The 72,089-nt window shown below is 38.5% G+C and overlaps 5 protein-coding genes across 7 annotated transcripts; 2 read left to right on the top strand and 3 right to left on the bottom strand.

Moving 5' to 3' along the window:
* Nucleotides 1–12,459: 12,459 nt before the first annotated feature.
* Nucleotides 12,460–19,232, bottom strand: LOC311086964 (uncharacterized protein). Its single transcript, XM_084120206.1, has 13 exons — nt 18,788–19,232; nt 18,605–18,691; nt 18,149–18,517; nt 17,954–18,034; nt 17,698–17,880; nt 17,002–17,606; nt 16,569–16,890; nt 15,569–16,373; nt 15,139–15,348; nt 14,741–15,039; nt 14,322–14,408; nt 14,046–14,213; nt 12,460–13,949 (listed from the first exon to the last, which is right to left on the bottom strand). Exons 1-13 carry the CDS (start codon nt 18,935–18,937, stop codon nt 12,837–12,839), a joined length of 4,479 nt encoding a protein of 1,492 aa, XP_083976332.1. The 5' UTR covers nt 18,938–19,232; the 3' UTR covers nt 12,460–12,836.
* A 3,725-nt stretch (nt 19,233–22,957) lies between these two features.
* fbxl7 (F-box and leucine-rich repeat protein 7) lies at nt 22,958–54,392 on the bottom strand. Its single transcript, XM_084118786.1, has 4 exons — nt 53,959–54,392; nt 50,969–51,058; nt 28,010–28,615; nt 22,958–24,260 (listed from the first exon to the last, which is right to left on the bottom strand). The coding sequence occupies exons 1-4, from the start codon at nt 53,993–53,995 to the stop codon at nt 23,524–23,526; spliced, it is 1,470 nt and encodes a 489-aa protein (XP_083974912.1). The 5' UTR covers nt 53,996–54,392; the 3' UTR covers nt 22,958–23,523.
* Nucleotides 54,393–55,463: 1,071 nt separating this feature from the next.
* cUnh7orf25 (chromosome Un C7orf25 homolog) lies at nt 55,464–58,091 on the top strand. 3 transcript variants are annotated; one of them, XM_084119095.1, is made up of 2 exons: nt 55,464–55,559; nt 56,162–58,091. In XM_084119095.1, exon 2 carries the CDS (start codon nt 56,180–56,182, stop codon nt 57,497–57,499), a length of 1,320 nt encoding a protein of 439 aa, XP_083975221.1. In that variant the 5' UTR covers nt 55,464–55,559; nt 56,162–56,179; the 3' UTR covers nt 57,500–58,091. The 3 variants fall into 3 exon arrangements, with proteins under 3 accessions (XP_083975221.1, XP_083975222.1, XP_083975223.1); XM_084119096.1 differs by having other exon boundaries at nt 55,467–55,601; XM_084119097.1 differs by having other exon boundaries at nt 55,493–55,712.
* A 999-nt stretch (nt 58,092–59,090) lies between these two features.
* Nucleotides 59,091–64,660, top strand: ralab (v-ral simian leukemia viral oncogene homolog Ab (ras related)). The gene is made up of 5 exons (XM_084119541.1): nt 59,091–59,499; nt 61,861–62,053; nt 62,134–62,342; nt 62,418–62,592; nt 62,940–64,660. Exons 2-5 carry the CDS (start codon nt 61,952–61,954, stop codon nt 63,060–63,062), a joined length of 609 nt encoding a protein of 202 aa, XP_083975667.1. The 5' UTR covers nt 59,091–59,499; nt 61,861–61,951; the 3' UTR covers nt 63,063–64,660.
* Nucleotides 64,661–64,749: 89 nt separating this feature from the next.
* Nucleotides 64,750–66,721, bottom strand: mplkip (M-phase specific PLK1 interacting protein). Its single transcript, XM_084119549.1, has 2 exons — nt 66,263–66,721; nt 64,750–66,042 (listed from the first exon to the last, which is right to left on the bottom strand). The coding sequence occupies exons 1-2, from the start codon at nt 66,596–66,598 to the stop codon at nt 65,845–65,847; spliced, it is 534 nt and encodes a 177-aa protein (XP_083975675.1). The 5' UTR covers nt 66,599–66,721; the 3' UTR covers nt 64,750–65,844.
* Between the last annotated feature and the right edge of the window lie 5,368 nt (nt 66,722–72,089).

The following is a 72,089-nucleotide window of genomic DNA, read 5'->3' as shown; positions in this document are numbered from 1 at the left end:
GGCGACACAATGTGGGCGTCAAGCGACGTGAGTCGCCCGTCAAAAATTCAGAAAAGTTCAACTTTATACAAATGAGCAGCGAATTTCGCAAGCGACAACCACCAGCAGTGAAGACTGTCAGTGGAGCTCCCACGTCACCATCTCAAGTGCAGGCAAGACTGAGTTCCAGGACTATTTCACTGTTTTATATGATTTGACTGCTGTAACCATATACATAAATAATTATAATAAAATTAAATTATGCGTGGAAAAGAAATAGTAGGCAATCTTAAGGGGGCCGGTTACACAACACCGTTTTTAACTAAAAATGGAAAACTTTTTATGCGTTTTGGCCCGTTCATTTACAGGACAACTTCGCTTTGGGGGTCTGAAAACGTAAACTTTTGCAAACGGGTTTGAAAGTGTAAGTATTTGAAAACGATACCATTATTGTCTACTACACATGGTGAATGTGAAAACGTTGACGTCATCCACAAGCACATTAAAGACCTTATGGGCCAGAGAAACAAGCGCGCAGCCATCTTTTGTATTTTGTCTTTGAACTTGCATTTTTGCGGTAGCTCTGTATATTTCTATGGCATTGCTGTCTAAGAGTAATTAGCCGGTGATGCGGATTTACTTATTGCAAGTTATCATGAGCATATCAAAACAAATCGGAAGACAGAACACGAGTGCAGCTAACGTTAGGTATTTTTCTTTCAAAAATGACCTTTCGCGGATCTGTGAAAATGGGGATCATTTTGACAACGTTGTCATCTGTAGGCTACGCTAAAACGCGAAGGAAAAACTTCTGTTTTTAGTACATCGTTGTCGTGTAAACATATAAGCTTAGTGAGTTTGATTCATAAGTTTATAGTTTGTGGTGTTAATTATATAATGCAGTGAGCAGTCATTATCATTTGGGACTGCACTTTCTATTTCTAAAGATAAAATGGCCCGATGTGCCTTCTAACATTAGAGAGACAGCAGGAACGCCCACAAGCCTCTAGCGACAGTGAACGGGACGGAACTTCCGTTTTCCAATGGCCTTGGCTGAATCCGAAATCGCCCCATAAACCCTCATTCACTATTCCCCACGTTAGTCCACTGATACTGTTCACTTAAAGGAGTGAATGAAAAGGAGTGAGTGAATACACTCGTTATTTATTGCACTGCAATGTGGGATTGAGTAAGTGCACTCAAAATCGTGAACTATGGTTTCAGACACCACTACAAATAGCGCCCTATTTGAGGGTATAGGGGGCGATTTCGGATTCAGCCCTTGAGTGTTTTTTTTTTATTTTTTTAAAGTTCATAAGATTGATTACATTTTTGACAGTATAGCCTATTGTTCCAGGATTGATTCATGGACGCAAGTCCGTTCCGGGTCCGTTCTCTCAGAAGAAATGACCGGAGGCATTGAGGTGCGACTAATCAAAATTACTATTACATAATCAGCTAATTGGAGGACGCTCCCTTAACGAGAGCAGCTCATTAGCTATTGTGACAGGTCTGCAAGTCTGGGGCTCAGCGCACTTTTATCTAGCGCCAGCGATCCTGTATCTGTTCATACTTTTGTATGACGTTAATGTCATACTGCATGCTCTGTTTAGCCGCTGAACTGATTTAATATTCAGCGAGAGCCTACAGGGTTTTAGTAATGCACAGGAATCTGATCCCGATGACCTACAGTTTCCTCTTACAGGATTCCAGGAAATGTGTCACAAAAAGCATGGGTTTATAGGCCTATAGCGTCTATCCATCTAAAACCATCTAAACCATCCAGCCAATGAGCCTAAAACTACTGTTTTCTTCAAATGTCAGGCTCTGGCCAGCTGATTCTTATTCTGAGCCAATAAACATGTCATTTCCAGCTGGAGTTGGTCGGGCCGCCTGTCTCTGCAGCTTTCCGATAAAGAGCGATTTTGCGGTCGCCTTGACGACCTGGTGCCTCGCCGTGATTGATCACAGTATCCCGCGCCGGTGACACAGGTAGGGGGAGGGAGGGACGCAGCCGAGCTCTAACAGATGCAGCGTCGATGTCCTTCTCCCCGGCTGAGGGGATTTAAAACTGTCACACGCTCTCACACCTCCTGTTTCCCTCGGAGACGGATGTGTCGTGCGTGACATTGAGGGCGAGAGGCAGAGCATCAATCGCAGGCTGGGTGATAAGTGTCATGCCGACTGCTCGCCAGGCCTGTTTCTCAAACTGCGCGCGCACACTTTTTCACGCTCTCACTCAGTAGTGCAAACAGATGTCAACTTAGAACTTCCGACAGCTTCTTGTGGAAAACAGCGAGGGATATAAAAATAGAAATATATTTTAAATAAATAGTCCTCCCAAGAATATGACATTTACTCATCCTCCAAACCTGTTTGAATTTCTTCTCTTTTTTTACAAGAAAAAAAATAAAATTAGCAGAATGTTGCTCTTTTCCATGCAATGAAAGTTAATGGTGACTAAATGTCAAGCTCCAAAAATGACCAAAAGCACCATGAAAGAAGTGCATATTATACAACTATACACTATATTTGAAGTCTTCCGTAAGCTTTGTGTGTCTAAATTTGAAGTCGTTATTCATTGAGAATCCTCTGCAGCTCTCTAATCTTATTTAGCCTACGTTCATGTATATTCAAATATGGGATCACGTCAAAATGTCAAAGATTTCATTGGTTCTTGTGTGCCTGCTTCTATAATGTCATTCACTTTCATTGTATGAAAATGAGCAGCATGAACATCCTGTCTAACATCATTTTAACAACATGAGTGTGAGTAAATGATGACAGTTCTCATTTTTTGGTGAACTATGGGTGAAAATCCTTTAAGTTTATATGTAAAAACAGAAGATGACCTTCATGTCTACAAACATACTTGGAGGTCTCCTGATTTTGCTTGCTGGTCTGTGCTTGTCACACAGTTGAGATGAAGACTGATTATTCAGCACAGGTATGACTCATCAGAAGCCATATTGCCCAAAGCCGGTGTCTGTGAGCTGTGAGGCCCCAGAGACGGGCTGTATTTCACTGTGAAATTAAACGCTCCTGCGCTACACAAACAACCTCATTATATGCCCTGTTCGCCCAGGAAGATTTGCTGCAGAATGTTTTGCCCAACTTCTGCTGATATGGGGGTGGAAGAGAGGAATGCATAACTTAACACATGGCAGTTTCTCATCTCTGAGAGACATTTATGTTAAATCCTCAAGTCTCAGTGTGATTCAGTCTTAAATCGTCCTGTTATTAGATGAAAGTGTCTGACCAGTAAACAAGACCCCAAAAGTCAGTGGTTTTTGTGGGTTGTCTGTTCTGATACGGTTGCGGACAGCAACGATGCTAAAGGCTAATAATAAAATTAATCTATAATCGGAATAATGAGGATCAGAATAATAAACTCATCATTTACTCGCCCTCATGTTGTGCCAAACCTGTATGACTTTTGTTCATCTTTGGAACATAAAAGAAGCAATTTTTAATAAAACCAGAGAGATTTCTGTTGGTTCAGACCACACTGGTTCTTATTGGTTTTGACACGTGAGAACCAATGAAGTTTGAGTCCGGTTGAGCTTCTGTTTACCATATTTTATGCTCGCTGATCAGTGTTTATGTGTATAAAGGTCTAAATTTAATTTTATATAAAAGATCATGCCTCTTCAGAAGACTTGGATTAAACTTCTCGATCCATATGGATTGCCATGGTTACACTTTATTTTAAGGTGTCCTTATTATAATGTAATTATACATTTTAGTACTGAGTAATATTAATTTACAACATGCTTACTATAGGATTAGGGTTTGGTGTATGGTTAGTGGCATGTATTTAAGACCATGTCATGCGTAAAGTGTAACAGATTTCTTTTACGGTCTCTTTATGAATGTTTTGAAGTGCCAGTGTTTTGGATGAATGGAGGAACAGAAATCTCTCAGGTTTCATTAAAATATCTTAATTTGTGTTTCGAAGATGAACAATTTATGGGTTTAGAATGACATGAGGGTAAACAAATTATTATTTTTTATTTTTTTGGGGGTAAACTCCCTTTATATACAGGTTGACTTGCAATGAAGACAAACTTGGTTTGTGCTAACAATGTGTTTTGTATGGTGAAGTAGGCTTATTAGCTGCCGAGAGCATGCAATTCAAGAAATGTTTACAAACCAAACACTCAAACTATAAGGAAAATATAAAACTAAAAAAGTCAAATACTCATAAGTATACTTTTACACAATAAAAGTGGGCCAATTTAGTCCCAAGTAGCCTAGTATAAAGAGTACACTTGCAAGTACTAGAACATTGATATTACTTCATAAAGTAGCCTATATACTTAAAAATATACTTGAACTTAACTTAAGTATCTATACTTTAAATGAACTTAAGGTATACTTATTAATTGTAAGGGTTAGTCACTGAATGCCTTTTCTGAGGTAAATGTAATGTTACGTGACATTGTTTACAAGCTATTGACGTCTTTCCGCTGTTGAAACACTGATCGAGCATATATATATATATATTATATATAGATATATATGATCACTTCGTGCTGCTGCTTCGCTTGATCTGAGGGCGGCAACAGCGATCTGTCACGCCACAAGGAGCACCAAAACGGTATTTGTTGTTTGAATATCATTATAATATGGACAGAATTTGAAATCTGAGACTTTATGTTTCATATCAAAAGTAACAAAGCACAAATCTTATTGTGAGTTATTGGATGAGAGGCATGCTACAATGTTCTGTTAATTCATCAACTAAAATACAGCTTAGACTAAAGATTGATTCTTGGGATTTAAAAAATGATATAAACATAAATAAGAAATCAATATTTTTACCCAGCCCTTATATTAATACATTTCAGTGATTCAATTTAAAGGTCTTTTTGGTTTATTTTCATACAATAAACTTTTTTGGGTCCGCAACTTCGTCAAAGTAGCCTAAAATATGGTCCCTGAAGTTAAACCAGTTGAGAACCTCGCTACACACATTGTAATGTTAGTCTTAAAACAAAAAATCTTAGTGTAGTTTTTTGTTGTCTACTACTTTTCATTTGACCCCATTCATCTGTGTTCTGGCGTCTTCTTCCGCTGTCTTTTGACCAAGTGAGGCTGGTTCCCCTCCAGCTGCATCTCTTATCAGCGTGGCACACAAACCCAGCCGCGAGTCTGGACCGTGTCTGTGCCTTGAGTTCTGGCTGCCGGCCGCCTGCACATAGACGCTCTTCTGAGACGGTTAAGAATCAACATCCGATCACTAGCCAGCACTGCTGCAGATGCCACAAGTTTATGTTTATCTTCTCACTGCATTTTCTAAAACAACCATGGTAGCAAAATGTCTTTTTAAATCACAAAAGCAAGTTCTTAGAGTGTCTGCTGTGAGAGACATGTGGTTTGATGGCCTTCGAGGACTGGAACAGCAGGTGTCTGTTGCTGTGGTGCCATGCTGAGCAGTAAAGGTCACTTTTGATGGAGCTGGGTGCAAAAATATTACATTTTCAGTCACGCACACAGGGGTGGTCTATAGATATCTAAAGATAGAAGCGCAGGTCAAAGGGTCCCAATACATATAATTGGCCAGACACAATCCTAATCTTAAAACAAACCTTCCTATCTCCTCCTCTGGTGAAGGATTCATTCATTTACATGCGTTACATACTTTACCTGCCCAAAACTCTAGATTACCATGAAAAAAGAGGCGTTCCAACCCCCTCAAGAGAGATTAGAAACTTAACTCCAGCAGTCATTTGGCCTGTGAGGAAGGACAATGCAGGAGGTGGTGGGGCTGTAATGTGTGGCACTGTGTCCTGCTGTTCTCCTTTTCGCCATGCTGACTAATGACCTTCCCCCCTCCTCCAGCCTTCGCCTTCTCCTCCTCCTCCTTCCACCCCTCCCCCCTTGCCCTCTCACGCGATCTCCCATCCCCCCTGCTCCTCTCAGGGGTGGAGTCCAGCCAGAGAGGCGTCCATCACAGGTCTTTAGATTAGCCACAACGCCGCTCAGGACAAAAGAGCTCCTCCCCCCACACCGGGCCCCCTCCCAATCCCAGTCCCCACGTCCTGATGGCTAATGGAGGAGGGGATGCGTCATGGACACAGAGAAGTTCGCGGCTCTGCACTAATGCCACAGCGCTCCTCAGCAGATCAAGTGTGGATCTGACAGGGATGCATCTCTGTTTGAGATAAACATGCTCGGAATGACAAGCCGTGAAGCCTCACAATGTAAAAGAAGACGAGAAGTGACATTTAAAAACCACTGAAATTACAATGGCAAAAGCTTGATGTATGATACATGTTGATATAAATGTAAATGGCTAAAATGTTTCTGTAATCTTAATTCTTATCTGGACACTATACGAGAATTCATTAATATAATCAACTACGAAAACTGATCTACCACACATCTACCAAGAAAAAAAAGGTGTCCAATTCAGACATTTAGGCCTGAGCTGCAAGTTAATATGTTTGTATGTTTATCTCTTTTCTTTAATATTTGTTATTTCTTCATGCTAGCATATCTGAATGAAGCCAGGCTGATGGTTTTCTTCCACGATCAAGAAAAATGTCTGAAAACACACTTGAAGTCAGATGAAACAGCCCATTCAGTCAAGCCACAGCAAGCACGTGGTCAGTCAGATTGAGAGTCGTTGTTGGAGGGACCTCTGCTGGAAATCAAATGTAGTGCATATATGGACCAAATGCTCAAGCTTTTATACAGGACATTTCTGTGTTTGTAATAGACCTCGTTGTTTTGTAAATTTAATAAAAATGAATGGCTGATAAAAGTAAAATGAAGTGTTTGGTAATTGTTGTAAGCACTTCGAACGTCTAGTAAATTAAAGCAATTAAATAAATATTATCATTATTTAGCCTATAGGGGGAGAGTGGGGTGATTTGTGCCAGGGGGGAAGTAGTTCCACCCTTGTTTCTGGAAAACCATAGAAGAAATTGGTCATGTGACCACATAATTTTGAAAAGCAATCACTTTTACTCGTCCTCCAAAGAAGAGAGACACATGGCATGAGAGTTAAGCATATTTTAGTGCAAAAAAACAGTTTTTTCCCTTTCAGAGTAAAATTTCTATGATTAAGGTTTTTTGATTGTAGTGTCTGAACAATTATAGACAAGTTTGAAAACATTTCACACATGTTTTAGTGCTTTAGTAGGCTACACAATGAGTCTATACAGTTAGCATGATGTTAGCTCTTAATTGCTGGATCATGCTAGTTTTTCAAACTTGTGGGTCCGGGGTGATTTGTGCCAAAGGGCCTGGGTTAAGTTGTGCCAGATCCAGACCACCTAGACCTACATACTCACAGGGGATAATCTTGAGAAGTGAGGAGATGGGCATGCCTCATCATTGTTTGACTTAGGCCTGCCTGTTATTTGTTTCATTTAGCTAACACTGATTTCAGTTTTGAGTTTGCACTATGTTATTAAAGAGAAGTTTTATTCCGTTTTTAAGTGGCCTATGTCACAATAGGATGTTTAGAAATTAGCCTAGTCACTTTATTCTTAAATGTTACATAATTGACAGACAGCGCTGTCAACAGGCATCTATTGCCAAAGCCTTTTTGCCTGAAATGATTCACAAATATCATATATTGTGTTGCTATGGTGCTCTAAATGGTTGCTAGGGCGTAGCTTGATAGCTTCACAATGATCCTGGGAGACTGATTGGTCGCCTGAGTAAAATGAGCCCGCCCCCTTTGTCTCTATGACACTGTGATCCAGAGTTATGTTCAATACAAAATCCCTATGCAATTGACCATAGTAGGAAAAACGCATGCTATGGTATTCCAGGGTGACAATATCTAAATAAACCTTAAATGAGTAATTTTGTATTGAATTTATCTTGTTTTCAAATAGCATTACGGTTCATAACATTAAAATGTTATGTTTTACTTCAGTAATCACTGGCACAATTTAACCCCAATGTATTCCCCCAAAGGCACAACTTCCCCCGCACCAGGGGCAAGTTGTGCCATGAGACCACTTTTTTCCCAAGAGCTATATTTCTGAAACAATTTATTTCAGATCCAAAGTTATTGCTCTCAGGGATGCACCACATCCTGAAATATATGTACATCCTTAAGTTGAAGGCATTACTGCCATGGCCTCACTTTAAAGTCACTTTGAGTAAAACCTGGCACAACTCACCCCACTCTCCCCCTACTCACCCTCATGTCGTTCAAACCTGTGTGAGTTTCTGTCTTATGTGGAACACAAACAAATATATTTTGAAGAATGTTTCAGTTGTTTTGTACATGCAATATTCAAATCCGGTAAAATCTTTTTTTTATTTGGGATATGTCAGTGCCTTTCTCTCTGTGGTCTATCGTGTCAAACGATCTAATTTCCAATGTTGTTATTTGCTATTGTCTGTTGACATTTTTGGTGGGACAAATTTCTGACTGATATTTTCTGAATTTCAAATTATCATTGTTATTTATAAGATGAATAAACAGAAGTTGTCATTTGAAAACCTTAAGGGCCATCTGAATTCCTGGAAAACTTTATCTACTGTATATAGTTCACCACACAATATACAAATTAGACTAGTGAATAATTTGTGTACATTAGTAGGCTATGGTGGAAATATATCACAGAGTGGGAATCATCCAGATATTGATATTTAAAATCCTAAATCTTCCCCTCTTCAATGGCCCTGAAACGTTCCCCCAGGAGACTGTCTGCCAGTCATATTCATAATTTTCATTATTTTATATAGCTTGTAATGAGCACTGCCTGTTTTTCCAGCACATCCTCTTTCACCCTGAGCCGTACGCTTTTCACTGACACATCAGATTTTTGAACAGATGCGCCCCTTTGAACTAACGACCTCACCCCACTGGCCAGGCATGCATGACTGAGAGATTCAGCATCTAGTTAAGCATATGTGGCCTACTTCCATGTCATTGGATTGTTCATCTTTGTCTTCATTTTAGTTTTAAAATGAAGTAGGGGCAAAGCTATAGTTATAGCGCAGAGCAAAACCCAAACCGACACTCTAAAAAGTTCTTTACACGTAGTAGCCTAACAGTTCTATTTAGTACCGTATCGTCCTGAAGAACCCTTTATATGCTGAAATGATTCTTTGTGTTAGAGTTTATTCCGCCTTTTTGTTTTTCAAATCTGTAACTGTCAAAGCCACCTCATTACTGATTTTCTGGAGCTTAGCTGTACAACCACAGTTACTACACAGACTGTCTCTCAACAGGTAAATGATTTCTTTCTTAAAATGTCTATAAATTATAACTTTAAAGGCACACTATGCAGTTTCCGTTTTTCTCAAACAGTGCCCCCTAGGAGTCGCTGTGGAGTACTTGTATTTAACGTTACTGTCGTAAATACCACTCACGCAGAGCACTCTTTGACCATAGACAGTAAAAGAAATGGACACAGCGACCCCATTGGATTCAACGGAGAAAAGTGAAGTCAATTAGAAGCACTCACTTCCTGATGGCTGAGCGTACTGCGCAGACTCAAACTGAGCTTGACGACGTAGATGTGACGTGAGCAACCTGTCTGTCTTCTAGTAGCTGTGCCAAGAAAAATCTGAATCATTCCCTTCCGAAATTTGCAGAGATGGAGAGTGTGAGTAGGAGGTGTCCATGAGCTAGGAGCAGGAGCAACTTTTGCTAAGTATTCTGATTAATTATTTTGTCATTTTGCCTCCACGTCCCCCCGATTGCCTGCGAGCTTCTCCTGTCCATACGGTAATTTCTCTACTGTGCGACAGAGAGTCGAGTGGTTATGACGCAATCGTTAGCCTATTTTTACAAAAACTGCTTCTACGGGGCCATAACGTAAGATACAAGGTAATGGAGCCTTTTATATATTTTCGTGTTTCTTTAGAATTAAACAATGGACAAATGGAGTCTTTAAACGCCTCAGATGTAAAGTTATTCGCTGTCAAAGTGACACCAAAATGAATGGGAGTCAATGGAATGCTAACAGCAGGTGATGGTCTGCTAATCAATGGCGGCGCCTGGGGAAGCTTCAGTTTCCGGCTGAAAGATTACCCCCTTGCTTCTGACCGCGCTTTCTTCGCTTTCTTCGTCGACTCTGCCATGATTCACATCTGAAATGTGCTAGTGTCTTCCATAGAGGTATGTGACGTCGTGCCGTAAAGCAATTTGTGATTCTTGGGAGATTTGTCGGCCCCCCCATTAGCTGTTATATTAAGGTACACATCTTGTATAGTGTGCCTTTAAAAATTTTAACAATCATTTCCTAACAATCATGTCTTTTTCTCTTTCTAGTTTAACAGAACATCAGAGCAGCTCTGTTCAGTTAAGGATACTCATCATCTCTTCTCCACAAAGTAAGTAACAGAGATATGGAATTTATGATCCATATTGTTTGATTTTTTTAAATTATGACTTTATGCCAAAACATACACAGTCACAAAAAACATTAAAGCTATACCATGACTAATTCCATTTTTTTCTTTTAACATGGTAAAGGGCTCATTCTGTCCATTTATGCTAATTTTGGCCTTCATGAACATAGTTGTTTTTTACATAATCAACTGGAAGAGACGCAATGTAACTCTAAACTCAATTGTGTATTTCAGATGCTGTCACGTATCATAACCTCATCATCTGCTGAGAAAAACTGCCACTCAGAATACACACATAATGAAGGACATAAAGACATCTTTATTTCACTGAAACTTGGTCTTCATTACATCTATATCGTGTTCAATGTCAGTTGTTATTTATTAATGTATTCAGCTAACCTCTGTTGTTAGAGCACTGTTATTGTTTTGTCAAAAAAACAATATTCATAAATAATTTATAAAAAATAATAGTAATAATAGTAATATTAATAATATGAAGATACTAATATTATTAAGACCTGTGTAAACCTTTTTACACAGACCCTGAACCTTTTTTTCTTTCAAAGAAAATATTTAGCTAATGCCTGACTATTTGCACGTTTATCTGAACTGTCCTCTGTTGGCTGTGCAAGGTTAGTACAATTACAGATCTTGTCTTGTTTTAAAATTAAAAAGTGTATAATAGTGTGTTTTCTTTTCTCAATATCTGATGATATAAAATTGCTACTATCTTATATATTTGCTGGACCAAGACATATGCTGCAGGGATGCAACAAGTCCTACCCCGTGTTAGGTCTGAAAATATTTAGTCATTTTAATACCTAGTAAATCTATATACATTTTTATTATTATTACTTAATAAAGAGAAAGTTCAGTGTTAGTGAGAATTAGCTGCTGTACCCTCTGTGAGGTAGAGAAAACGTACGCCCAACGTGGGGCTCGAACCCACGACCCTGAGATTAAGAGTCTCATGCTCTACCGACTCCGTTAAAGCTGGGGAACAATAGTCTGTTTGAGGAAGGGGAGAAGGAAAAAGAAGGGGAAGAAGGGGAAGAAGGGGAAGAAGGAAAAAGAGGGAAAAGAGAAGGAAAAATGAGAAAAATTGAAGAAAAAAATTAAAGGAAAGGGAAAAGGTAAACCGACCCTTCACACTGCTGTGTGATTCTTGGTAGATTGGTATTCATATTTTATAGAAAATTGCCTTTTTATATATTTCATGGGCAAAATCACTGACGTGAACGACGTCGGTTCGAGTCCCACCTCGGACAAGGTTGAAATCACCCAATATCTTTTCTAATCTTTTCTTAATGAATGAACACATATGAATAAATTTCATGTGCTTTTATGCCTTAACACTTATTTTATAAAAAACGTATTTCTCATTGTATGGATACATGTTAAAATGTATTTATTATATGAATATGTGGTTTATTGAAATGTATTATTTATTTTATCATTTCACCATTGAATATAATAAATCTTTTTTAAATTACTCTCTTTTCTAACTGAACTATATTTATTTTTTGAGTAAATTAATAAACGGAGCATTGACATCACGCTGACATTATGGATAAATCAGAGGTCAAGATAAATCAAGTAAATTGTAAATTAATAAGCACTTATATATATAACGATTAACGATCTGAAATCTGATTCGTTCTACGGTGATTGTGAATCCAAGGTCAATGCCTTTGTGATATAATATTATGATAGCGAGTGATATTTCACTGGAATTTAAAATGTTTCATATGTTAATTTTATTAATGTTTTTCTCATTGTATGGATACATGTTTATATTTATTACCTATATGAATATGGAGTTCCTTGAAACGTACTATACATATTATATATATAGGTCTATAATAATAATAATAATAATTATTATTATAATAATGTTTTGACTTAGGCTCACAGAATGATTTATAAAAGACGACAAAATGTCTGATGATAAATTATGATTGCAGTAAACACACAAAGATAGAAATATCTCTAACCAAAAACCCTAACTGAAATATTACCATATGTTTCAACTTAAATGTATAAAAAGTTATTACTATATTCATATGTGTTGTTTGTATGTATGTATGTATGTTACATATTTGCTTCAGAAAAAAACACCCAATTCATTAATACAATCTAATTTAAACATGAAAGAAATGAGAATTGAAAGTACTGCCACAATGTAATTGTCTTCTCTGAGTGAATGTTGACAATAAATAAAGGCCTTGCTGTTTAAATATATTAACAATTTATTACAAAATATACACACAGTAAGCATGGCACAGATACAAATGAATTGAATAATTAAATATTAAATATAAAACACAAATATAAAATAAATAAATAAATAAACCAAATAAAAAAGTACTAAAGGTAGAAGATTCTGGTCAACTGGTAAAAAATATACAAAAGACAAAATCAACACTCCTTACATGGCTCACAAAACTGCAATATACAGTATGTTATTTCTGTTATGTTAATTATTTTTGAAATGCCAGACCTGTTATGTGGGATTAATATTGAACAGTTTATTTCTTATCTGCCCTCTTCCTCCGCATCTCCTCCATCCACTGGTCAAGTGTAATACCAGCATTTTGGGGACAGTATATGTACCCATAATACTGGCTGTGGCCACTTTCTTTGTTGCGGGGCTGTTGGCACTGACTGCATTTATTTTTATCAACTTTCCGATTGTAAGTCCTCCGGGCAGGTGGTGGTGAGGAAAGGGGGCCAGCAGGAGTAATCCGTTTGGATGCATAGGCTTGTGGGGTTGAAAACACATACACAAGAGGGTCACTGGCAGGGCTGGGGCCGGAGACAGTAGGCAAAGGGGCAGGGGTAGGTGGAGATGTCTGCTGAGGGAACAATTGGCTCTGAGCTGGCAACCTTGTGCAGACAGACTGCAGAGAATCTGTGCGTTGGGCCGGAGCTGCAGACTTCCTCTTGACCACTGCTTGTCCTGCTGTACTTTGAGGCAAGTGGTACTGATGTTGAGGGCCAGGCTGTGGTGGTGCAGCAGTGGGGCGTACCTGCACTGGTGGGAGAGGTACGGGAGCAACAGGAATGTAGGCAGGCAAGTTGACCCCTTGCAGCAGAATATTACATTCCTGCCTCTTCAGTCGCTTGTTGTGCCACTGAATGAGAGTTGTTTGATTAACATCAAACAACTGCAGAGTAGAGCTCTGCATGACTGCACCATTACCCAGGACCAGCTGTCTGATCTTGCTGTAGTCTCTGAGAATTAGAGTCCATCTAGTCAGTGCATATTTACCCTGTTTTTTTGGACTTTTATGGATGTCACAGAGTTTAACAAAAATGCACTCTACCAGACGACAACAGTCTGGCCACTGGGCAGGGGAACCTGTCGATCCTAGGACGCAACGTGTCATGCTCTCCACACCTGGCGTAAATTCAGGTTTCTTTTTAGAGCACCTGAAGCGTCCGGTTGCCAGGCGCGGCTGGTAGCGTGCAGAGTACGTCACACGCTGCTGGTCATATGGTAGAAGGTTCTGCCACAGAGCTATGATGGTACTGGCCTGCTGGGAGTTAAGTGTTTGTCCAATTTCATTCCTCAGTCCCACCAAGTACTCTGCCAGGCTGTCCACTCTGTCCATCCCTGGGATACTGCGCTCATCAACAGCCTGGTAAATATATGAATATATACAAATAAAATAACAACATCACAGGCAGAAAAATAACACATCTTACACACTTTTTACATGTCACAAAAGACCTACCAGCTCTTGCTGTGGTGCTGCTGGAGTCATGGCAGGTGTCCCAGAGGGACTTGTAGTTGTAGTAGTGGGAAGAGAGGCTGGGACGATGGGAAAGTACGGAGGAGCAGAGGCTAGGCTGGTGGGGACAGCTGTTGGGCCAAAGGGTGCAGTGGTATCCTCATTTGAAACCTGTTAAATGTAATAATAAAAATAAATAATAATAATCAAATAAGTATCAAAATAATACAATTACAAGCAAGACAATAACGCCACTGATACATGTCTCAAAACACTTGCCAGTTGTTGTGGGGCTGCAGGGGTGATGGGTGATGGCAGTGAAGAGGAGGGACTAGCAGCAGCAGAGCCGGTACAAGCATTCACAATCTGCAAAATGTAATACTCTTTTAAAAACACATTATTATAAAATGGATTTTAATTAGAGCATTATGCTTTTATTCATTTATGTATTCTTCAGATTTCTATTCATTGTCTTACATCTCTGTCTATTTCATGATTGCATTGTGTATTTTTTTGTGATTTGAAAATGTTTTGTAAAAGTGATATACAAATACATTTTCTAATTATTATTATACAATAATGATTATTATTATTATTATTATTATTACACATCAATAATAATAAATATCACAATACAATAAAAGTCTAAATTATCAGTACACGGTATGATAAAAACAAAATGTGACAGGCATAATTACCAGTCGTTGCTCAAGTGCAACAGATGCAGGCCCTGAAGGTCCAGCAGGTCCAGAAGTAGCCTGGAGAGAGGTGGGAGTTGGAATGACGGCTGAGCTGGTGGTGGCAGGTGATGGACCAGAGGATGGGTCCAGTAGCCCAACGGTTGGGTCCAAACCAGCATCTTCAAAGCCCTCATCTTCCAACTCTTCCTCTGTGCCTACATCTTCCAGCATCTGCTCAGTCTCCTCTGAGTCAGGTTGGACATCCTGCAAGGCCCTCCCTGTCTGGCGGTATAGGTAATCTATACCTATTAGCTCCCCTGGGACAGACAAGAAGGAAAATTTACTTTTCATAAAATTCATAAAAAGGTAATTCTATTTTATAGAAAATAGCCTCATGATGGAAAGCTTAAACTAACCAGTGTAAACCGCAGGTGGCTGAAAAGAGGGGACAAGTTTCCTTCCAAGCACCTTGACACTGTAGTTGTTAACACATTGAACAAGGTCGCCTGAGTAGCTGAGCAGTGATGGAGGCTTGACTGCCAGGGATGCAGCTTCACGGTCCTGATTCCATCTGTTAAGGCCTTCCAGGAGGTACAGCTGGAAATTCAGGCTGTTGGCACTGGTTCCTTAAGACAGTACAAATATGAGCAATATTGTTAGGTTAACTTGTTGTATTTGGTTCATTGACAGACATTAACTGTGTCAGTGTTCCCAGGATAATAACAATAATTATAATGATAACAATAACAATACTACTGCTACTACTACTACTACTACTAATAATAAAATGTTTAACTCCAAATATGTACTCATCTTGCTGATGAATAAAAAATGATTCCTACTGACCTGGAATGAACCTGTTCAGATGTAAGTGGAAGGATTCAAGTGATGTGGACCCTCTCGCACATCTGTAGTTTGGCAAGACAATGCCCCCCTTTGTAGTGGTGCCAGTTACAGTGTACAGAAGGACACCTGGTTCATCTTGAATGCACTTCACGTGCTTCTTCTGGGTTTGCCAGATGTGCTGCATCCTCTCGTGGTCCAAGAGAGGGACACCAAGAAGGTCTCTGCCCTTTACCCCCATGAGCTCATTGAGAAGCAGTTCAATCATTATGATAGTCTGCGGCTCCCCTCTTGTCCGCCTCCTGCAGTGCAACCCCAGTTCCTCCTTGGTTATCTGCTGGTCCACTAATTTTTCAGTGATCCCAGGAACACCTTCTCCTTTCAGCTGTTCCCTCTTAGCTTGACACAGCAAGGCAACATCTCCACTGTCCCACTCAAAAATGCAGCTTGACAGTCTGGACATGAAGATGGGGTACAGAGGATGTGCATCCTTTGTACACCCAGATGCCAGTCGCCGCATGTAGTGGTATATGTCAAGCTTTACAACCAGGTCTGGCCACCCACCAAATCTTTGTTTGAGTTTTGTCTGTCCAGTGCCCTCCCGACAACATTCACAATCCACATAGAGAAGCCGAGGAGGAGCCACACCAGCATTGCTGTACCTGCGGATGAGATCAGCAGCCATGGTGTCAAGAGCAGGACCCTCCTGAGCAGTCAGGACACTGATGAGGATTTGGCCCACCTCATTGCTCACAGATGTAAGCCACAAGGCGGTCCCCTTGGCAAAGCCTGATAGCTTCTTGGTGATCTGTGATAACACAAAAGACAATGAGTGCCTAAAGCCCAAATAAACTTTTTATTTTATATGTAAAACACTGAAATAATACTGTTTTTTACACAAAGCAATAATTACATTTTTCACAGGTCTTTAATGCTAATGTTGTATTTTAGACTTTTGTTTGTAAGGTGTGATTCTACAGTAGTAAGAGTAAAAAATATTGACCTTTTTTGTGGAATCCATTTTTAATATATTGCCAAAGGTTGAAGTTATGCTGGCTTTGATGTGATCCAGTCTGCTTAAGATGTCTCGGCCATAAACAGCCAGCATCCACCTGTGAGAAGGAATAGCCACTGGCTTCGGAGGGTCGTGGACAGGGAGCAGGCTTGGCTGGGCAACAAAGTCTGAGCATGTGCCAAGGTAGCGACAAACACGCTTCAGCCACTCCTCGCTGTGATTTTCCCTCACCTGCCTGACCAAGCGGCTGGGGCTATTACCCAAGGTCCTCTCCCTCAGAAAACGGATCACACGCATGTCACAAGCGTATCTGTATTAAGAAACAAAGTGAAAAAATGGCAAACATTAAAACAAGCTAATTTCTAATGTGTTTGAATGACAAACATTTGTGACACAGGCTAAATAATTTCAGTATACTCACCTTCGTGTCAGGATCAGTCGGAACTCCATTCTGTGTGCCAAATCCAGCTGGTCCAAGATGGTCTTGCTACTGGAAATGTAACTCGTCTTACAACCAGTGGCACTGCACCAGAGGGTCTCCGTGATCATCAGGTAGTACCTATCGACATCCAAAACCTGGCGGGCTCTCTTGTGGGCTCCATAACCTGTGAGCTGTTTTCCACACTCAGGACAGCACAGCCTGACCTTCCAAAGGTGGTATGGCATCCACAAGAGAAGCCGGTGTGTAAAAAAATGCTCTGGAGTGGGGGCCTGATGATAAATAAGCGCTGGCTCTGGTGGATCATACCACAGCTTAAGGTCAGTGCGCAGCCGGTGGTTCCTCCACAGAGCAGATGAAATCCACTTCTGATCCTGAGGTGGTATGGTCCCTATCAGCTTTGCAGGCAGCCAGCCAGGCTCTGAACCAGGAGCAGTCTCCATGTCAGCAGTGGGGTGAGCTGACCGACCAACCACAGATGGAGCAGCAGAGTTGACAAAAAAAGGGGTGGCAGTGGCAGATCCAGAGGGTGCAGTGGCAAGAGGAGCAGAGGAGGTACCAGTGAAGGAGGCGGCAGCTGACACTTCCTTTAAAAATAAAAAAGGCAAATAATGAAGGATGATTATTTGAAGTGAAGTGTCATTGTGAAGAAAACCACTTAAATTAAGAGTTTCTCACAGCTCTAGCAGCTACCGATGGTATCGAAGATGTGGTTGTGGACACAGGAGAGGGAGGAATAGACAGAGGAGAGACAGTCTGAATGAACATCCTGGAACTGCAGGCAGGCGATGGTGTCCTCCTTGTCATGGCACTTGTGACAGTGCTGGACATGGCAGAAGAGTCGGAAGTGCAACTGATGGGCTGAGAGAATATAACCACGATTTTATTGTATGATTGTAAAATCAAATTCAAACTGTCATTCTCTTTACAATACCTTGGTTGCATGCTTCCTGCCCAAATCTAAGTTTGGCTTTAAAGCGGCACCGTGGGACCCACCGAACCGTGGCTTTATAAACTGAAAAAATGTTTTTTAAAAAGTCATCTTAAGTGGAGCCTTGTAAATTAAAATGCATATATTTGAATATGCTAAAAATTTAAATATCAGTATCAGTAAATACTCATTACTTACTGATGCCATAGTCAAAGTTGGCTTGCGGGTTGTGAGAGCAGGTGTTGCCATCTGCCCAGATGTTGCCGTGAGAGCAGGTGTTGCCATCTGCCCAGATGTTGCCGTGAGAGCAGGTGTTGCCGTGAGAGCAGGTGTTGCCATCTGCCCAGATGTTGCCGTGAGAGCAGGTGTTGCCGTGAGAGCAGGTGTTGCCATCTGCCCAGATGTTGCCGTTAGACCAGGTGTTGCCGTTAGAGCAGGTGTTGCCGTGAGAGCAGGTGTTGCCATCTGCCCAGATGTTGCCGTTAGACCAGGTGTTGCCGTGAGAGCAGGTGTTGCCGTCTGACCCGCTGTAGCGACAGATGATGCAGATGAGGGACCTGGTGTCAGCTACAGGTTAAGAGAAAAGAAAATTAAATTTAATAATAGAGACAACAACACCAACATTTCATAATTTTAGGAAAAGATTGTGGATACCTTTGCTATATGAAATCCACAACTACATGTCTGTGTCCCTCCAAACAAAGGCATTTGTCCCCTAAACTGCACTGGACATTTTCCAATCTGTAATATTGTTTGGCAGTGAATCATAAGAATGTGAAGAATGTGACATAGCTTTATGTTTTATTATTGTACACATAACACTTTATCTAAATTTACCTTCAGATACAGGTCATGCCACTTTTTCTGGCGGGGTGCCGGCCTGTTTCCTGCCTCAGAAGGCCAGACCCCTACAGCAGCAAACCTTCGCAGGCGTGACATCCACTCCTCTTCGCTCATAGCCCTGTGCTTTTTGTGTTTGGATGCCATCTTCTATTACTAGAGTAAATAAAATTGTAACTATTCACTTTAAATTTGTAACTATTCAGTAAATGGTTTAACCATATCAACATGGGTAGTTTAGTTTTAACTAACTACTATAAAACTCCTGTATGTAGATAGCATTAGATGGTACCTCAGTGTATAATTTATTAATACATAGTACCTCAGTGTATAATATATTAATACATAGTACCTCAGTGTATTATATATTTCTGTAATACATATAATATATTAATACATAGTACCTCAGTGTATTATATATTAATACATAGTACCTCAGTGTATTATATATTAATACATAGTACCTCAGTGTATAATATATTAATACATAGTACCTCAGTGTATTATATATTTCTGTAATACATATAATATATTAATACATAGTACCTCAGTGTATTATATATTAATACATAGTACCTCAGTGTATTATATATTAATACATAGTACCTCAGTGTATAATATATTAATACATAGTAGTAGCAGATATAGAAGTAATTTAATACAATCATTTTAAGATTATTATCAGTTGGTAAACACAAAATTATCAGTTGGTAAACACAAAGTCTCCTGTTATAACAGGTGCAACACCTGAATACAATACAAAACTCATTAATTCATATTAAATCATTGTCTGTGTTAAAAGTGAACACAATATCAGTTGTTGTACCAACGTTGTAACGTTACCAATGTAAACCATTCGTTTCTCTCTGTCGAAAATACGTTTCAGCTAATGCTAACGTTACTCCCTTCATTCATTCATTCATTCATTCTTAGCTAACGTTAAGTTAGTTAGCAGACTAAACAAAGCAACAACGTCGACGTCTTACCTAACACAATGTACAAGTTTATTTAAGAAAAAACTATTAATTAAATATTAATAGAGAAATCTTACCTCGGTGTCACCGTCAACGTCTTACCTAAAACAATGTAACGTAGTTAAAAGTTTATTAAAAAACAACAACAACAACAATAACTATGAATTAAAGCTAGTTAATTAAATAGAGAAATCTTACTTCGGTGACACCGTCAACGTCTTACCCATAGGTCGTCTTACCTAGTTTATTTTTATTTTTTTAAACTATAAAGCTGGTTAATTAGAGAAATCTTACCTCGGTGTCACCGTCAACGTCTTACCTAAACAATGTAACGTTAAGTTAAAAGTTTATTTAAAAAAAAATATATATATATATATATATTTCCAAAAATAACTCTATAAATAAAAATAGTATTTATTGATTCGCTGTGAGCGATAAGAGGTGGACTTATGCGCATGCTCCGGCAATGATGGAAAGGGCCACGGTGATTGGCTGTCTTAAAATGTAAAAGATGGAAATGCTGAGATCTGATTGGCTGTCGTAAAATGTAAAAGATGGAAATGCTGAGATCTGAAATATACACAACACATCCTTTTCCACTCTACTTATTTGTCCATAATATATAGATTTTTCAAAATTCCCCGTGAATTTTGCGGGTCAAGACAGCAGGTGGTGCCCAAACCTCACGTAAATGTTGGGGATTTCCCTAACAATCTGGGAAACTCTGTTCTATGCTGTTCTGAACTGCTGTGGGCTGTGATGATAATTGAATTAGTTGTATAGTGTTGACTATGTAGTGTACGCATGTTAGCCTGGACTGCTCTGCTGCTCAGGGATGTAATATTAGGCTACAATGGACTGTACTGCTGTTTTATCACTAGGAAATAGTCAGACTCAAATTAATCTGATTACATTTCCTTCTATTTTCTCACAACTACATTGCCAGCTAGCTTTTTTTCTGTGGCAACTGACCAAGGTGTCAGTTAGCGGCTAAATGATAGCTTAAACAGCTTAACCTGCAAGTAACATTGTCAAAACAGCTTTGAAGTGTTTCATTATAAATTATACATACTGCCTCAAATGTAAAATTACACAGTGCTTACCTTAGATGCCTGATCTTTTCCTTAAACGTGGCTAATAACATATATATTATAAATATAGGATTGTGTGAATGGGAGCATCAGTTCCGTAGATTCCAATATCATACAGTCTCTGTTGGAAAGAGTTAGTGAAGGATGAAGAACAAATGGCATTTAATTATCACAACTATCACAAAACATACAAACAGTCACTGAACATCCAGGTAACAACACAGTATTGAGAATCAAGACTGCAAACTTTTGAACTTGTTCAAACTGGTTAATTTTTGTACATTCAGCTATTATTTTGTCTTGTGGACTATATAAACATCTGTTATGTAAAATAGCTTATTCATGGCGGTACAACATAACAACACATGCAATCTGATCCCTCTAATTTAATTATTTTTTGTAATTATTATCATTTAGCAGATTTTACAATGTAGAAGAGGGACTTAATCACCTGACAGTGATTATAAAATCAGGTCCAAATAAATATATAAATGATGAACATAAATTAATACACACGATTGTGCGGGTGGATTATTCCATAGGCGTAATGGTTTGATCATTCTGATTGGATTAGGAGCAGACTGATTGCTATAAAACAGGGTTCACCAATCTCGGTCCTGGAGGGCCGCTGTCCTGCAGAGTTTAGCTCCAACCCCAATTAAACACACCTGAACCAGCTAATCAAGGTCTCACTAGGCATACTAGAAACTTTCAAACAGGTGTGTTGGAGCTGGTTGGAGCTAAACTCTGCAGGACAGCGGCCCTCCAGGACCGAGATTGGTGAACCCTGCTATAAAAGGAGGGAAAAAGTACTTCCAATCATTGTGGTTACCTCCAAAGAAAGACGTGCAGCCATCATCGCTTTGTAATCAAAATGGCCTCACATGCAAGGAAACTACTGCAAAGGATATTGCACCTGAAAGAACCATTTATTGGATCATCAAGAACTTCAGGAGAGAGGTTCAACTGCAGTGATGAAAGCTTCAGGTTGTCCCAGAGTGTCCAGAAAGCTATGGAGTCGTGTCATCACCAGTGCAGAGCTGCTCAATATTGGCAGCAAGTGGATGTGATGCATCTGTACTCACAGCACAGTGAGGCCAAGACTTTTGGACAACGGCCTGGGGTCAAGAAGGACAGCAAAGAAGCCACTTCTCTCCAAGAGAAACATCAAGGACAGACTGAAATTCTGCAGGAAGCTGAAGATTGGACGGCAGAAGACTGGTGAAAAGTTATTTTCGATGAAGCAACCTACCATGATGAAGCACCCTACCGACTGTCTGAGATATCTGGAAAATCAATTGTCCGGAGAAGAAAAGGTGAACGCTATATGAGTCCTGTGTCGTGCCAACAGTGAAGAATCCTGAGACCATCCATGTGTGGGGTTTCTTTTCATCCAATGGAGTGAGCTCTCATACAATTCTGCCAAAAAACACTGCCATGAATAAAGAAAGATTTCAAAACGTTCTGCAAGAGCAACGATCTCTCAACGATCCAGGAGCAATTTGGTGATGATCCGTGGCATGATGGAACATCATGTCATAAGGCAAGAGTGATAATGAAGTGGCTCGGAGATCATTGCATTGAAATTTTGGATCCGTGGCCAGGCAAGTCCTCTGATCTTAATTTCATAGAGAACCTGTGGTTAATCCTCAAAAGATGAGTGGACAAGTGTGCACACACACACACACACACACACAATAAAGTTGTTATTTTGGGGTTTTTTTGCACACAAAAAGTATTCTCGTCGCTTGATAAACTTAAGGTTGAGCCACTGTAGTCACTTGGACTATTTTAACATTGTTTTTACTAACTTTTCTGGACCGGCAGAATGAAATTGCATAGAAGCCTATGAAGGAGTCAGACAGCTCTCAGATTTCATCAAAAATATCTTAATTTGTGTTCCGAAGATGAACGAAAATTTTTGGTGAACTAACCATTTAATGTAATTCAGTAATCAAGATGAGTACTTAGAATGTACAATTCTAAAATGTAGCAGCCCACAGGTTGACAACCACTGTAATAGCATATTTTGTGCTTTTTCTTTCATGGACTTCGACTACTACAGGTTAGCAAGATAAAAGCAGACATCATGATTTTGTTTTATATGGCTTAGACCTCTTTATTCCACTGTGGTCTTCAATTTGTTAAACACCTGAAACGAGCCTTATTGACCATTACAAAGGTGAACGTCACAGCAAAAATGGCACTGTTCGGTAATATTACTTGGCACTGAAACCAAGACAGAAAGGCTTACATGATGAAACAAAGCAAAACATTCACAACAGAGATATCAAATGTAAACACTAAAAAAACTGAATTATGGACCACTGTAGTTCTGCAAACTAGTTTCATGTCTGGTTAAAGTCACATCATGTAATCCTCTATGCATCAAGAAATTGCATTCATGAAAATTCATTGCTTGCAATGTACATGTTAGATGTAATACAATCTGACATATACAAAAGATGAGTAATCAAAAAAAATATATAAGTGAATAAAAATATAAATAGATGGATTAAAAAGTTAAGATTTCTCCCAACCATGCAAATTAAATACAGAGGTGCAGCAGTGTAAATCTCGGCTATGTTGTCCAGCGGAGACGTCACCGGCCCGGGTCAAAAGAGATTATCTTCTCAAATCCGTCCACGCAATCTCATGTGTGCAGCTCTCAGAAAAAGGCTGGATTAGTATGTTCAATGACGCAGCGTTTACAGTGACGTTTGACAAAGCGCAGCGCCTCCAGTGACACGTCACAGTCCTGTACATTCAGCAGCTGAAGGTCGAAGCAGTTCGCAGCAACCACCTGCAGCCCACGGCCCGTGATGCTCTCGCACGACTTCAGACTCAGTCTCTTCAGGTTGAACGAGTTTAGTGCAAGCTGCTCCAGGCCTGCGTCCGACACCAGCGGGCACTTCCCAATGTCCAGGGACTTGAGCTTGAGGCAGTTCTTGGCAAGGTGCTCAATGCCGTGGTCCGTCAGTCCCTCGCAGCCACGAGCGTTCAGGTAACGCAGTCTGATGCAGTATTTCGCCACGTAGCGCACGCCCACGTCTGTGATGCGGCCGCAGTGCGCTACGCTGAGGTAGCGCAGGCGGCCCTCTAGTTTAGCGATCTCCCGCAGGCCAAAGTCACTGATGAAGCGGCAGTCGCTGACGCTGAGCTCCCGCACGGACGGACAGTAGATGACCAGGAAGCGCAGGCCCTCGTCGGTCAGACGCACGCAGCGCCGCAGGTAGAGGTGGGTGAGCTGAGTGCAGTGAGCTGCAATGGTGTGCAGGCCTTCGTCTTCCAAAGCAAAACAGTCAGTCATGTCAAGATAGCGGATAGAGATCTGCTGGCCATGAAGAGGGGAGAGTTTCACGGACACGTCCCGAGTCAGGCTGATGCACGTTACCTTAGAGCACCCTGCAGAGGACAAAGACAGTAAAGAATATGAACAGTGTAATACAAAGCAGACTTCATTTGCACACACAATATGTAAGAATTCAGAACCTGATATGAAACATTTGACCAAAACCTGTATTTAAAGATGAAGTGTGTAATTTCTGTGGTTCTGGTGTCACCGAAGGGCCAGATTTACTAACAGCTACTGTCAGGGTTTACTAATGGCGCTTTTCCACTGCATGGTACGGTACGGCTCGGTTCGGTACGGCACGCTTTGGCGCTTTTCCACTGCATGGTACGGTACGGCTCGGTTCGGTACGGCTCACTTATGGCGCATTTCCACTGCATGGTACGGTACGGTACGGTACGGCTCGCTTCGGCTCGCTTTAAATGGTACCACCTCTGTTGAGGTTCCAAGCGTACCGTACCGATACTAAAATGTGACATGAAAACACTGCAGATCACTGATTGGTCAGACAGAATCATCACTACCATTGTATTTACGACACGAGACACTAAACCCGCTAGATTTAAATAGCCAGTAGACAACAGCCACGCTGTAGCGCCTGTTTTAAAAGTATTTGCTTTAAAAAAAAAAGTATAAACTTCAAAAAAAGAAATGGCTGAATCGTGGTCAGTGGACGTGGTGCAGACGTTCCTCTCGTTGGTTGCCGAGGAGTGGATGGGGAAACACGGAATGAAAAATTTGCATTTAATATGATGATATCATGGCAGTAGAGACGGCAACTATAACGATCAGTCCCACCCACTTTGAAGCGGTACTAACTGCAGTGGAAAAGCAACCGAGCTAAAGCGAACCGTACCGAGTCGAGTCGTACCACGCAGTGGAAAAGCGAAGCGAGCCGAACCGTTCCGCGCCGAGTCAAACCGTATCGAGCCGAAACGAGCCGTACCATGCAGTGGAAAAGCGCCATAAAGACACGCAGTGAAAAAAGTGCGCTGAAAAGGCGTGGACAGGGTTATTTTTGCAACTGACTTTTGTCACTTGCATTTGTCCCTTTCAGACGCAAAATGTATGGGAGGAGAGTATTTAAATGAATCATGCAAGGTGATTTACTAAGGTTTGCGCTAGTCAATTTGCATTTAAAGGGACACACACAAAACGGTGCGTTTTTGCTCACCCTCATCTGGGGTATTTTGAGCTAAAACTTCACATACACACTCTGGGGACATCAAAGACTTATTTTACATCTTGTGAAAAGGGCATTATACCACCCCTTTAAAATGAGATTTGAGTTAAGGGGAATGGAAGATTTTGATCAAGTAATGTCTTAGATCAGTTACTGATTTTTATTTATTTATTTTATTTTTCATTCCAGAAAGGACAAAACAGCAATATACATTTCTGTTTTTGTTTCAAATTTCATATGATAGCTTTGTGTTGGAAACAGAATTTGTGTGAAATTTTAGTCATTATTCAATTTTGTAATCTTTCCTATTGCTGTATTTCTCAAATTTAATTGCGCCTTTTTGGAATTGTGCTCTCATGCTAATTTTACTGTTTGGTAATAATAACAATAATAATGATAAATATTAATTATATTTTTATACAATTACTATATATTATTCATATTATCATAAAATATGAGTTGTCTGCATTTAAGAATTAGTACATATTAAAATTTTAGGATAGTCTAGGTCTGTCTACAATAAAAAGGCTTTTTAATATCACAATCTATGTGCTTGAAGTATTTTGCGAGGAGATATTCACTAATATATATTCTTTCTGGAACACCCATATTTTTGCTTTATTTTTTGAGAACCAAATGTTTCTTTACTTATAGCTGTCTCTGCATATTAAGCTGCCATAGGAGAAAGTATTTTAAGAAAAATGAGCTTTGGAGACTGTTTTGACCATTACAGAAAAAGAAAACATATCTCTTTAGAACCATGTGCATGTGATGATTTTTACCCCCAAAAGACAGACATTTTCATCTTGTCAGATGCACATGAAAAGAAATACCAAATGTTTGGTTTTAGATCTGTTTTTTACAGGAATCACAGAAAGCCTTGATGTAAAACATTCCATCTAAGAAATGTATCTCCTCTGCTGTCTAGTCATCTGATTTAACTTGTGAAACTCCAACATCAGACCTCAGACAGTAGAACTAAAGCTGAAGGTTATGGCAGAATATCTGAAGAATATGAAAATGGCAGCAGAGGGTTTGATTGAAACCTTGCAGAGACATCTGAACTGAGTCATATCAGGAGGAGTGGGGGATGGGATCTCCCCATGTGTCCTTTAGGAGCACAGTGAGAATGCAACGCTCGAGTCCATCGGCAGAGGGACTCCAGCCGGACCCCTGCGCTCACACAGGGAAAACAACAACGTGCTTGAACAGGAAGTGCAGTGCAGGAAGTTGGAAATAAAACACCAGGGAAGGGACTTGAGGACATGAGGAGGAGGAGGAGTATTTTCTGACATATTCACTGAATCCTACATTGTAAACCTCTATATAGTCCTTTATGAAACGTAATACTTGCAAGAAAACAAAGGAAATCCGGTTAAAATGTTGCCAGGTAAAGCCATTAATAACATGTACTGAGAACACAATACTGAAAACAAACTGGAGAAATGGACAAAGATTCATATAAAGGCTCTTATATGAACATTTAATAATCTACCTTAATAGCCATTTATTTTATACAAAATAGTTGATGATTGATTCTCTAAATTGGGGTAGCAGATTTTCCCAAAGCACCTTAAAGTCAGAGGTCCTGGTTCTGCTTGGGCTTATGTTTCTTTTGGGAAGTATAGAGAGCAAAGACAGAATGCCAGAGCTATTAATACCTTTTCCAGCTTTTCCAAGAGGAAGTTCTGGACATTTCAGTAATCTCTGTGAGTAAAACTGTCTTCTGTGCTGGACAACAAAGCAGGTGAAGCACAGGCTGTCTGGCTCTGAGTCAGTAAGTCATTTATATAGCTGAATACAAATCCTTCTGGGTTTTTAGAGAGTCTGTAGACCAACACAGCTACTTTACTGGCATGTTAGTTTGAGAATGTCAAATTGAATATAATTGTGTCAAGTCAATACTCAAATACTCTTTTTGTGCCAAATTTCACAGGACTATTCTGATAGGATTGTGGACAGCAGGGGAAAATCAAAGCTGAATTTGATATGTGGCAGCCAAGACCATGAGACCACTGAAATTAAAGACACATTTAGAAACCAAAATTAGTCAATTTTCTAAATTCAGTCTAGGTCATGAATAATTTGAATCATTTTGCATACAGCATGTAGTTTATGTAATATTGCGTGATGTAAATTAACATGATGTACAACATAACAATTTTGGTGCTGTGTTGGGATGCCAATTGATGTCCAAAATAAAGTCCTGATTCTGAAGCAAAACCATTTGAAACAATTAAAAATTAAAATATGTAAAATAGCAATTACATTATAAATAAATCATAAATAAAATTAAAACATTTCTTATATTACCAACAGGGCATTATTTCCAATAATTAAGTTCATCACTATTGTGACTTTTACACTTTCCTAACCAAGCTGAATGTAACAATGCTGTAAATCTGAGTTTTTGTCCTAACCATTTGGATGGTAGCTTTGTTTCTGTTTTTGTAGCTGGGTAACCCCACTCAATGTCAAATCGCATTGGTCTAAAATCCTGCTATAACTGTACATTAAACATTAAATATCTTCTGACTGCATTCAGTGTGGGCAGCACCTGTTTAGGAGAGATAAATACTAGTAATAAAACCAAACATCATCACTCAAAAAACAAATTACCTGAAACATCCAGGTGTTCCAGGTTGGGACAGCGTGACACCACCTCAAACACGGCCTCGTTGGACACGTTATAACAGCCGGCCACCTCTAAGCGACGGAGTTCTGGACAGCACTGTGCCACCGTGTACAGTCCTCGATCAGTCAGCCTCCGACAGCCACTGACCACCACCGCCTCCAGGGTCAGACACACATTGGGGGTGTCCTGGCACAGTCTGCGAGTAAGAACCCGAAGCGCGCGCTCCACGTGTAGCACGTCTCCGGTCAGACGAATAGTCCTCCACAAGCGGGGGTCCCAGGCCAAGTTGTACCAGCGACGGCACACGCGGGCGCACCGGCACAGCTGGTTGGTGGGCAGGTGGGTGAAGATCTGTAGGAAAGCATGGTCAGGGAGGATGTCGATGGGCGCCCCCTGCTGGTCTCTCGGTTGCCGCAGGCCCCTCTGAGGATGGGTGAGGGAAGTGGGCGGCGTGTGGACCATGGCGATGGTTTCCGTGCCGAATGTGGAAGAGGATGTAGAGGAGCCATTAAGTACAGCTGAAGATGAACGAGGTGGCAATATCAGAGCTGGACTTGGCGTACTCACTGTTCGCATACTGAGGTCCGAATCTGGGAAGAAGGGAAATAGAAAAATGAAGAGGAAAGGCAGAGAGAGAAAGACAAGAACACACTATGATATTGCACTCAAACCACTCTGAGAACATCATTATGTAACAAAGACAAGTTGTTGAAATAATGTAAACAAATAGCAGTCTTTCCTTTTCAAATCATTTCCTCAGTTAATGCATTGTCTTTCTGCACATGCAAAGCACTTGGCTCCATCCCACAATGTTGACTGAGGTAGAAAGTGTTTCATAGCTTAAGAAAAAATGCCTCTCTGGCAGGGTTGTTGAGATCTAGCATGTATTGTACATGCAGCCTGCAAAAGCCATATTCACAGACTAATCTCCCATGAATTTCCTCCACTGTATGATCTGGCCCAGGTCATGCCTGAAACCCCAGATATAATGCATCAGGCCTTATTTACTTTTTCCTGAACCATCAGGGAAGTAATGATTGGATGAGGATCAAGGGTTACCAAGCTTTTATTATTCCATTTGATTAAACTGCGAGCAGCTTAACTGCAATATGTATTGTTCAGCAAAACTCAAGCCATAACTCTGTTATTTCCATTAATTTATGGGCATGATGACTCCATTGTTCCCTTTGACAGATGTTTTTGTCTCCTACAGTTTCACAGTGCACTGTGTTGAATAATGGGAAACAGCAGCTCATAATCATATCCCATATATGACGGATAAGCCTCCATTCACAAGAATCTGAAAGCAAGCAAGCTCAGTCTTCAAGCACTGCCTTTATGAAGATCATATCTCTATAACAGCACAAGATATTTAAGTCCATTGATCGACACATTTAACAAGCTTCTGTTCTGATCAAATATTTGGAAAAAAGTGTGATTCTATTGCCAATTTATTATATATATCATAATTTTCTTTTATATAATATAATATAATATAATATAATATAATATAATATAATATAATATAATTGAATATTTTAATATAATATAATATAATATAATATAATATAATATAATATAATATAATATAATATAATATAATATAATATTTATTATTAGCGAGTGTAATTTCAATAAGTTAAATATAATATAAATATAAATATTTCTTAAAAGTTAAATTTAAAACAATTCTTGCCAAAGCTTTGTTTACATGCGTAAATCTCTAAAATACTTGGCCTTAACTATATATTAAACAAAAAAAATGTGGTAACACATTTCATTTAGAAAAATAAATAAAAATGCATGTGCAAGAACCAGTATCGGTAGTAAAATTTAATGGTAGTTAAATTTTTAAAAAACGGATCTTATTCATAACAGGCTGTTGGTTCCAACCCCTATAATTAATGAAAAAGTAAATACAAAATGCTCTAAGAAATAGAAAGCAGTAAGGACAAAACCCCCACACAACTCAAATTGCCAGAAGGGAGCATATAGTGAGACATTTAGCTTTGATTGAATTGCTACAGCCACCACATTCACAAACTTAGTCCTCAGAGCAGCCAAAGTCCCATAATGTTATGGGGAGCCACTACAGTTGGCAGAAGAAGCAGAAGCCAATTACATTTTAATGTCACCACTAGAGACAAAGAATTGGAAGTGGCCGTGAAGGCTGCATGGCCCTGAGCCCTGACTCACACGATAGATCCCCACCCTCACTACCAGCTGAATTACACTGCTTTGCACAGCTAATACAAAGCATTAGCTCCTAGTTGAACAAACAGTAGGAGGAGCTCCATGGTCATGGTGGTCATTTTCAAAACACTAATAGCAACCTTGCTAGAAAATCAAGCTTAAAGCTGATTTGACATAGTTTTTTATAGACATTAGCAGGTCCAAACTGGTTAATCAGACAAATTATCAACTGGCCAACTTGGTTTCGACCTGGATCTGCTGTAATAGTATTATCAGCATGACAATTTGAGTGAAAAGTTGAATTGAGGAATGAATTTTTTAGAATTCCCCCTTTTGCTTTAATGACAGCGGCATTTGAGCTGCATTAACTCCACACACCTGTTGATCATATAATTTGAGAATAATCCAATGAGCATCAAGGACATTTGACCATCTGTTCTTTCACAAAGTCAGTGTCTAAGGATGCATCCGAAAAAGCACTTATTTTGAATAAGTTATTACTTCACGACCGCTAAACGTTGTATATAGTATGAATGTGTGTAGTATGAATGTGATTCGGACATACTACATCCACCATGCTGCCATTATTATGTGACCTACCAGGGTCAGCCATTCATAAATCCTCTCCCGTGGCCTCATGGGATGGTAAAGTGTCCATCGTATGCATACTTCAGAATCTCACTCTCATTCGGGTACTTTTTGCTTACTCTTTTATGTGTACTGTGAATTTGGACATACTTCTTTTGTCTCATACTATTTTTCGCGTACTATATAGTAAGGAAGTATGTGATTTCAGATGCTGCTTGCTATGAATGTGTGAAAGAATATTGGAGTGCATAAATCTGAAAGTTTGCGGGTTTTAACCACCAGGAACATCTTGCTTAATTTATCTTGCTAAATGCTAGAAGTGTAAAGTTGCTTATTGTAAGAACTCAACAGGTGGCTAAAATAATGTTTCCTGAGTTAACAGTTTATACACTCACATACAGATTTTTCTCTTTGACAGATTGACTAAACATTAAAGCAGCAGCTGTAATCAGGGTGCCAGTGTCTGTTTCACACATTAATGCATTACTCAAGCGTGGGATTTCAGCAGCTTAAAGCTCATCGGTCTGAGGGCTATAGAGCAGTTGCACTGATACTAAAGTGTGTCAGGCTGTTAAGAAGAGGATTAAAAATCTACTAATCCTCCATTAGTGTTAAATCAATGGATGGTTCATCTGTGAAACCTCCACAAGAGTAGCACTGTACCAATCAAATGACCACAAACATATGGAGAAACCTGCTTCTGGCACTTTTGCATTTTCAGACTGCTTCTTAAGGACCTTCTAGAATATATATTGTTTAGCCTTAAAGAATCTGAACGTTTTTCAGTAATGTTTGCAATATAGGAAAAAAAGTCTATTTTGTTTTTTCTCCAAGCCTCCAAGTTTTATTTGCTCCAGTTATTTTCTTGTAAATCCCCCAAAACTTCTGGTTTAAAGAAATACCTTTGCCAAATTTAACCCAAAACCACATATAATGCCACAGAAGCCATAATTACCTCAAGCCACGAATTGTATCTCATTATTGTATTTATTTTAAGACTGTTGCATGCCTGTTCTGGTTGCAATCTAATGAAAATGAGGTGAAAACATGAAACTTGAAGCTAAAACGTTATTAATGTCAATGTAGAACTTAAACAGTTTTTCCTACAAACCATTGGTAGTCGAACCTTGAAAATGTGAAATAAATCTGTGACGTTTGTTTGAATTGTTAAGGGGAGGCCTTCTTCCTCTTTTCATCCGAGAGTTAAAGTCTGTCTATGGTGAATACTAGACTATGGATTGGTATTCCAGGCAGGTGCAATGAGGTTCTCAGACATAAAACTACTCCAGAGACAAGATGCCAACTAGCCATTTAATCCACTGACTAATGCTCACTTTGACAAAGGTTTTTTTTAAAAAGCAGACAAAAATAAAGCATCTAGTGTTTTAAAGCAACAACAAAGAAAAACACTGTTTGAGGCTTGTTTGCAACCAAAGTAGCACAGTTTACTTTCCCAGCATCTCTTTTTAATCTATTTAAAAAAAATAACAACAGGGAGTTGGGATAAGTGTTAAGCTGTTGTGAAATGGCACACCAAAATTGCTTGGCCTGGTGATTTTGATATTGACTTTCAATTATTAATTAAAAATAAACCATCACAAAAGAGATAATTCACCCAAAAATGTATTCACCCATAATTCACCCATAAAAATATATTTAAAAATCTTCGCTGCTTTATATTTAAAACAGGATAGGATTAAATTTGAGGTAGTTTGATCTTGATCATGTTCACCCATGCACTCTGAGGGGCTGAAAACAACTTAACAAAGAGGACAATGTGTAAATATAATTTCAAACCTCCATTTAAGCCCAGTTATCTCTATTTACACCCATATTTAAGGGGTCCTATCACACCCAGCGCTATGTGGCGACAGGCAAATGTTTTTTGCTAGTTTTGCTAGTTTCAGCCCAACGCAGTTATCATTTTCACGTCCTGCGCTGTAGGCTAAGTTGTTTAAATAGCAAATGCATTTGCGCCCATTTGTACGCCCATGGATGTGCTGGTCTGAAAACGAGGTGTGTTCAGGCGCATTGTTGGCGCGTTGATATTTTGAGGCAACTGAAATAGACTGCACAATTTTTTTTTTGTTATTTAAAGAGCGCATTAGTAATATGCGCCTATAAGTGTGTCCACAACCCGCGTTTGCTTAAACCTCGCGCACGAGCAGATCCGTTTTTCCGTTTGCAAATTCCGCCATGTAAATAGCGAATCCGCCATGGTGCGAGTGCAACTGGCTTTTAAAGGGAATGGGAGATGAGACTGAACCATCAGGAATCCAAATTGCAGCTGCAACATTCAAATAACGCAAGCAATTTCGTTAGCACTTTTTTTACAGTCCTGTTCCCCATGTAGCCTACAGTCAAACCAAAATGTATTCAGACACCTTGCTATCCTAACTTACATAAATGAACTATAGTGTCCTGCACCCACTACAAAAAAAAAATCAAAAATGATATATGGTGTCTGAATAATTTTGGTTTGACTGTACACTATATACTTATAGTAATTGCAATAACTGGGTAATAACTAGGTACTAACCCTGAACCTACACACGTCATCTGCTAATGTAGAAATTTGTGTAGAACCTTAACCCATGTAGTTACCTTATATTACCAAGCACTTTCTTAGTAATAAGTAAGTAATAAAAATAAAAATTGTAAAATTGTTTTCAAACATTAACCAAACACAGTAATTTTGCAATCCATTCAGCAACACTGTGCCAAAGCTCTGCCACAAAGCATGCAATTCATTTAAGCAAAATATTAAGAGCAAATCTTCAATATGAGTTTGAGCTGTCTAGTCTTCCCATAGCCTGGCACCGAGGTGTAGGTAAAGGTTTTTAAATACCAAAAATCAACAGACGGGAATGTGAGGAATGTCATTTTACCCTGTAGCTCACTTAAGCAAAGCCTGCTGGGAACTCTCAGACTCATCACTCCTCCAGCTGTTCAGCATCCCGTCACTCAATGACCTCTGAACAACGTCAGCCGGGAATGTTTTCCTACACACCTCTATAATCCGAGACGACGCTGCTCATGTGGCCCGTACAATCATTATTAATTGCACAGCTGTCAGCTCTGGGATTGATTAGTTGTTCCTCTATACGAAAGCTTCCTGCTTGTTGAACTTTAAGACCTTTATTCATACATACTTCATAGTCTGATTGGAATAATCAAATCTGATAGATATGCTATGTTCTCACAGTCTTTTGCACAGAAAAGGAGTGGTTGGGAGGGAATCACGGTTACAAATTTGACAACAAAAGTCCTGTTTCATCTCAGGAGAGTTCCAGGGGTAATTGCTTACAAATATGCCTAATGCAGATTGGTTATCTTAAGACAGGACCCTTTACCATAATCTCAGTTGGAATCTTCTACCTTTTGAAGGATGAAAATGAGATGTTTGGAGTTAAGGCCAGATTCCATGTTTTGAGCAGACTCCAAAGGGTCTGGAATGAGGGTGAACGGGAGGTCAGACCCACTCACTCATGTTGTTTACTCATGCACAGATGACTGCACAGCTCCACACAGGCCACTATCAGGGGAATCACCACTAGCCAAAACTAAAAAATTCAGCTCTGGCAGTTGTGTTGAACATGCAAGGCAGATTTCAAACCTGCATAACACCACATCAGTCAAAGTTGCAGATATGTTGTTGTATAATCCATCACATTCACAATACATTGAAGCTATTTTCTTTCTACCCCATTTATAAAAAAATAAAATAAAAAAAGGCTACCTGATAGCCAAGTATACTGTATGGGAGCAACAGCAATTTCCCCACCAAGTTCAAAGCATCCTGCGATCGGTTCACTTGAGGTTTTCAGTTTTCCTCTCACTGGTGAGAGAAACACAGATCTGTTCAACAAAAAAAGTTTGGCAAAGGCAAACCTTTATTTTAAAAATGTTATGTTTTAAAACCCCTGAAGTTTGAAGGCTTATTTGCCTTATTATAAGCTTCTATTATTAGAGTTTATATATTTTATCATATTTGAGAAATTAACTTTTGTGGACCTGGGTGGAAAACAGAATGCATAACCTGTGATTAATATCTTTGAATTTTGGGCTGTGTCCGAAAGCTTAAAAATCCTCCTGCAGGGAGCATACGGAGGTAGGAAGGCAACAAGCCATGTCTGAATTTAATGATTGTGTCAGATCCTGTCTACTGAGATACCTTCATCTGATCAATTTTTTAAGTTGTATCACTGCCGAAGCAATACTTCACTGCATCGCTCATTATACTGTGTGTCCAATTCCGACAGTTGGTGTTCAGTTTGTGTATAATGTAGGTTTTTGCTCACTTTTTTCAACTTTCGACATAATTTAAAGTGAAATTAGTATTGTGGTGATTAAATATTAACATTATAATCATCAAAGCTCTCTCTATTTAGTTGTAGATCCATTATGCTGCATCAGAAGCCTGTTGGAAATCAGTTTAGAAGGTACCTTTGTGTGCAAATGCTGCTTGTGAAGTCATTGGCTTGTAGAGCAGTGAGGCAACAAGTTTTCAGACACAGTCGTAATTCAATAATTCCGCAATTCACCACTCTGTACTCTGCTTACAAATTCAGTCTCACGACCTCAGGTCTCCAATCTCACCATTAGTTCATTGTTTTAGTTAAAAGAAACAAAATGTGATGTCTTCAGACATGTACCTTTCAATTGGACACAGAGCGTGACCTCTGGCAGCAGACAGTAATCTGATCTCACATCGCGAATGTGAGGGGAACTTGTAACATTGTGGTGTCGGGGGCCAGAGACTGTAGCTGCTGGACTTTGATTCAGCAAAACTTGCTTTCATAAGTGTCAGAACTATTAAGCACAAACGTCAAGCCAAGAAATGAAATAATCATAAATGTTAAAGTACTAGGGTACATGACAGCAGAGCCGGATCTTTCCATCTGCAGCGGCAGCATTTGAGTCGTTCAGCTCTATCAGAGGTTGTTGACAGACCTGGCACTCCCTGCGCTTGGCTCATCTGTCAGTCTAACCACAGTTCCTGACAGACGCTGGTCCTGCATATGTCTCAGCTGTGCCCCTTCCAGCTTCTAGAGGGGCATCTTGTTTTGATTAAAATGCCTTCGGAGCTTCTCATGCGAGATTCTGGGGCTCTGCAAGAGTTTCTGCGTTAAAGAGCAGCTGTGCTCACTACCAGCAAACACACGGAATAATCACTCACGTTATCCCACTTTATTCTGACATTAACTTGTATATTAATTAACAATTCATATGTGTTCTGCATTATCCTGCATATTTAAAAAATGCATGGTGGAAATGGTGGAAAAAACGTAGGAGCTAAATTATTTGCACTGTTCAAAAGTTGTTCAAAAGTTCACCATCTTAAGCAGTATCAAGTATCAAAGCAATAGGTGCAGAAAAACACGTTCAGTTCCGGCATAAGCATACAATTTGCACTTTGTTTGTTTATTTTATTCCGTGCATTTATTCATAACAGTATACGGAAAAGTCAAACCATTGCGTCTCTTTGATGTTTTCACTCTCTAATTATCATATTAAAAGGAAGTGAAGTAACTGTGTCACCATAAATATTGTTCTAGAAATATTCCTCCTTATGGGCGCAGGATTCATCCTATTTAATCAAAAACATCATAAAGGAAATATTCAAACATCTGGTGTTCAAACCAGGGCTTTGCCACAGTAAAGGAGCAGAAGGAAAGGCATTTCATGTTCCTAACCAGTCTGCCCTGTTCTCATTCTCTCCCCTCCTCAGTTTGGAAAGCCAGGCTGGTGATGCATAAAGCAGAGAGGATCTGGAGAAACATTCTGAAGCCTGATCACCCTCGTCCTGGCCTGGGCCCCCTTACACAAATTAACCACATGTACACTCTGCCTGCACACAAATTTCTACATTAGCAGATGACGTGCAGAGAAAATTAAATACAAGAAACTGTGTGCACAGCAAAGCGAATGAAGACAATGATTTTTTTGTTTCATAAGATCACAGACAAATACATCTTTAAATGGGTGTTTTATGGCAGTGGATTAACAGATTAACTAGAATATTAGAAACTATACTGAATTTTGATTGGATGGCCCACTATGCAACCAAATCTCATAGTGGCTGTCAGAGCTGGACGTGAATGATCCCTCCGCCTTATACATGTAAAGCAGCCAAAGCATTTGGCCTCAAAGCTCATTATTCACAGATTCTTATTAGCTGGTCTAATCTCCAAAACCTGAAATAGCTAATCTGCAGACTGAGCCGTACATTTCAAGGCTAAATCGAAACATACTGTTAATCCAAAAAAAGACTGGAGTAGTTCTACAGAGTTCCTGTCCTCTTTCATAGTCTGGATGAAATATTATTATCTGTCTTCCATTATTCCATATATGTGAATGGAAAGGGATAGTTTCACCCAAAATGAAAAAAATCAGACCCCATTGACTTTCATTGCATGGACATAAAAAAAAGTTTTAAAAGTATCTTATTTTGCGTTCCACAAATGAAAGAAAATCATAGAGGTTTTGGACGACATGAGGGTGAGTAAATGACGACAGAATTTTCATTTTTGGGTGGACTATCCCTGGCCAGTCAGGGTTGGGCAACTCTGGCCCTCAAGATCTATTTTAGTTTAGCTCCAACCTTGATCAAACTCATCTGCATTTAGCTTTCAAGTAACCCTGAAGACTTGAAGTTTGTTCAGGTGTGTTTGATTAGGGTCAGAGCTAAACTCTGCAGGAAAATGGATCTCGAGGGCCAGAGTTGCTAACCCATGCTTTTTAAATGGTCAATGGCAATAATTGTCAAATATTAGAATCACATTTTCATTCATAACTAAATTTATTTTGTTCACATTTTTATTCCCCAACCAACCAAAAAGTCCATATAAAATTATTCCAATATTATTTCACATTCATACTGGCGAGTAAGCTTCTTATAAAGCAGCTCCTGGCCTCCTAAAAGGAAGCAATGACCTCACCAGGGTAGTTGGGGCACAATGGAAATAACTGCCTACTGACTTCCTGTTCTCCCTACTGTTCCCCATTATAGGAAACAACCGTGAGAGACAAAGGTCTCTGTACTCCAAGAGGAGACATTGTGCTCTCCACAAACATACACGCCAGCGACACAGAATGACAAATGTCGATGATACTCCTTTCTTCCATTTTTACTGGAAATGACAATTTCACAAGACTTTATAAGCTTATTAAAAAGATGATAGACTTTTTTAGAGCACAGTAGTCAAACTACCACACCTACCTCCATAATGGTGGTTTTGAAGTAAAAGATGGCAGACTGAGTATCTACATAAATGCCACACTAAAGCACCACACCATCAACTGGTCCAGCAGGGGTCTTGTTTACTCTTTCTCCACATAAGAGAAGCATCCCTCTCCTCTCCTCTCCACTCTGCCCTCACATAACTACATCTCACTAATCAGGGGTGCACTGCGGTCGCTGTAATCATCCTGTCATTTGGCATGAAAGCTCAAGACTTTTGAAGAGCTTACAAGAGTTTAAAGTAGCTGGCCCAGAATCTTCCAACACGTTCTTAACTGATTTTAGGCTTGGCATGAGGTCTTCTTGCATATCATATCAGCCTGAATTTTAACATGTGTACATGCCTATTGGCACTTTAGTTTTCAAGATATTATGGTTCTAGAATTCAGAAATACAATGTGCACATCCCTGCCTTTGTATTATTAATGCACTGTATGGAGGAAAATAGCAGTAGGAGAATGACTGAAGCTTTGAAAACCTGCAGCAGTGCCATTACCAAACCTCTCACAGACTTGCAAAAACTTAAGCTCTGTGGAAAGAAAAACAGTGTGGTTGAGTATGGGAATCTTTAAATGCAGTGCTCTGCCAAGTGTCTTTGGACATCAAATGAATTTCTTCTCTTAAACTTCTACTGTTGAATCTCTTCAGCAGCACTCAAAACAGGCAAACAAAGAAAATATACCTACAACCTAAAACCCAAGTCCAGGGATAAATCAGGCCCGGCTCTCCTGCTGCAGGTCCCTCTTAACTCTCCCAACCTGTTTTCTGCTCATGACCACAGAGGTTTGTCATGACACTCAGGGAAACTCTTTCACCTGAAACATCCAGACTAGAGGTTAAAACGGAACAGCAGTCCGAATCCATCCATATTGTTTTGTTAAAAAGGCAAACCTTGTGTTGGGAAAGGTTGTAAAGACAGGCACCTGCGGGACATTTCCCTTGAAAAACAAATCACTTCCCTTTGCTGCTGAGCAGCTTTCAACATGACTGTTACTTTACTGGAAAATTGCCAAATGGAGAAATATTTTTTTTTATAGTCCATATAAAATATAACTATTGTCTTAGATATTGGTTCTAATTTAAAACTAGTGAGCTTCACGACACAAAGGCTACAGAGTCAGACTTCAATGGCAGCATACTCTAATAAGCAATAATATACCCAGCACACAAATCTTAAATCATTAGGGACTGTTCGTTTTTTATTTAAGGGGCCACCGGAGGAGTTTTGAGATCTGTAGTCAAAAAATACATGACCCTCCCTTCGCCAGCAATAAATTTTTCTATGACCCTCCAAAATGATTGTGAAAAAAGGCATGACCCTCCCCGATAATTTATTGATTACTTCTGGTTTGCGTTTGGCAAAGATGTTCAGATAGCCATTGTTTTTTTTTATAACCATAAACTCCTGCTTTCTCATCTTACTAGGGCTGTAACGATAGACCAAACCTACGATTCGGTTCGTATCACGATTTTTGATTTTAGATTTGAAAAAAAATCTTGTTTTTGGTGCTGATGCCGGTGTGACGCGTTCAACATGTGGGTGGCGCTGCCAATAAAGCATCTAAGCTGTCACAAAGAACCGGCAAAAGTAATTATTATTAATATGTCAAATATAGCAAGGAGACATTTTAATTAAACAAGTGTTTTCTGTGTCGACCGCTGTCGATGCTGACTCGCAATCTTCGCAGAACGCGCCAGAGAGAAATGCACATTAGCTACATACGGATTACATAAGCAGAGATCAGTCTGTTTTCTCTCGTTTTCAATTGTTCTGTTTAAAAGTAGACATTTCAAGCTTTCTATATATTTATCAGGTCTGTGAGGCAAGTAGGCTACCTTACGCTGAGTTTCGGTTCATTTATGAGACAAGTCTAGTTCACTCGCCGGCGCCTCCGTGTCATGATTATCTATTTTCTACTATATTTACTTCTTATTTATTGAATCCAGGCAATTTGTTGATGAAACATTGATTAAAATTAAGATACAATTAATAAAAAAACGAAATTCACTTTAAAGAAAGGCTTTGTGCTTTCTGTTTGAGGTCTCTGTGAAAGTTTTAAAGTCGCTCTCAGAACGGCCATGTCCGTAATGGAGAACAACCATAACATTGTTTTTTTTTTCCTCATAAATGCGAACACGAAAAATAAAATAAAAATAATATTTTATGTTCTGTGGAGGCCGACCCTTCTTCATCCGGTGGGTAGGCTATATTAGCCTACTTTTGGTTTGCGCAGTGTAATTCATAGAATTACTAAAAAATATTTGGCCACCTAAAAGTTAAAGATTTTTTGTGTCACGTCATGTGTATTTCCCTCATATTAAATATAAAACGCATGTGTAGACTGATATTTTTCTAATGTCTTGACTCCTTTATTAAGGCAGTATGATATAAACAGACGTTTCAATATATTGGTATTAACCCTTGTGTGGTGTTCATATTTTTGTTACTCAGCCAGTGTTCGTGGGTCTGGTGGACCCGCTGCATTTTTGGGTTTTTAATTCAACACAATCAAAAATGTTATGTTAAAATACTCAACAGATGTTTACTTCATCCCAATTACAAGCAATATAAACAGCATATATGGTTAATATTTTCTCTTTACCTTTGTTAGATCACATTTAAGAATTGCAACCTCGTGTGGGAATGGCAGGAGTAGAAACACAAAACTCACTCTTGCACTCTTTCACACTTACACACAATCTCTCTCTCACACGCACGCACACACACACTCATGCACACACATACACACACACCCACAACACACACACAGACACACACAAAACACACACACACTCACTTGGATATGTGGTGTACGGTCACTCTCCATAGGCATAATGGTTTTTCTAATGTACAAACTGTATAATCTATCCCCCTACACTAACCCTACCCCTAAACCTACCAATCACAGAAAACTTTTGGCATTTTTTGAATTTCAAAAAACACCATTTAGTATGTTTTAGTATGAAGACACAGATGTCGTCATAAACCATGTTTACGTTGTAATACCCATGTCATTATACACATTTGTGTCCTCATAAACCATATACAAGAACATACACACACTAACAGCAGGCCCTGACAGGAGGAGGACAGAGTAAAGGTACACAGGACCTACAATTTCTACACTTTTATTAGCCCCGGGTCCAGTGGACCCGAACATCCTGTGTGTAATATAAATGTGTAGGGGGGGTATACAGTGTGTTTTCATTGAAAATGTGTTCTGATATATATTCCTCACAGAAAATGAGCCAAGGCCAATGAGTCTCAGTTTGAAAAAATAATTAATTGTATCATTTTTCTTTTGATAAAAAATGAAAACGGGTCCAACAGACCCGAACACCATACAAGGGTTAAATGCATTTTCTGAGAATTTATATTTCAAGTTTTGACTGCAAATGTCACGTCCATAACGCTGGAATTTATCCTCAACTTTTTTTGGTGTAGGTCTACGTATTTTTTATGTTAACTTCAAATAATACTAATAGTAATTTAAAGATGTGGTAGCCCTACATCTTACACATCACACTCCACTGTTATGGTGGTAATTTTAGTAGATTTACTCACTAACATTATTGTGAAAACAAAATAAGAATGGAAACTAAAATATGATAGTATCGTGCAACAGCGCACATTCTATCAGCTGCAGTTCTGGCACCTCAGTCCCAATACTGTAAAACTCGATGTACATTCACATCACATGTTAATGCAGCGGTAGAGTTACACTCACATGACACTGCACTTATTCGCAATCATAAAAGTTCATTATTTGCTCGTGCTTTAAAGCTTTGCCGGGTAAACATTTCATTGGCGTTCTGTTCTGACATGATGCACTTTTTCTGAGCGCGTGAAGTGCGCGCGCACTGTCAAACAGCGCCCAACTGGATTTTTGTTGGGTCAGACGCATCTGATAGCGATGGGGGGCCGAGATCGCGAGAGCTACATGGAGCTACATGTAAAAAAATATGCACCAAACAAGCCACTTTGAAATGTTGCTGTTTTCACAAAAGTTGGGTGACCCTCCCCCAATACTAAAAAAAGTTGGATGACCCTCCCCTCAACAAAGAATAAAAAGACATGACCCTCCCCTATTTTCCTCCGGTGGCCCCTTCCATAAATACCGAACGGTCCCTTAATATACCCACCACCAAATCATCATATTATAATGATTACTGAAGGATCATGTGACACTGAAGACTGGAGTAACATTACAAATTAACAAAAGTTGAAAAAGTAAAAGGACCCCTTTAATGCAGGTCGCACTGTAATGATTTGTGTGACGGCGCCAAAATAATGTGGCCTTTCAGAGTTTTTACACAGTTTTTTTCCCAAGTTCATAACACAATGGATTTTGCAGGATAATGAAGTCACAAAAACGTGAAGATATATAAGCAGCTAAGCAACATCTCTCTCAGATCTTGTTTTATCCATGCCATTAATCCAGCTCTGGACTCGTAAATCTGACTGGCCTTCTCTTGGAAGAGCCGCAGATGAGTTCTAAAGACTGTTACATCTCTTTCCCACCAGCGCTCAAAGTCTAAATGAGGCGTATTATTCAGCACACACTTATGAAGGCCATCTTCCGGGTGGAACCTCACAAATCCTATCGTGTTGCACCGCATACCTCCTTACCAACGACTTCTCTCCAACACCCACTCCGTGTCATGCCAAAGAAAATTAGTCCAGACCAGGCCGTCCAGAGCTCAGATAATAAAACTTGAACTTGAACTGGAGTCTCACAGAAGAAGTGCAAGCTGAAATGCTCTACTCGGTTCAAATCAGGCACTCAGTACCTCTAGAGCAAAGACAGGAAATCAAAAGCAAAGCGGGACCTGAACTGACCAAGCAACAGCTGTGTGAAACTGTTGGCCACAGACTACCTCAGATGTCTGATTATTATTTTTCATGTCTGTAATGAAAGATCCGCTTGATCTGACGGTCACACCCACCTATCGTGCTCAGCTAATCCATTTTCAGTGTTCCCATTTCTTTTGGCCAATGAATTTATGTATTTTCCATAACCTTTGTAGTCATTCATGAAGAGTGGATAAGGATTTTTAAAATCATTTCATATAGATTGCTTTCATAGAAAATGAATAGAGCTTAACATTAAATTCTCATGTCCACAAATTGTCCAGGCCATAGAAATGAATTAAACAAAAAAATCACCTGGAAATAAAATTCCCTGATATTTCCATTGTACGCATTAATATTTGTTTAACTAGTCACATTTGTTTCACTCACACTGTAATCTATCTAGTGTACTATTCTGCAGGCTTTTCACAAAATTCATTCTCAGCAGGGTGCAGATTTTGACATAAAGCCCAACTACAAAGCAATAAAGCTGCCTGGCAAGGAATGCAGAAAAAAGACATGTCACTTTATACCCGTTTTATGCCTCACTCTAATAGCCTTAAAACTTTCCGCTTATTTGAAAATTAAAGTGTAAAGCCTTTTTCTTAAATAAAGGAATGCTAATTTATTCTCAAATAACCTTCAATTTGTAAACCGACTCATTAGATATCAGATCACTTAAATATTTTCAAAGCAATATATCTATAAAAGTTAATATATCTATTCCTCTTAACTAGAATCTTGCTCTTTCCATGAACTCCCACAAATCCACTTTTTTTATTTAAATGCACACTTGATCTAGCTAAATCAGGAAAGTTTTACTGAAACATCTAATGTAAACATTGAAAAACAAACTCCTCATATTTATATTAGCATCAACAGTCCCTCATGAAATAGAAAGATATTATCTGCAGTATCAGTCATTGTGTACCAATATAAGCAACCACATTAAAGAGACAGATGAATATATATGCAAGAATGAGGGTGTGTGTGTGACCCCGAGACACCTCTACAGCATGGAAACATATCTCTCACCGTGAACTTCAACTCAACCCGGACGCCTCTCTCTCCAGCACGCTTCAGACGCTGAGATCAGATTTCTGCATGAAAAGAAGACTAAGAGGAACCACACTTAAACCCCTCTATATCAGATCACTGTTAGCAAGAAAGGCACTTTAGGGTGCAAGAGAGCCTTAATAGTTGTTACCACGTGTGATTAAACACCACTTGTTTGTTACTGTGACCATCCCTTTCATGTATCAGGTAGTCTATATACTACCACCTAGAGCTACATAACAAATGGGCTGCGATATTTGTGGCCCACGTGCCACGTCATCATGGTGGCAACCGCAACAGCAATAATCACAAACATGTGGTACGACCATATATGCCATGCGACGGTACAACTGTCTCAACAGATTCGGCTGTACCATTTGCACCATCAGTGGCACGATTTAAAACAAAGAGCAGAAAACTAGAAAAGAACATTTCATTAGTAAAGTATGCAATTAGCTGTATCATTAAAAAATTATATTTGTACATGGATATGATATATATGGATATAAATGCTGAGAAACTTGAGAAACTTTGCCTTAAAACAGTGTGATGGACCTGATATGCACTCAGTAGGGCATTATTCAACCACAGCACAAAGTGTTCCTTCATTTGTTTACATATGCTGACTGATATATGAATATGAAGCTAATAAAATGTCTACCACTGACCATTTCCCAACATTGTATAGAACAATTTTCTAATCTAATGAAGACTACTCCTCCTTAGGGGAGTCAGTCTGCACTCCCTTCAATCCCATAGTCAAGGAGAGTGAATTCCACTGGCCTGACGTACGTTTTTACTTTCACAGTCTTTCATAGAGGAATTCAAAACTATTTTGAGCTTAGTAAGAGCCTATGTGTAATGTCTAGGGAGAAAAGTATCGACAGGATGGAAATCATAGACCTGGCTGACTGTTTCAAACACCAATTTCAAGGTTTGAACTGGGGAATGAAAGATATTCGATGTGATGTATAACATCTGTCATTGCTAATAAGTTAACAAACTGTAAAAAATAAGGGAACTCTACGGTGAAAAATTCAGATGTAAGAGAACCACGTTCCCATCAGCTCATTTAATTAAAAACAGCTGAGCATGCCCTGTTTTGGAATAACCTTGACATATAATTTAAAACAAACTTCTTCTGATAAATCAGCATGGTCTTAGCCAAAATCATGGGTATCATCCAAGTATACTAAGAAGCGTGCAGGCTCGTGAAAAGCTCCTTGGGTCATCTTTAAGAGTCATAGTTTACAGCTCAGGGATTAAAACAGAGAACATATGTTTCTTAAAGATGTAGCTAGCAAGGAGCTAATGATTACTTCCAGCAGGACTAGCAAAGCCTGCTAGGCTAATTACATCTGATAAAATCAATCCAGCTTTTGTCCATGCTCTTGCTTGGCCTGGCTATCAACTTAAAAATAAGAAAGCACACCTTCAACAAAAGATGTTATCAGTCCACAAATTACTACATTTTGGTGCATTTTTGGCAACATATCATGTACAACTTAATTTATCACATACAATTAAATTATTGTGCTAGTAACATGGTAGAGTACTGATCAGAAGTTTAAAGCATGTTACTTTGATAGTATACACTACTGTTCAAAAGTTTGATGTCGGTACGATTTTTTAAACGTTTTTAAAAGAAATGATCTGTTATGCTCATCAAGGCTGCATTAAATTGTGAATTCTGTGGGGGAAAAACAGTAAATATTGTGAAATATTATATATTGTTGCAATTTTAAAAAACTGTTTTCTATTTTAATATATCTTAAAAGGTAATTTATTCCTGTGATGGCTGTGATATCCTGTGATGGATTTCAGCATCATTACTCCAGTCTTCAGTGTCACATGATCCTTCAGAAATCATTCTAATATGCTGATTTGCTGTTCAATCAATACTGAAAACAGTTGTGCTCTTGATATTTTTGGAGTGTCTACACTAACACTAACTGGTTGGGACAAAATTACTAAAGAAACCCATCTTTTAACAGGAGCAGTGGTGTGGAGAGTATGGTAGGTGGTGGAGTTTGAATCTGAACTCATTCTTCTCCCTTTTCCCAATCGCATATAATATCAGAAAGGCAATTGTTTTAAATAAAAATTAAGAAAATAATAGAAAAGTAGAAATAAAGTATCTAACAGGTATTTAATAGTAGGAATAATGTGTTTATCGGGTAGGTGTAGGTGTAGGGAAGGCTTTACTGTCCCAATAAGGCAATATAATTATTTACACTCTGTATGTTGTTATTATTGCATATTATTTAAAATGTTCTACAATAAACTAAGGTTTAAATAGCATCTAACAACTATTTACACTTACTGCAAAGAAAATACTGCGATGTTCACTTAGTGTATAGCCTCTGCCTCATTTTTCTGTGGATTTTTTGGGATTCTGGAACAGCACTTATTTGAAATAGGACTTTTTGTAACAATGTAAAAGTCTGTACTGACTTTTCAGTTTTGATCAATTTAAAGCTAGGGTAGGCAATAAAAAAATAAATAATTCTCTCTACACATCCTGATAGTAATCAACAATAGAAGTGGTCTAAATATTAAAGGGGTCCTATTATGCCTTTTTACAAAGTCTTGATTTTTTTTTTTTTGGGGGGGACTAGAATATGCTTTCATGTTTGATTGTTCAAAAAACATTATTTTTCACATATTTTATATTATTACAGCACCTTTCGATAGCACAGCACGATTTCGATGAAGCCCCTCCTTCCGAAATACGATATGTGCTGTGATTGGTTAGCTGGCCCAGATTGGCACCGCTTAGCGCGTGTTCGGGAAATGTCCCGCCCCTTACCATAACCACGAGTTTCATCTGCTCATATGTAAATATTAAGGATGGCGTCAATTTCAAACAAATTCAAGCCTGATTCAGACTTAAGAATGTTAACAAACAAGAGGATCGTCCAGAAGAACGCATTTCACGCATGGACTTTGCAAGCATGGATTTCACAGGACGCTTCAGAGTGGTTATTATAATATAATTATATAATTCTAAACCATTTAATCATGATATTTGTCGGAAAATATGGTAATGCAAATAGTAATCGATCACAAAACCACAAAAATCACAGCCTTACAAAAGCGAGAGCTTACAAAAGCTACAATAAACACTATTAACACTGTAATGTTAGTTAGCAGGCGAGCGGAGGCAAACAGCTTTGCTCTTCGTTTACATTTTTACGTTTTAACCACTCTAGGTTTGTCAGCCTTAGGAAGGTCAAACAAATGAGTTGGACAAGGGGTGGAAAAAAACAGCATCTCTTTGACATTCCACCAGGCCTCATCCGCTTTTTTGCGTATTCCGTTAGCAGGGATTATTTAAATGAGTAACATTGTGACTTCATAAAGCCCGGACAAAACGCGGTGTAGTCCAAACTAGACGTTCATTGTAGTTCTTGGATAGGGAATTAAATTAAATATATATTAGTTAAATAAAATATCTCCCTTTGGAGTGGGCTTTGAAATTTGTAACCTTGCAGATCTTTTTTATGCTCAAACAGCAACATTACACAACAGCTAAAGTTGAAATAGTGAAAAAGCATGATAGGACCCCTTTAAAACATGTACATATATCTTCAGGACCAAAAAAATGTCCGTCCAATCATTGCATTCTGTCTGAATGCAATACGATGTCCTGCCTGCCTATCAACATATTTATTTCCATACTTCCGCGCACCTGCTCGCGTACAAAACACGTCATCAGCGTGTTCCGAAGGCTATGCAGATCAACACTATCAACGCCGAAAAAAGCAGTCAGGTGTGGGATATTAGCAATCTAGAGCAACTAGAGCTCTGTAAGTTGTTTACGCTCATTATTAATGTAATGTTATGTGCTTTGAGACAAGAGGTAGTTTAACGCCGTCTCTCGTCTCGTCTCATCTCTTTGCAGACTCTGCTGTGTTTTGGAGGAGGTGTGGCTTTGGAGACGCTCTGAAGGGAAGGATCTCTTCCTTTCAATTAGCTTTCTATTATTAGTAATAATAATATGATTGTTGTTGTTTTCATTACTGACCATTATTATGCAACCTAGTATCTAATAGCATTATGCAACACATTATGGAGTTCAAAAGTACCTCAGGGTCAAATTGATACGGGTCAAGTGCTACATTCCAGTCAAAGTAACTGATCTTTAAAAGTGTAAAACTGAACTGCTCTCTGTAACACATTTAATCACACTTGGAATGTTCAGTGGATCAGAGCAGGAGGCATAAACAACAGCTAAAGACCACTGTAAGGGGTTCTGATGCCAAATATCCCATATAAATAGCTTCAGAAAGCTTTTCTTAAATGAAAATACAAAGCAAGCTGACATATGCTTTTACTCTGCAATAAAAACACACCACAGCGCAAGCAGCACGGCTCAAACTCATGTGGGGTTATCAGTGAGGAAGTGCTGGTAGGAAAGGGCCGTCTCTCAGAACAATGCTATCTGACAGCTCCGAAGCAGCTCTGCCCACTTCTCCTCAGTCAAACGGCCCCATGACTGACTTCTAACAGTGGCAAGTTTAGTGCTCTGTTTGATACACCGTAAGGCTAGATGACTCACTATGGAGCAAATGAGTGGCTGAGCTTTTCCATCCCAGGAGTGGCAAACAATGAGGAGCCACACATGCAAATTAAAATGAAATAACTCAGGACATAAAAATGCCTCGCTAGCACTCAGTGCTAATCTAAAAAAGTACTCCCAAGTTTGTCCACAATACATTTCATAGACTGCCCTTGTAAAATGCAAGCATGTGGAGACTAAATGACCACCCACAAGTCATGTGGGTTTAGTTTCAAGCTTTGAATAAATTGAGAGTTTGCTAATTTGGTTTGGTTGGGTCATTTTACTCTAAATGTTCCTATAAGCTGTATATATGTCACATTCAATATGACATTTGAAGGTGAAGTGTGTAATTTTTCTGATGCAAAAATACTTTTTCCTCTCCAAGTTTAATATTGCCCTGTGTGTTTGAGTGATTCAAAATGTCAAGTTCTGGCTCAACCAATGATGTGAGTAACATTAACTAAGCTTATAAACATAAATAAGTACATTTAAAGGGATAGTTCACACTCATAAATTAAAATTCTGTCATCATTTTCTCACCCCAAATTCATTCCAAACACAAAAGAAGATATTTTGAAAAATATCCATACAATTAAAGTCAACTGAATACAATGCTGTTTTGGAGCACATTGACTTTAATTATATGGACAAAAATAGAATATTTTCTTTTGTGTTCTGCAGAGTGATACACGAGTATCGACGGAATTTAAATTTTTTGGGTGAACTGTCCCTTTAACACCTCTGCTGGTTGCAAGACCAAATTGTAGGCAAAAAGAGAGACAATGGCTTAGATAGTCTATAGTGAGCAGTGGCTACAACATCTTCCCATTTGCCGTGTTTAAGGCGGAGTTGGTGTAAATCAAAGCCGCAGAGGCAGTCATTGGAAGAACCGCTCTGACATTACTGTGGACAAGCTGAGAAGAGACGAGATCTGCTCTCACTGAGGGCTGGATATACTGCAGGCCGCAACCACACACACACACCACAGGTTGGCTCTGAGGATGCCCTAGCTCACTGGAGAACAACCTTCCACACCGCACATGCTATCCACCCCCTTCATATCTACTTCATGTTCCCCCCAAGTCCACACACAGCACATTTTACAGCTACAAACATTGAGAAAAGCAGATTACTGCCTGTTCTTTCTCACATTATTTTATTTACCTTTAGATTTATAGACCCAATGAAATCACTTGTATGCTTCTTTTCCGTGTTGATGTATTATTTCCTATAGAAACAGGAAGTTTAGGACAGGAAACTTCTATTTCTGGCTATTGTTTATGAAGTTGATTTGCTACTTGTTAGTTGTTTGCAGGAGATACTAGGGGGAGGAATTCACATCTGATTGGACAATAATCTGCGCAGTGCAGGATGAGTCATCAATAACTCTAGTTCATCCTAAATGAGAGAGACTGTAAATTTTAATTGTTTATTTTTGATAATGGTTCATTTAACTTTAAAAAGCATACACTACCTTTAAAAAGTTTGGGGTTATAGGACTTTTATTGTTTTTAAAAAAGAAATCTCTTATGCTCACCAAGACTGCATTTTTAATAAAATATATTAATTATATATTATAAAATCTATAATATTATTTCAATTATATTCAATTCAAATTTTCAATTTAAAATAACTGTTTTCCAATTTAATATATTTTTAACCATAATTTATTCCTGTGATGGCAAAGCTGAATTTTCAGCATCATTACTCCAGTCTTCAGTGTCACATGATCCTTCAGAAATCATTAATAATAAGTTATTTAATGAATAGAAAGTTAAAAAGAACAGCATTGATTTTAAAACTAAAGTAATTTGTGACAAATATCTTTACTGACACTTGATTAATTTAATGCATCCTTTCTGAATAAAAGTATTTATTTCTGACTTTAAACTTTTTAACGGTAGTGTACATATGACCTCAAATATATAACTAAAAGTCATAACACACAAATTTTGACTTCATGGGGTCTTTAGGTGTTTGTTGGAATTCTCATTCATTTATTCTTGGTGGTTTATTAGAGCAAAATCTGTGTTTTAAATAACCATACCCAGACTAAATAAACAAATATGGCATATTTTCTAATTAGTCACCTTGAGAAAGCTTTACAAGAAAACGACCTCTAAAGCCAACTTCACAATTTCCACAGAATTTGTCATTTTATTTTCATCCACATTCACACAGTTCACCCAAACACTTCCAGTCGGATTTTCTTCCTTCAAGGCACACTCTAAAGAACACTATGGATTTGGACCAGATTTGGAGGCTAGATTATGAAAAAAGAGAAAAAGGATGAAACTGAAACCCTGTTCTCCGCAGTGTTTGTGATGGCAAGTTTTTATAGCTTTAGAAAAAAAGTTCCACCAAAATAATCAACAAGTCCAAAGGAACAAAACAAGAAAAAAAACAAAAGGCTAGCTAGTGATGGTTAATGAGGACCATATGCCTACCTTCACTGGTAGCTGCATTCTTTGGAGCTTTGGTTGATGTCTGATCCGTACTTGAACTCAGGTCGGAGGAAATACTGGAACTGCCTTTCCCTAAAATCACAAAGAACACCCCAGGACACATCAGGACACCCATGGTAACAACACAAATTGAGAATACACATATTAGCCTTAAAAAGCAGAAGCCATAGCAAGATAAAAAATACAAAGAGACATGAAATCATCAAAACTGCATCATATATTCAGCACACTTACACATCTGTACATGATGCTGTACACAATACAAAAAAAGTATCGAGAAAATAGTATGTCGAGAATGCACAAATAAAAGTTTTTTTAAAAAAGTTTAAAAGAGATGAATGCAACAGAATTCACCAAATCGTACGATAAATGCCAGGCATTCTTTTTCTGTCCATCACAAACTTAGAATAACAAACCATGCCTCCCACAGATTCTCCCCAATGGCAGGGACACGAAAAAAAACTGAAAGTTGAAGCTCTTTTACAAATTACATTTCAGAAAGACGTGCCCCCCCCAAAAAAAACAAGCTGAAGTGCCATTCATTTAAGTTCATCACATAAAAAAACACTAAATATTAAATAAAGATGATCAAAGTTACTAGAAAACTATGAAAAACAAGCCAAAATGACTTTTTTATGGTGAGCAAGAAGTTCTTTGGAACACTAAATGAAAAGCCTTTTGTTTTACAAGTCTCTGAAAAGTTCATTCCAAATTAGGAAAGAGTCGATACACAATAGCAAACCTAAACCCCATGTTTCTTACAATTTGCATTTTGGTTAGTTGTGATGATTTACGATTTATTTTGAATCAATGCACCCGATAACCAGAGGAACAAATGCATTTCTGTTTTTTGGATAACAGTAAACCTAAAACAACATGCCCTGGTGTGAATGTTTCCTAAACACTCCTGTTTGTGTCAATAGCACTTCAGAGCATCAGGTCACATATGAGGCGTGTTTACAGGCTCGATGAGAGAGCAAACACAACTAGAGTTCACATAAGCTTTTATTTTACCCTAAATGGTCTGACTGATGGAGCTTCCACATGCTGAGGAAAAAAAATGTGTTTTGCTCTGTAAACAAACCTGTTTTTCACTAAATAGTCTCCTAGTGATATCACTAAAGACATTTCAGGCCAGGTTTTTTTTTTTTTTTTAATGATCAGTTAAATCAGTGAACCCAAGTGGAATCTGCTCAGACACTAACCTTGAATTCAACGTCTGATCACATCACAAGCATTGCTTATTGTTCATTGTCTCTGAAGAATGTGCTTCACTGCTGATGAGATTAATTGACTTAAACGTTACATTGATGGAATTCTACAAAGCTACTGCCATAGACAGTCAACCATAAATTTCACATGAAAATGACAAAAAGAAGCAAGCACCTTTAATGATTATGGAGAGAACGTAATTCACTATAATTTGGATGGTTTCCTTTGGATGACTTATTTGGATTAAAAAAATGCACTGGAATAGATCCAGGACATCCTGATTTTATTTTGAGGAAGAAAATATGGTCTTTGACTGCGACTTATATAGTTCATATAGTCGTCAAATTAAACATGAACAAACATTTGCTTTAATGCATCCATGATGTACTAAAGAGGCTCATTGTGTACTGTTTGTAGAACAAATAATAGGAAAAAAAGACTGGTACTCTGTAAAAACACCTCATAACTGACACTAGAATAAACAATAGCAAGTATTTTAATGCATTTAAGCCACTTTACAGGGAAAAGTGCAATTTGTTGGCTTACAAACTGCAGTTTTAGTGCATTAGAATGTTTAATGACATCAAGGGAGGTCCTAAGTAGAAATAACTGATCTAATCAGTAATAACTGATCTAATCAGTAGACAACGTCAACTTTGAAAGGACCTCTACATCAAAAGATGTGATATGTGAAATATGCAAATTGGAGAGCTGCATGTGGGAAGTTCTAGGTTTTCTCACTGCATGCCAGTCTTGAGGGCCAAACCTTGACCTTCCAGAGAAATCTGCTGTTCTTTAAAAACCCGCAAGTCTCTCACACTGCCAAGAACTCACTCTTTAAGAGCAAAATCTCTGGCAGGAATGCTTATGGTTATTATGACATGATCAGTGGCAACCTTCAGCATTCACATTTCAATGGAGAGTCTCTGCCCTGGCCTCTAATCACCTATATGTTAGGAGAAATGAGATTAGCCCACAATCTAAGATGGTAGAATGTGTTAGGCCATGATTCCCAGCTTATTAAAGTACACACACCCTCCGTTAATGGTTACTTTAGTTTAAAAACAGTCAGCTTGAATTGTGCACTCTGATGTTGGCACAAACTCATTTCTTATTAGCTACAAACACAAACCTCTCAAGTTCTCATAAAGCTGCTTCAGGCACCATGTTTTTTTTTTTAGACCAGCAACAATTGTTGCTGTGTGTGTGTCTGTGACAAAAGGTAAACAGAGGAGAATGGCAGTCCTTTAATGTGCGTTTACATTTAAGCAGACATATAAAGCAAGTTGGAAGAAAAATAATATATGAAGATTTGTTGAAGTCTGCATACCAAAATTCTGAAATACTAAAAATCAATTACGTGTTATGAAACAGTTAACAATGTCACATTCATTATTTTTTTTTTTTAAATAGGCATAATTCTCATGTATGAATCCAATATTCAGCCTAGCAAAATGCAGTTCATAGAGACATGGGAGAATTATAACTATATACATATATACATACATACATACATACATACATGCATGTAATATGCATATTTATTTTGGACAAACGCCAGAAACATCAGAAAGACCTTTCAAATGTATCAAAAGCTCATGCTATGACAGAAAATTAGATGATTGCTGCAAGGCTACTGTTGCCCACAAAGAATAATGGGGAATAGTGACGTTGACACAACTATGGCTGCTGTACACCGAGATTTAACAGTGGAAAAGGGGCATTGTGGCTGTCTGTTAGAGTTTGATTCTGGCACTCACCTTCACTCCCGCTCTGTTTCCCATTGTTCGCACCCATCCTGCGGAATGCATAATCTACCGTCTGCGCTCCGGAAAAGTATCCATATGCGTAAAACACGTACGGCTAAAGAAAAGATGTCATGCAAATCCGCCAAAGACTGCTTTCAAATACAGTTCGGTCCTGTAATGCAACTAGAAGAGTAGAAATAACGGTATAAGTCAGAGCCACTATTATGCAATCGGTTAAAACTTAGCGCAGCTCCACAAACGACAGTTTAAAAACTGTATTACTTCAGATACAATGTTGGCTATGCATTTTCTTCATGTTAAAAGCTCTTCGTCTCCAGACAGCGCGTAGTCATCCAAAGGAGAGACTGGAAACCAGATACTTGTTGCGTCAGGAGCACGCATACGCTCGTGCAGAATCTGTAACCATGAGTTCACTCCATGCAAGCGAGCGAGCGCGACTCACTTTGACCTAATATCCTCCCTCTTTCCTGTACAGTAAAAGTATTTTTTTCGATTTCACTTCGAACTATAAATAGTAGCTAGACAAGAGAAGTTTAGGCCTATATATATATATATATATATATATATATATATATATATATGTGTGTGTGTGTGTGTGTGTGTGTGTGTGTGTGTGTGTGTGTGTGTATATATATATATATATATGTATGTGTATATAGGCTATACACACAGTCACACACACATACTGTATATTGTGTTTTACATTAAGTGATTTTTAGGAATAATAAAAGGTACACACACACACACACACACATACATATATATATATATATATATATATATATATATATATATATATATATATATATATATATATATATAATAAAAAAAATACATTCCAAAAGTGTCTAGTTTTATATTCAATTAGTCGCTACTTATTCCTGTGCTATAAGGCTATAGTTGTGATAAGTAAATATATATAATATTGATCGTATACCTATTTCAGTTTTACTAGTAGCATTTGTAGGCTACTATAGGCCTAACTATTTATCATGCTACCATGACGATAGTTGCTAGATAAACCATTTTAATAATTTATTTGAAACAAACATATTTATTCAGCATTAATGTGTATCTAATATCATATAAACTTAGTAGCAAGATTTTGATTTAACTTTAATAGAAGCAAAAAAAGTACAAAAAAAATATAAGAGACTGAAATAATTGAACTTAATTGCTTACTAGTATTTAAAAAATAATACTAGTAACATAAAAACAGGTACTATTTATTCTAAAGGAAGGCCCTAATGGTAACTTTCATATAAAAAAAGTAAAATGTCTAATGAATGCACGCCACTATGTGAAGAAAATCCGCAGTGTGTGCAAAATAGACTAATAAAGGCGGACTTGTATATTTTGCAAAATATGTCATCATCAAAATATAAAATTACAAAATATACAATACGTTTGTCCCGAATATGTCACATGTGAAACAGTATCAAACAATTCATGCAATTCATAACCTCCAAGCTAGGTGGCAACACAAACTCACTAACATTATGACAGCGCTGCTTGCTTCTTCTTCGTGGTTGAAAAAGCATCAGGCAAAAGAACACAGAAGAGACAGAACTTGCCTTTAACCTGTACATGCTGTAAGTGTATATCAGATAACTTCGCTTTTCTTCAGCTAAACGGTCAGTTGTTATTCTTCTCTTATTAAATGCAAACAGGAGGAAGTGTGACTGGTTCGTAGAAAACCATGGCTTTAACCAAGCAAGCTGACATGTCCACGTATTTATGAGCCGGTGTGTAAAAACAGCGTGATAATTTGTGCACTAATTGATATTCTCGTAAGAATGTTAGAAAGCTATATCTTTATATATGTTTTATCCTATAGTGTTTTGTTAAAACCACGTCTTAGCGCACTATTCGTTTTCCTAGCACTTCTTTAGTGCTCATATAAGTAACTGTTATGCTTTAAATATTGCTGTATCCTGCTTTTGCTGATATTAATGGTTTATATAAAAAGCGAAATTGCTTTGGGAGATTACCTGGAAGATCTTGTGTATTACCCTGCCATTTATTTTATAAATTATACCAAAATCCGGAAAATTATTGATGATTTAATTATAAATATTCTAGTAAAAAAAAAGATATATATATATATATATATAGAGAGAGAGAGAGAGAGAGAGAGAGAGATTCTTGTAGCTCTGTGGTCATTATTTAAACCTTTTTCATTCTCATTTTGTAGGAATAATGTTTAACAGCAATGGCTACTTACAACACGCTACAGGACAGGATCAGAGTAGCCAAGGAGCTGCTTGAGCAAGTGGACAAGATTTGCAGTCGACAAGGCCGTGAGGTCGAGGGACGTGCTAAACTGTGCAGTAAGCTCCGAGCTGAGCTCAAGTTCCTACAGAAGGTGGAGGCCGGCAAGGTTGTGATCAAGGAGTCTCACCTGCAAAGTACCAATCTCACTCATCTAAGGGCCATCGTTGAGTCAGCCGAGAATCTAGAAAATGTGTTGAGCGTCCTGCACGTGTTCACCTATGAGGGACCTGATGGACAGAAGCAGACGTTGGTAGTCGACGTGGTGGCAAACGGAGGACACACTTGGGTGAAAGCCATCGGGCGCAAGGCGGAGGCACTACACAACATCTGGCAAGGCCGTGGCCAGTATGGGGATAAAAGCGTGATCCGACAAGCTGAAGATTTCCTTGAGGCCAGTCAGCAGCAGCCTGTGCAGTACAGCAACCCTCACATTATATTTGCCTTCTACAACGGGGTTTCCAGCCCTATGGCAGACAAGCTCAAAGAGATGGGCATATCTGTGAGAGGTGACATTGTTGCTGTTAATACAATGCTCGAAGGTGGAGAGGAGGAGGAGGAAGAAGAGGAGGAAGATGACAGTGAAGACAAACATTGTGGTGTGGAAGAGGGCCAGGAGGGAGAAAATGATTTTTTGGTTGAGGAAGAAGACGACGCTGAAGACGACAGTGACGATACAGACCTCATGCACACCCGTGTTGATCGAGACACCATTGTGGCCAGCCTTGCCTTCCCTACTGAGGTGAAGGTAGATGTGTGCAACAGGGTGAACCTTGACATCACCACTCTGATAACTTACGTGTCCTCCCTCAGCCACGGCAACTGTCACTTTACTTTTAAAGAGGTGGTGCTGACAGAGCAGGCCGCACAGGAACGGCAAGAGAAGGTCCTGCCCCGGCTGGAGGAGTTCATGAAGGGAAAAGAGCTGTTTGCCTGTCATTCTGCAGTTGAAGATTTCCGCGTGATCTTGGATACGTTAGGAGGCCCGGGAGAAAAATCCCGAGCTGAGGAACTGCTAGCCAGACTCAAAGTGGTTCCGGACCAGCCGTCTGAGCGAACCAACCGCTTGGTTGCGAGCTCAAAAGTGAACCGTAGATCACTGATGATCTTTGGGACGGGGGACACGCTGCGGGCCATCACTATGACTGCGAATAGCGGATTCGTTCGCGCTGCTGCTAACCAGGGTGTGCGATACAGCGTGTTCATCCACCAACCTCGCGCACTCACTGAGGGGAAAGAATGGAGAGCAACTCCAATATGACTGAAGGGCTGTTAAAGTAATAACATGTCAGCAATTAAGAAGGTTATTGCGTAAGATACGGGGAGATTTATATTGTGTAAGAGATGGTTAGAGTAATATGTCATGCTTAAAACCAGACACTTGTAAGAGAGCCACTACTGTATACTCGCAAATAAATTGCACGGCTGACGCAGACACTCAGCAATGTTTCTGTGGCTCTTTATGTAAACTCAGTGAGCTCAGTGCCTCCCTCGAAGGCAGCATTTCCATGCAAAGCCAGCAGAGATGTCAAATTAACCAAATGTATGATTAAATCATAGCTTATAGTGTCAAAAACAGTTTGAACAAAGGCATATACTTTCATTTCAAAGCTCTTGACTAAATGCCTAGGGTGTTTTTCTTTTCAATTTCTTTTCACGCACCTGATATTTCTGATTTAATCTTGACACGTAAATTTTCATAAGAGTACAAAATAAACACTCTTCAGATGGATTTACCTCATGAATAATAATAATCTCTGTGATTAATTGAAGCCCAGCCATGTTGTGGTTTTACTGTAAAATGATACAAAGTATTTCTATTGCAAATAAATCCTATTCTTTTGATCTTTCAATTCATCATAGATCCCTGAAAGAAAATATTAAGCAGCACAACAGTTTTTAACTGTGATGATGTTTGTTGAGCTGCAAATCAGCATATTAGAATGGTTTCTAAAGGGTCATGTGACTCTGAAGACTGGAGTAATGATGCTGAAAATTTCAGCTTTGACATCACAGGAATTACATTTTAAAATATAAAACTATTTCACAATATTACTGATCTTATATTTTTTGAATAAAAAAATGCAGCCAGGGTGAGCATTAAAGACTTATTTCAAAAACATTACAAGCAGTTTACTGACAAGAAATTTTTTGAACGGTAGTTTTATAAATATTATGATGTTTTATATATATAAAAATGTATTTAATTATATAACAAAATATTAAAACAAGTGTTTTTTGTTTAGTTTTTTAAACGGCACTTTAAAAAAAAAAGAAACGAAATATATTGTTCAAAAAGGGTGGGACACTTTCTGGTTGTCAAACTTTGTGATCCATGTTTATCATTGATATGAACGACACCGGTGGTTATTCTGCTATAAGGTACCTGTGTACTCGAGGAGAACTGGCTTCATACATCCACGAAAAATGACCTTGAGACCAACTGATTAAAAATAATCGAAAAAGTGCCTTAGAAAAGTGAAGTTAGCCCCAGCATTAATAATTCGCAGATGCCACTTGCATCTAATGCAATGAAATTCAGATGATTGAGATAAATGTTTTAATATTTAAAAAAAAATAACTTCTAATCCTTAATTCATTATGTTACTTATGATTCTATTTGAGAGGAACTAGAAAGTTACTCACACAGCCCAGCTCACCATCACCATGGCCTTATGAGAGAGATCTATAGAATCTGAATGGTTGAATGCCAACTTGATAATCGGCATTTATGGTTAGAATTTTTATTTTTTTTGTTGAACTACTATAATAATAATTCTCCATTCATTTTAAAGGCTAGCCTTGCCTATTAAAATAATGCTCTTCCTGACAGTGATGTACAGTTTAATCAGGAGACCTCTAGGTGGACAATTATTGTGATAACGTCTCAAAACATAACATGCTAGTTTGCGTCTCTACTGTACAGTCGATACTGTAGTAGACGTATAATCGACAAGACAAAAAGTTTAAAGATGAAAGAAACAAGGCTAAAATTGTTTTGTTTTGAAAGTAAACCCTATGACGGAGACGTAACGTTAACCATCGAGTTATGTGGCGTACATTCAGGTCTTAACATACGAGCACTTTTTTTCTTGTTGTAATTCAGAATTAACCTGGTAGTCAGTGTGAAGAAGACCAAGCCCAGCCAGCCGAAGCTGACAGCAGTGCTGCTCCCTTCTGAGTCATGCACTGAAGCATAACAAATCTGCCCGCAGCAGCAAAGCTAACAAGACTTCAAACTCGCGAGCTCATGCTCATTTGGTAAGTATCTGATTTATACACACATTTCTACAACTTTTATTGTATTAAAGACTGCCATTCGTTTAATTTGTTAGATGGCTTAAAAGACCACCACGTATTAAAGCAGTAGTGTTCCCTATTAGCTGTGGAGTGCTAAAACGAAATCCTCTCTTAAACACGGAAGTGGCATTTAGCGCGCTGTCAGTATTTAAATATAACAGGAAAATCACTCGTGATTTTACTTCCAAGAGCTCGCGAACTACAGCAGCCCATCGTGCGTGTCATTTCGAAATGATTGAGTTAACTTAGCTAGCTAGCTCGGCAGCAGGCATTAGCTCTACCAATGAGCACTTTTCTGAATCAATGTTGTCGTTATTCCCTTTTTGAATGATGCTGTTTGAATGACACAGCAGGCCGTTGAAATGATTCACTCACTTGTGGCTATTGAATGAATTAAGTCAATTCAAGCGAGTCTTGTTTTCCTGTAAACGACTGTACATGCGGAACAGGTGTCAAATATCACGTGCTTGCATTGTAAGCCATTATTTAATTGTTGAGGAATGTATCACGACCCTATAATTAGTTTTTATTTGTCAGAAATGGGTCCCCGCACCCTTATCACTGTATAAACTGTGATTTTAAAAGTACACTTTTTACAACATCACAGCTGTCACGTGCACGTCGAGCTGTTAGTATTGCCCCAAAGGAAACAGGTGATGTGATGTAGCCATCGTAAATTATATTTACATGTACTTTTACATTATTATAGTGAATCTCCCAAAATGAAATGCTTGTAGAGACAAATTACAACACGTTTTAGATTTGAAATGATACTGCTGCTAGAGATGAAGGCCGTTATTAGAGAACGTGTATAGTTATTCTTATCATAGGCTAGTATTTACACTTTCAGTGTGCTAAAATTGTACCTTTTTGGGTAAAACAGCTTTTCACTGGGGAAGTACCCTGAAGAAGGGAACTTTGCCTTATTTACTCCCTAAGAGGTGGATATCAATACCTCAGAGTAGTATTAAACATCTATATCTGCCCATAGAGTGTAAGCTAACAAGTAAAAACATTGTATGACAGAAAATGTTACTTTTGAATCAAAGGATATCTTTTGATAAGGTACTTGTTTCATCTGACAATGCCGTCTGTATGAATTAACAGAAGGCCATTTTATCAACACTGTATTGAAATATTCACCGACCTGTAGTCTTTGGTCCAGAAATATTTAGGCCTACTGCTTTATTGCCAGTCCTTAAATTGCAACCTGGTAACATTCTCGTCTGTTATTCAAATGAACCAGTGCCACAAACAAAAGCCTACTGAGGCACCTTTATAGAAATGTGATGCCCCATTAGTCAAGTGCTCATTTGAATTTTTAATTTTTTTACCCCCTCACTCTTTGTACAAACAAGCTGTTAATGTGGGGTCAATCATGTAAAAGCAATCAACTGTACTGCATGCATCATGTAGTTTACCATTAGCCACTGTGTAAACTGAGTAAACCTTAAACAGATGCTGTAGTTAGCAGTCTGCACTTGAGTCAATAGCTGTAATCCTATATTATTGTCTAGTAACTCCACCCATGATTTCAGGTTTTTAAAGAGGATTTTTTTTTCTATATATAATTATTACATACTATCAGATTACACCTTTAGCCAATAGTCTCACAATCTGGACAGTTGGCTGACCTTAAGGCTAATCTCTCAGTGTTTTTAAAGTTAAAATTGGATTTTCTTGGCTACATGGAAGCCAATTGATTCCACATGGATGTACATTTGTTAGGAATATTTAGAGTGATGGTTCACCTTAAATGCTGTCATCATTTGCTCACCTTTTATGACTTTTCTATATTCTGTAAACAATTAAAAAGATATTTTGAGGAATGTTTGTTCATACAATGGAGGTCGATGTTCACCAAAACTGTTTGGTTATCAGCATAAATACCAAAATATCTTTTTAGTAATACAGGTTCAGAACAACAGAAGGGTACGTAAATGATGACAGAATTTTAATTTGGGTGAACTATCCCTTTAACTATTGACAGTCCTTTAAGAGAATCTGAGTGAGCAATGATGTCAGTGTCAGTTAGGAAGGGAACCGACAAATGCTATGCTAGCCTTAATGAGAAGCCTCATTGTTTTAGCATTTTCTCAGAGGATGGAAAAGAAAGTAGGCCTGTGTTTTCATCATTACAGGCAGGGTCGGAAAGTTGATTATTCATAAAAAATCAGCCCAATCATGTTTGACTGACTTAAAAGGGTGCAGGTATATATTATTATTAATGAATGTCGGTAATTGCTCCTGAACAAGTACAATACCAGTCTTGCATTGTTAAAAGTTTCACAAGCTTTAACATCTGCTGTGTTCTTCTCAAAGACCTTCTTTCTAGGGTTCCCTTAATACCCATCTACCTCTGACTTTTCACTACTTCATCACTGCACTGCCACCTGTCTCATTGCTTGAAGCCATGGCTGCTAACAGGAACGCTTTGGCCCTTCACAAAGTGATAATGGTGGGCAGTGGCGGCGTGGGCAAGTCAGCACTAACACTGCAATTCATGTATGATGAGGTAAGACTTAATATTTTGGTATTTCACAGTGTGTAAATTGATTTTACCCATAAAGTATAATTATGCTGGTCTCTTTCAAGTTTGTGGAAGACTATGAGCCCACTAAAGCTGACAGCTACAGAAAAAAGGTGGTTCTGGATGGAGAGGAGGTCCAAATCGACATCCTCGACACGGCTGGACAGGAGGACTACGCTGCCATTCGGGACAACTACTTCCGCAGCGGAGAGGGATTTCTTTGTGTGTTCTCCATTACAGAATCTGAATCCTTTGCTGCAACTGCTGATTTCAGGTAGAGAAACGACTTTGAAACTGATGATTAATATAATACCAGTCAAAGTTTTCTCATTTTATCTCTAAACTTCAGAGAACAGATTCTTCGGGTGAAGGAGGAGGATAACGTACCTTTCCTGCTGGTGGGAAATAAGTCAGACTTGGAGGACCGACGGCAAGTCGGGGTTGAGGAGGCCAAGGCGAGAGCAGAGCAGTGGGCAGTCAGCTACGTCGAGACTTCTGCCAAAACCCGTGCCAACGTAGATAAGGTAGGCCTGGTTTGGCGACCATTACATGTGATCCTTAAAGGAATTGTTCACCCAAAAATGTTATTTGTCATCATTTACTCACCCCCATGTCGTTTCAAACCCGTATGACTTTCTTTCTTCTGTGGAACATAAAAGAAGGTACTTTGAAAAATGTTTAAAATACAAAAACAGCCCCAATTGACTGTCATTGTATCAAAAACATTCTTCAAAATATCTTCTTTTGTGCTCCACAGAGTCAGCCAGTCAGTCATACAGGTTTGGATGACATGATGACAGAATTTTCATTTTTGGATGGATTATATTTCTTCTTCAATGAGACATTCATACAAACTTCATAATCTTTCCAGGTGTTTTTTGATCTCATGCGTGAGATCAGAGCCAGAAAAATGGAAGATGGCAAAGAGAAAAATGGAAAAAAGAAGAGGAAAAGTTTGGCAAAGAGAATTCGAGAAAGATGTTGCATTTTATAACAACCGAGTCGCACTAGAATGTTAACATCTCTTCTCTACCCTTCCACTGCTTTAAAAAAAAAATCCATCAGGTTCCATCACTCTCCAGTCAACTGCTGGAGATCACCTCTTAAAAACACATCTAAGTCAACAGTCTTTGTCTGGTTCTTCGATGGGTATAAGTGGACAGAATATCAGATATGCATTAAAATGACAAATGGTGTCAAAGGTCTGACATATCAGATTAGAACATTTCTCAGCTCAAGCACACCATAAAAGACTACTATAATGATTTTAACTTGTAACTGGATTCCGTTCACTTTAGTTACTTTTAGTTAAGTGCGAGTCCATTGAGTGCTGAACACTAACACTACTGGGAAAATACTACTACTCCAAGCTATTTGTTACGAAGTTCACGGTGTGTTTTTAGGATTAAAACCACCTGTTCCGTTTCAGTTCCTAAAGTAAAGCCTTAATGTTAGAGTACACAAAAGTGGGTGTTAAGCTCTGCATGAATGCTTTTAGGCAACTATCTAAAAGAAAATTACAGCTATATATATCTTTGCCTAACATAGGCATTGCTAAATACTTCCTAAGACAATGCGCAAATGATCAAAAACAGCTAAATATCTAATCAACTCAAGAATTAATGGAGTTTATAGAAATTTAATTGGCTCTTTTAACCAAAAACTTTTGTTTGAATTCAAACACTCTAAAGTGTAAAAGGCCATGCATTTCAGAACATTTGGCATCGTCCTTTATTTCATCTTAATATCCTAAGTGCATCAAACTTGTTTCAAATATGTGATTTAACAAACTAATCTCTCATGCATAAAATATTTATAGTCAAAAGGGCTTATTCACTCATCCCTGTGTGCATGGCACCAGATTTAGAGGTTTTGTTTGTGCTTTTCTATGGGTCCCAAATAACACATGGATTTTGCTATTTAGAAATGAGAGCATCATCTAGCTTGAGTCAACTTTACTGTGAAAACGGGTTGGAATGTTTTATTACACAGACTGAAATGTGTACTTTATTAGAACTTATATGCAATTTAAATTTTCTTGCAACTTTTATCCTGTGTAATTATATTTTCTATTGTAAATTAAAATGTTCAGAATTTTAGTTATTTTGTGGGCAAGAGCATATTGCGAAATCATACTCGCTCATACTAAAACTAAGAAACTGTAAAAGGGCTGGATATAATCTGCATTTCAGACAAAAGAAAACCGTCACCCTTTGATGAATGGTTTTGAATAAGCACATCCATGTGTAAATAAATGTGATGTTGAAAGTTTATTTCCACATTATTCTGGCTTCTACCAAATATTGTTCTTTTGCAGCTAAAACACTGCTTCTTTTAACTGTCTTTACCTAAATCTATGTGTGCACTGTGGCTTTTGCGAATTTTTTCGTTCTTTCAGTTTTATCTGTCATAGTGGGTTAATACCCTTCAACAAAGCTCTTGATTGGTCTGTTTGTGTGGTGAGTGTGCCATGGGGCAATGATGCTGACTTATCAATGGCGGATGCCTCAAGAAACCCTTCATTACTTGTGTAAAAAAAAAAAGTGACTGACTTTGAGTGCTAAATGTTTACAATACAAGACATTTTAATATAAGCCTCTATTGTTTGAGTCTTTCTTATTACTTATACAAGATGTAATGTCTTCATTTCATTCTATATTTTGGGTGTCTCTTGGCAAATGCTAAACATGCAGGAATCTGAATGCTAAATAAGGTAAGGCCAAATTATAAGCATTATCAAAATAACTAGCTGACAACCAAGACGAAAAAAACTGACATCTCTAATGTAATACAACAGCAATTCTGGTGATACGAATGTTGAATGAAAATGAAAAGCAAACATTTAAGCATACTAAACTTGTTTCTGTTACATTAATAAAAATCTATTTTGTAGACATGAGATTCATATGGTATATCCTACAGCAAAACGTGTAATTACTGAATTACAACTTCCAGAGACGTGTAGTAATGTTATGGTGTTTTATCTACATTATCTTTGAGAAACCACATTAAGATTAACTTTGAAGATATTAAACATGTTTTTACTAGTAAATAAAGCGTAACAGATTTCCACTTTCAATGTTTTTTTTTTTTTTTTGACAAGGACGGTATTGCATTTCAAATTTTAATTAAATTTGGCTTATAATTCAACAATGGTCCTTTGTGGGCCATTTATAATGACAATGTCTGTTATCAGATTTAATATGCAGAAAAGAAAGCCATAGATTTTAATAAAACCAAAAAAGTGTCACCAAAAATTAAAAGTTTAAAAAAAACAACAGTCCATAGAAAATTAGGAAAGGAGCCAAACCTACAAATACTTGACCCGTTCTATTTAACAGCACACAGTCAATACTGAGAGGTAGGTGGATGTGGTGATCAGACATCTCTTTTGTTAGACTGCATTTTGAGCTTGAAGACATATTCCTCTGAATTCAATGAAAGATTTGCAAACTCCATGGGAGTGGGCCAGAGATGGCAAACTACTTTCAATAGGCTGCCAGTTACAAACGCACCCCATTTTTATGATCCTGACGTTGAAGTGCAGATATAAAAGTAAAAGAGAAGGTCTCTTAATACAAGAAAGTACATATGATTTTAAAAAATGCTGTGGAGTCAGTTTCTCAAGAATTATTGCTGGTGAATCCTGCCTCAGGTCCATGTGTTCGTCTGGCTCCGTTTGACTTTAAAAGTTTAGTGCACTACAGCTGCACTAAATAAAAAGCACTGTTCAGTGACTTTTGCCGCTCACTGAAGTTAGAGAAATGTACTGTGTTTTAATTGTAGTACCTCCCTTGTCTGCTTGTATTGGTTTGTTTGGAGTTGCATTTAGACTGAGTTTGTGTGACTGAGATAGGCTGTAGTTCAGCCCAGGGATCTTGAAGCATTGATGGTTTGTAAAACTTTTCCATATCATTTGTCCCTCTCTCCCTGCCATGCGCTGACCCAAATGGTGTGGATGTCCGTGGTGAACCCTTAAGGAGAAAATTATCATGCAGAAAGACGTTAAAACGACCACATTTAATCAGAGGTTATATTATAGTGTCTTAGCCAACAACAAAATATAAACGCACACAATTCGCAGAAATTAATTCGGATCAGAGCAGCAGAGTGCTGCAAAGAGGCGAAATCACAGCACATAAGACTGCTTAAAAACTACAATCGCGCATTTGTTCCTGAACACGAGTGAACTACCTGATATCCAGCGTGTCGCCCGGGACTCTCATACGGCGAGCGTCTGAACGGTGCGCCTCGGGGACTGGCGTTCGATCTGTGCGGTGTTTGACCCGGAGACTGACCGTTATTATATTTCCCACCGCCCCTGCCCCTATTACCACCAAACTCTCTCGGTGGGGTATTGGGAGAACACGGCCCAAATCTCGGTCCAAACGGCGGCGGAGGGCCGGAAAATGCCCACGGAGGCGATGGAAACATGCTCCCTGTCCTGTCGTAAACTGGAGGAGGGCTGCGGAAACCTGCTGCCCGTGGACCCGAGCCCTGGCGGGGATGGCGAAACTGTGGTCTTTGCATCCTGTCGTAGTATTTTCCTACACTGTTTCCTAAACCTCAAAGGACGACTGTATTTATAACCTGAAGCTCCTAAACCTGTTTTCACTTAGCATAGCAATACAGAACGACCCGGAATAAGAATGGTCTCTCGACGATTATCATTTGAATACAACATTGAAAGACTCGATACTGCCACCTATTCTCACGGAGCGTCAAACGCCCACACACGAAAGTACCGTTAAGCACCAACCATCTAAGCAAAGTTTCAGTGTAATTCACACACTCATTACCTCAAGTAGGCTACTTGCAATAAACAAGAAACTTTGTCCAACACTGGGCATATATGTTAGTGTTTGCTGGTAGCCTCCAATGGACAAACAGTTTTCCTTGTTTATTTTCTATGCACCTTCAGAGCACTCCAAAATGAGTTTATGTTTATGCATTCCCTGTGAATAAAACCCACGACCTTGCTGTTGCAAGCACCATCACTATAATCAGAAAGGCCGTTGTTGATAAACACTACTGGTCCACCAGAGCGGAAATTCATGCATGGTCTCTGCTGGACTTCACCAGGGCCTTTTATATTTGTAGCCCACCTTGGAGATAAATGTATACATTTTGAGGCTTCCTTACATGTAGACATGAACATAATCTGATGTTCCTGAACACTTCATCGATGGGTAGTTATTTTTATCCCTTCATAGTCCCACTTTTTCTAAAAAAATTCTCCTTATGCTTCATGCAACAAATACGCTGAAGTAGCCTACAGTTTAAAATAAAACAGGCTTCATATTTAATAGTTGTCTAAGACCGACCTCAAATGTTGAAATTGAAAACTCATGTCATGGAAAACAAATGTAAAGTTCCTGGGAAGATTTATTATTAATATCATCATTATTATTTTTATTGAAAGAAGTCTGGGTGTTCACTTCTCTTTATGATTTACTCTAAGCTATTTGATATTATTATTTTTTTTTCATTGAAAGCGGTCTGAGTGTTAATTTCTCTTTATGATTTACTGTAGGATATTTGTGAGAGCCAAGTTGTTTCTCTTCAGCTGTCAGCAGAGGTCAGTGTAACCATTACACAGTCCTGTTAGAAGATTAAGCAGTGCGCTGATTCATGTGTTTAAAGTGGATAAGCCAATATGTGCAGTAAAATAATAGCAAAACATAGCTGACATAAAACCACTCTCTGAGTGGGAGGGGCCAGGGCTCCTGTGGTTATGAATATTCCTCTGTTGAGGTCACATTTGTGTTTTATTAGCTGTGCTCTTGAAAACAGATCATAATTCATCATTGACAAAGTTTTATGCTGAGAGGATAAGAAGTTGACAGTGAGGAGCAATTACACTTTCTCACAGAGTTCTGATTGAGGACTGCTGATGGATTGAGTTCTCAAGCGTGTTTTCTTTTTATTCAGATCAAAGCTCTTGTGTCATATTTTCATCGGTGGAACTGTGTTTGGTTTTGTTATTATTTCATTTGGACATCAGTGAGCAGAGAAAGTGTGGCCTTAAAAGGCATTCTTAAGCTTGAGAAATTTAGTTTTGGGAACTTAAACCAGGACTAATGGCTGCAGTGAGAATACACTGGCACTAGAATTTTCTAATTTTCTCTATACCGAGTAATTCAGAAAAAGTAATGTAAGTTTGTGCAATGTCAGTTTTCTTAATTGATCATATGGGACTTTAGACTGATGTGCAGCACAAAACTTCAACAGATGTTAAAGTCACTTGGTTGCAAGTTTAGTTTAGTTGTAACATTGCATTACAATATTACAACAAATGTAAGATTAGCCTACTGTTAAAAGCAGTCAAAAGATATAAATGATGCAGCTGAAATCCTACAGTTCTGAATGTAAACCTAAATCATGATGTCAGCTCATGTTGATGCTGTTTATTAAATTGTTTTTCAGTGTTGGAGATTTATCAGTTTAGACATAAGATTGGCAGCCAACTGTAGCATTTTTCTGTCCTGCCTGGGAAAGACAATGATGACCATTTCTGGGCCAAAGATCAGACGCAGGCTTGACTGGCATGGCAAAAATAACAAGAAAGTAAATGCACAAAAAAGAAAAAAATGCAGACATTGCAGAGGCATATTTTGTCTACAATACATGAGGGACAAAATGTTTTATGGGACAAAACTGTCACTGAAGTCATAGGCCAACTCATTGAGAAACAATGTGGCAGTCAGATGAACCGTGTTCCCTCTTAAGTCTCTCAGGCAAGTGACCTATTTCCTCCCACCCTAGATTTTGCTCATGCTCTAGCCCTCTGGTTCCCATGTTTTCAGAGTTCCCAGACTAACTTTGTCCCACCTCAAATGCCCCTCCATCATCAACTCACTGAAGGTTGGTCACTTCCTCAGTTTCCTAATTTACACCTTCAGTTCTTGTTATGATGCGAGTACTCTTAACAGAATGTGGTCTATAGAAAAAAAAATTGGTTATTGCTTTATTATTTTCCTTGAATTTTATTGGTCGAGCAGCAAACCAAGAGTGCCATACAGTCCATCCAGTAGATGTTGACAAGTGACCATCTTTATGAGTGAATCTTTCATTCAATCCTTTCTTTTAAAACACTGATTCATTCAGGAAAAAAAAAGTTACTATCTGCATCCGAAACCGTGAGTATACTTCTTTTGAACAAGTGATTACTTTGCAATGAATTTGTCATGTTGTCATTGTCATGTGACCTATACCAGCATCAAATGCTTCACTTCACTGCCATCTACAACTTCTCTCCTCTGGTCTCATGGGAGAGTAAGCATAAAGTGTCCATCGAATGCACAATCTCACCAGAAATATAGGTCAATCGGGAATTTTTATACTGTTTTTTGAATATTGTGAATTCGGACATACTACTCATTCAGACATACTTTTCACATACTGTTTTTTGTGAACTATATAATAGGGAAGTATGCAAATGTGGATGCAGCTTACAACTTTAAGCGAGTCTGAATCATTCATTCAAACGATTCGTTCAAAACACCCATTCATTCAGAAACATAACAAGTGTCTGTCTTTATAGGTGTGTCATTGAATCATTCACTGAAACAATTCATTCAAAACACTGATTCATTCAGAAACTAAACATTTGAATGATGTCTTTAAGACTTTATCCCCTCGTTTCACAGACAAGGCTTAAGCCTATCCCAGACTAAAATGCATGCTTGAGCTGTTTTATCTAAAAGCAACTTTCACTGACATTTCATAAAACATGTCAGTGTTTTGTCTCAAGATGCACACCAGTTATTTTCTTTTTTTTCTAAGGCATGTTTATAAAAGATACTTAGCCTAAATGTCCTATCTGAACTGAACTAATCTAATCCTGGCTTAATCTAAACCCTGTCTGTGAAACCAATGTCTTTACGAGTGAGTCATTGAATCAATCAATCAAACGATTCATTCAAAACACGATTCTTTCAGAAAGTAAACACCTCTACTGTGTGTTGTCTGAAGATATTGTTTAATAATTGTCAATACTGCTTAAAAATTGTCTATTACGGCATATTAACTTTTTTATTATTGATTTGTTATATAAAAGCACTTCCACATATTACTTAAGATATATATTTTTCTAGTTTACAAAGAAGATAATATGGAGCTTCTCATGTTACTTTGAGTCTCTAGAGGCCATCTTTTCTTCATTATGCTATAGAATAGCTGTATCTGTTTTACTGGACCAACCCTTTGTCACTATTAATGTCTTTAATATCAAAAGTAAAAGTCAGCTGCAAGAGTTAAGATTCTTTCCAACTTTCAGTAGAACCAAGAAATTCTTGCTCCTGGCATAGAGGAGATGATACCATGTCCCAAATCATCCATCCATCCATCCATCCATCCATCCATCCATCCATCCATCCATCCATCCATCCATCCATCCATCCATCCATCCATCTATATTAATGCCATGTCAGGCCTTTTGTTATTGTCAGGCCTTTTGTTATTTAATGGTTCTTTTGGAATGTTTTGGCTTTAGTTCATGGACCTAGCTTGAGGCAATTGCTTTGGGAATGTGCTAGAGAGAGCGACAAACTTGTTTGTTGTTGGGTGCCATTGGTCTCGCTATAGCGAAGGGCTGAACAGTACCTCGGCGCAGACTATTTATCTAGAGTTCAGAATCCTGCAGCATTGGTATACTCATGCTCTAATAATCAAATCTCGTCATCTGGCTTCATGCTTAATTGGTCACATGCTATTCTCACAGCTTCTCTCTGGCTGCTTCATTCTGGATTCTTTATGGCACTTCAAACTTTGTGACACTTCCCATTTGGTGAATGGGAAAATTATGCAGTGCACTTAAATACCTATAAATGTGAAATGCTCATTCTTCAGTTTCAGAGGAAACTAGTGGATCATGATGAATGGTGCTGTTGTTTGTGGACTCTTAATGGAATTGGGGAGCTCTGGGGATCTGTTACAGGAATTGGAGGAGTTCAGGGCAATAACAGATCTCAGGTGAGCAGTAGCACCTGCATCCATCAAGAGTTCAGCAGACTAAAACTTTTTTCAGTTAATCCTCTTCTAGGCATTGTCATTTCTTTTTTTTCTCCCTTCTTTTTGGCAGCTGCATGTGCAGAGCCTCTAATTTTTTTTATTTGACCCTGGAGAATTTTCACAGATGCCGTGAGACTAAAATCATCTTGTTTCCTTCAGTTATTCAACATGGTCTCATAGCACGTAATGCCTGCGTCAATCATTATTCCACCTAATAACACCTAAAATTCCACCCACATTCACTTTACAAATCTCATGGAAATGTATTTGAAATAACATAGCATCCTTGTGATATCAGATAAATGCTTGAGAGTTGAATTCTGGGAAGAGTGCAGCAGTCTGGTTAAGATAATGACTTGAATATTCCTTAGAGTGGAATTATCATCTTCCTTTGTCCTATCCTTCACACACACACACACACACAAAAACAGCTGTTTTTATTCCAATCGTTTAGAAAGATCTAAACACACCTGTTTGAGCTTTAGGGTATTATGATGATATTTTACTAATTTGCTTTGTGAGCACATCCAGACTGATTTTTGCAGGTGTGTGTGATACAATTGAAAAAGTTTCTTGAACAACTTTATGATGTGCTTCATGAGGGCTGGGATGAAATACCAAACTCGTGATTTATATGTAGCCTAACTTTGTTTTTTCACTTCACAAACAAACCTCTATTCTCTGACAAATAATGCACTCTTGAAATACCATCCCTTTGATGTGTAATACTGTTTCATTAACACGTTTGTGAAAAGAAAGAATGTATGTGTTAACAGATTAATTGATCAATGACAATAAGTGTATTTTTAGACCAATTAGGACTCAAGCCAAAATAGATGCTGGTACGTCCTCTCTGTCTGGATTAGAGTTAGCAATCGGTTATGTGAATAGCTGCGGAAAATGCACTCGGCTTCAAAACACGTCCGTTGTTATCTGTGTGGCAAACGAGAGATGGGGTCATGCAGGAATTTTTCCAAACAAAAGAAAATAGTTGGATAGCTGCAGATGG

This window comes from Abramis brama, assembly GCF_963993115.1.
Source record: "Abramis brama genome assembly, chromosome: 7".
Lineage (NCBI taxonomy): Eukaryota > Metazoa > Chordata > Actinopteri > Cypriniformes > Leuciscidae > Abramis > Abramis brama.
Note: the sequence above shows the minus strand (reverse complement) of the source record. Positions and strands in the feature narration are given on the sequence as shown.

What these genes read in the sequence shown, in the direction of transcription:
- mplkip (XM_084119549.1), bottom strand. Translation starts at nt 66,598, where the DNA reads ATGCAAAGACCACAGTTTCGCCATCCCCGCCAGGGCTCGGGTCCACGG. An exon ending in GGCGACACGCTGGATATCAG is followed by an intron (nt 66,043 to 66,262) that starts GTAGTTCACTCG and finishes TTTCTCCTTAAG; the next exon opens with GGTTCACCACGGACATCCAC.
- LOC311086964 (XM_084120206.1), bottom strand. Translation starts at nt 18,937, where the DNA reads ATGGCATCCAAACACAAAAAGCACAGGGCTATGAGCGAAGAGGAGTGG. An exon ending in GGCATGACCTGTATCTGAAG is followed by an intron (nt 18,692 to 18,787) that starts GTAAATTTAGAT and finishes ACAATATTACAG; the next exon opens with ATTGGAAAATGTCCAGTGCA. An exon ending in CAACTTTGACTATGGCATCA is followed by an intron (nt 18,035 to 18,148) that starts GTAAGTAATGAG and finishes ACATTTTTTCAG; the next exon opens with TTTATAAAGCCACGGTTCGG.
- fbxl7 (XM_084118786.1), bottom strand. Translation starts at nt 53,995, where the DNA reads ATGGGTGCGAACAATGGGAAACAGAGCGGGAGTGAAG. An exon ending in GAATGCAGCTACCAGTGAAG is followed by an intron (nt 28,616 to 50,968) that starts GTAGGCATATGG and finishes CCTTCTTCCCAG; the next exon opens with ATTCGGACCTCAGTATGCGA. An exon ending in GGAACACCTGGATGTTTCAG is followed by an intron (nt 24,261 to 28,009) that starts GTAATTTGTTTT and finishes TGTCCTCTGCAG; the next exon opens with GGTGCTCTAAGGTAACGTGC.
- cUnh7orf25 (XM_084119095.1), top strand. Translation starts at nt 56,180, where the DNA reads ATGGCTACTTACAACACGCTACAGGACAGGATCAGAGTAGCCAAGGAG.
- ralab (XM_084119541.1), top strand. Translation starts at nt 61,952, where the DNA reads ATGGCTGCTAACAGGAACGCTTTGGCCCTTCACAAAGTGATAATGGTG. An exon ending in TGCAATTCATGTATGATGAG is followed by an intron (nt 62,054 to 62,133) that starts GTAAGACTTAAT and finishes GTCTCTTTCAAG; the next exon opens with TTTGTGGAAGACTATGAGCC. An exon ending in GCTGCAACTGCTGATTTCAG is followed by an intron (nt 62,343 to 62,417) that starts GTAGAGAAACGA and finishes TCTAAACTTCAG; the next exon opens with AGAACAGATTCTTCGGGTGA.